Genomic DNA, 72089 nt, shown 5'->3' with positions numbered 1-72089 from the left:
AGAATACCTTAGCTCCCACAACCTGGCTGAACAAATCAGAAATCAGAGGAAGAGGGTATGGATCACGGATGGTAATTTGATTTAATTCCCGGAAATCTAAACAGGGTCGTAGACCACAATCTTTTATCTTCAAAAAGAAGAACCCTGCTGCCACAGGCGAAGATAAGGGTCTGATATGTCCCTTCTCCAGACTTTCTGCAATGAAAACCTTCATGGCTTGTCTCTCAGGGCCAGAAAGATTATATAGTCTGGACTTTGGTAGTTTAGCTCCGGGGGTCAGGTTAATAGGACAGTCATAACCATGATGAGGAGGCAAATCCTGACACCCCTTTTCAGAAAAAACATCCTCAAAACCCGACAGAAAAGCAGGCAGTATCCCCGTAAAGACAGCAGCAATATAAACATTCAGGCAGTTCTCATGGCAGTAATCTCCTCATTCAGTAATCTCCCTGGCTTTCCAATCCACCAACAGATTGTGTTTAACAAGCCAGGGGATACCTAAAACAATCGGAGTAGGGAGATTTTCCAAAACATAGCAAGGGATGATTTCACAATGAACTGACACCACCCTCAGTTTTACATTATGTACAATCTGAGTAAATGCTCTCTGTGCAAGTGGCGCCGAGTCAATGGCAAAAATGTGAATAGGGTCTGCTAAAGCAAAGCAAGCAAGACCTCACAAGCATCAACCATGCTGACCCGGCTCCACTGTCAACAAACACAGAAATGTTTTCGGTTTTTCTCTTTAGCACCACTTCTGCTGTCAGGACAAACCGGGAACTGCAGTTTGGCCACAAATTTACCCCTTGTTTATACAACTCCAGACTACTGAGAGTTAAACAAGTCTCCTTTTGTTTAGAAATTGAAGGACAGGTCCCAACAAAGTGTCCCTTTTTCCTACAAAAAAAAATACGCCTCTTGTGAATCTCCGAGGAGATGTATGATGTAGAGATCCCCCCTAACTGCATAGGTTCCTCCACCTCCCCCAGTACTGGTTCACCCCCAGACCGCTCCCTTAGCAAAGGTATACAACCCCGACAAGAAGGCCCCAGAGAAGAAGATTGCACCCGTCTATCCTGAAGGAACCTATCCAGACGTATGGCCAAAGACATGGCAGCCTCCAAGGACTGAGGGGTATCATATACAGCCAAGGCATCTTTCAACCTTTCACTAAGCCCCTCACAAAATTGACTTTTAAGGGCTAAGTCATTCCATTTGGAATCCGTTGCCCATCTACAGAATTGCGAACTGTACGTTTCCACTGACTGAATCCCCTGCTGAAGGCGACGTAGCTTTGACTCAGCCAACTCGACTCGGTCAGGGTCATCATAGATGAGGGAAAGAGCTCCAAAAAAGCCCTCCACAGACTGGAGACAAACTGAGTCCTGCGGTAACGAAAATGCCCATGACTGAGGATCCCCCTGCAGTAGAGAGATCACAATACCATCCCATTGCTCCTCATTACCGGAGGAGTAGGGCCAAAGTTTGAAGTACACTTAGCATGCCTCCTTAAACACAAAAAACTTATCCCTACCTCATGAAAACCTGTCCAGGAGGGCAACCTTGGGTTCAGGCTGGACAGGCCTATCTGCAGAGACCCCCACATAGGTGGCCTATAACCGCTGCTGAACCTCATAGTGGAGGTCATTCACCTCCAGAGACAGACAGCGGAACTGCTCTGAAAGCTCTGCAACTGATCCCATACTAAAGGGAGTAAGGAAAAAAAAAGGTTCACGCCCCAAAACACACAAAGAAATAAATGTCAATCTTGTGTTGTTTTTTTTTCTTTTTTTTTTCCCCCAAAACGTGCTTGGCCGGTTATAATGTCACGCCAGGTGTGAGTGCCAAACAGAGAGTCATGCCAAGTGTGAGTTCAACACAGAGGGGAAAGGGAGCCCAGACACTAGGGAAAGGGGGAAGAGGTGACCTCTTAATCTGGACTAGCATCACCCTGTCTCCCCCTAACGTCCCTATAAAACCTCTGCAGCTGTCGCCGATCACGTGCCTCGCCCTACTATCCCTGGCATAAGGCTATAGCTGGGGGTGGAAGGAGATGAGCACTAGTCAACCTCAGCTAGCACTCTAAAGACAAAAAGGGAAGACAGCATAGGGGAAAAACAACTCAGCATTAGAAGAACTCCAACAGGGCACACGGCCTCAAGACTCCAGAGAGGATGTGATGCTGCTTCAGCCAAGTTCCAAGTAGAAATGAGTGTAACCGGCGACGCTCACCAAGAAACACCAAGTATATATACACCCAGACTAAAGGGAGGTAGTGGGTCCTAAACACAGCCTCCTATCTAGGCAGCTGTCTGCAATGCCAAATGTGGGGATCTCCTGCAAACCACTGCAAGGTGACTGTCTGTCACTTCTGACATAAACTGGCCACAGCCAGGAGCTCCACAAGATTTCAGACAGAGGAGTGAAAATAATTATCAGAGAGTTGTCCAAGAGCCAAGCACCACCTGTGGAGAGTAACAGAAAGACCTAGAATAAGCACATACAATTGTTTCAAAGCAAACAATAAGTAATGCACTCAACCTCCATGGCCTGTATGCATGCTCACCACACAAGACTCCATTGCTGAACAAAAAGTATGTACAATCGCATTTAAAAGTTTGCTGAATTAAATTTAGACAGGCCTTTGATTTACTGGGAGTATATTGTCTGGTAAGATGAGACCAAAATTGGACTCTTTGAATGTCATAATGCACAAGATGTTTGGAGGTAAATGGCATTACATATCACCCCAAAAACACCATTCCAATAGTGAAGTTTGGAGGTGGGAACATCATTGCGTGGGGCTGTTTTCAGCATACGGCATAGGCAAACTTCATGTGGTGGAAGGAAGGATGAATGGACAAATGTACCCAGACTTAATATGTGGCAGCAGATTTTTATCAATCAGGATGATGAAGATGAAACAAGGGGGGGAATTTCAACAAGACAATGATCCCAAACACACAGCCAAGGAAACTCTTAATTGGTTTCAGAGAAAGAAAATAAAAGCTTCTAGAATGGCCCAGCCAATCACCTAACCTGAATCCAATAGAAAATATATGGAAGAAACTAAAGTTCACAGAAGGAGCCCACGGAATCTACATAATTTGAAGAATTTTTGTGTGGAAGAATGGGCCAAAATTACACCTAAGTAATGTATGTGACTCACCCCCTGGGCCGTTGGGCACCCGGAACCGGGCTTCGGTGCAATGTTGGGGGTCGTAGTGGCAACCCGATCCCGTGGCTCAGGGTGGTCAGACCAAATGCTGTGGCAGTCTATTTGTAGGGTTTTGAATGTCCGACCTCGCCACCCGTGGATTGCGGTCAGGGATGATCACCGCTGCAAGGCAGACCGCTGAGGCTGATGTTGGTATGCTGCACAGGGATAGGATAACTCCCCACGGGAAGAATGTAGCCTCAGGGCAGTGTAATAGGATGCTGGGGGTGATGGTGCAGGCCGCAATAATAAGGGTTCAGAGTGTGCTTCAAACAGTCCAGGGTCTTTATTGTAGTTAGTACTAATGACCCAACAGGAGTACAGGGTAGGAATGGGCCTGGGTGTCTGAGAGCATTCAGGCGAGCCCCACTGGTCAGGGTGAGTGGGCAGGCCTACCGTTCTCTCTTTGCCCTTGCTGACTATCCCCCTTTTCGCGGTGTTATAGCCCACATCCCTGAGCTGGCCGTGTACTACGCCTGTATGGCTTGCGACTCGGGCCTTAGGTACCTGTTGCTTCTCCGTGCTGTACCGGTCCCTATGTGTGGCGGAGCCTCCAGGCTTCTCAGGCCAAGGGACCTGAAATCCCTTGCAGGTCGGTTATCTGCTGCCGGGCTTACAACCCTGACAGCCTCGGACCCCAGTGTCCTGTTGTGTAGTTCTCTCTCAGCCAGGACCGGTTCTCGTCGCCTCTGTCCCTGGCTTGCTGTTCCTCCTCTGCCTCCCAGACTCCTCAGCTGCTGCTGACCTGTCCCTTTCCTCTGGGAACCCTTCTGGATGCTCCAGAAGTGGGTCCTGGTCTCTCTAACCCTGCCCTCAGTTCCAGCTTTTATAGGGGCAGCCTGCTCCCCCTACTGGCCTGGGACAGGAGGTGCTGCATGGTAATGGTCCCTGACCAGGGATCCTCCCTCCTGCTCTCAGACACAGCCTTTAATATTTGTGGCATCCAGGCCTGGGGTGACACATATGCAACTAGTTTCTCCTTACATGAGCAGTCTTGAAGCTGTCATCACCAATGAAGGCTTTTTTATGAAGTATTAAATAATTTTCAGTACACATGTTCAATACTTTTTCCCTGTGTCATTTCTCATTATTACACATAACTTAATTTATGGACATCTATGGTTTGATTTCTTTGTCTGTGTGGATTGGATGGGTTGGTACTGACATCTGGTGAGAATGTCTTGTCAAAGCACTTTTAGAAATATATATGCTTATTAAATTGGTGATATTTTCAATACTTATTTCACCCATTGCATCAACAAATTCCAGAAATGCTGCTGTGTTCTTTGGGCTGTAGTGCATTTAAAGTGGACTGAGACAAATTGGAAAACTGTTCTGTGGTCAGATGAATCAAAATTTTGAATTCTTTTGGAAATCACAGATGCCGTGTCTGGCAGATTCAAGTGGAATGGACCATCCAACTTGTTATCATCGCACAGTTCAAAAGCCTGCATCTCTGATATCATGGGGTTGTTTTAGTGCCTAAGGCAAAGACAGCGTACACACTTTTAAAGGCACCATCTAGGCTTAGCATTATATAGAGATGTTAGCGGACAACATATTCTCCCATCCAGACACCATAAATTTCAAGTATGGTAAGGCCTAGCATTAGTGATGAGCGAGCGTGCTCTCCACTACTCGGTACTCGCCAGATCATCACGGTGGTTGACAAGCTCAGTGCTCGGCGAGTATTTACGGGTTGGTCGGGTGGGATCTCGGGTCCCCGCCCTGCATTTATGGCACTCTTTAGAGAGCCAATGAACATGCAGGGATTGCCTGCCATGCACTGTAATGCCGTAGCCTTGTTGGTTGTGACATTACAGTGATTGGTTGGCCCCATTGCGTCATCGGGTCTATATAGGACCTGGTGTCCCTATGTTCATCACAGTCTAACTCAAAAACAGGCAGAGTAGGGAGAGCTGCTGCTGAGTGAGGGAGAGATTGCTCGTTTATAAGTTAGTATAGGTATTCCACAACATATAAATATATCCATCTGAACTAACAGTCCTTCTAAGGACTAATCCAGCTGCATATATTCAGTGGTGGTAGCAGTAGTTAGGCAGGCAGGCAGGGTTTGTGGCAGTGTATACAGCACAAGAGGGTCCCTTGCACATTCTGTCTGCTGCTGCTGTTACAGATAATCAGTAGACATAGCCCCAGATATCAGGGGCCAGGGATACATTTTTTTTAAGCTCAATCTTGATTATTTGCTTAAAAAGCAATCCAGAGTACGCCATTTTTCTGCTCCATTTGCTTGTTAGCACTGCAACATACAGCCAGATCTTTTCCATATTACAGCCATAAAAATCCATTAATTTGTAGTGAACGTGGAAAATATTGTCCTCCATTTAGAGATTTGCATCAGTGTGTCAGTGAAGCTATTCACACGTGGTCACTGTGAAGAATAGTAAACTACAGGGCTGCTATTTAAAACCGTGAGTGTCCGTCAGATGCATCACCTATAACTGTGGTACAAATCCAGCCATTTGTAGTAAACGTGGAAAATATTGTCCTCCATTTAGAGTTTTGCATCAGTGTGTCAGTGAAGCTATTCACACATGATCACTTTGAAGAATAGTAAACTACAGGGCCGCTATTTAAAATCGTGGGTGTCTATCAGATATATCACATATTACTGCGGTACAAATCCAGCCATTTGTAGGGAACATGAAAAATATTATCTTCCATTTAAAATGGGCAAGGCACGTGGCAAAGGACGGGGAAGTGGACGTGATGGTGATGGTGCATGCAGAGGCCGAGGCCGTGGACAAGCTGAAATTGTGCCACAACAAACACCCACATCTTCTCACTTGACCTTCCTGTCCCAATTACTAGGGCACTGCAGCACACCACTATTGAACTCAGAGCAGTGTCAAAAGGTTGTTGGTTGGATAGCGGATAATGCTTCCAGTCACTTTGCCACCACCACCACCACCACCCTGTCTTCCTTACGGTCAAGTCATGAGTCTGGACCGCATATTCCTCCCCCTGATCCTCCTTCCTTCCACCAAGCCGAGAGCCCAGAGTCAACTGATCCCACACTTGGACACTCCGAAAAGCTGTTCACTTTCCATTTATAGATTCGGGCCTCTTCCCCAGCCAGCTTGAAGCGGGGCAAGAGGAGAACACGTGTAGCGATGCCCAAATATTTGAGCAGCCACGGTCACACGAAGGCAATGGTGGTTAAGTGCAATTACAGTCGCAAGAGGTGGGTGATGATGAGACACAATTGCCAGAAAGTCAGGAGGAGGACCAGGATGTGGAAGTGGAAGATGAGGTGGTGGACGAAGAAGTCACTGACCCAACCTGGCAAGGTGACATGCAGAGAGAGGAGGCAGCACACAGGGGGAGGGAGGCGTAGCATCACAACAGGCAAGAACAAGCATTGTGGTGGCCACAGACACAAGTCGGGCAACTGCTCCCTGGAACACCAACATGACGGAAGTTGCCAGTACAACTGTTAGGTCTTCTCGAGTTTGGTTGTTTTTTAAAGACTCTGAAGATAACCCCAAAATAGCAATTTGCACCATCTGCTAGGCTAGCATCAGCAGGGGTAGCAAAACTACCAGCCTGACCATCACCAGCATTATCAGGCACATGACAGCAAATGACACGACTAAGTAGGCCGATCCCCAGGGTCCAGAAACAGTGTCTGCGGGGGACATCACCGCTTGTTTGGCTGTTGTGCATGCAAGCCAGTCCCCTGTCCATGGCGCATGTGAAGATGTCTCCCACCCTGCACCTGTCCTTGCACACTCTCAACGAGCTTCATCAGCAAGCATGTCCACGCCCTTGTCCCAGAACAGCGTTCAGTTGTCCCTACCCCAGTCCTTGGGACACAAGCGGAAATACACAGCCAACGCCCCACAGGCCACACAACTAAACTCACACATTTTACGAATCCATTATCTGCGCCCTCAACAATACAGTTACTGGGATGGTCCACCTAACTATGGACAAGTGCTTGTGGGCAGGGACAGTACATCTCACTGACGGCACACTGGGTTAACATAGTGGAAACAGGGACCCAGTCAGACCTTGGGAAGGAACACTTCTTCCCGACGCCGAGGATTGCCGGCACTGGGTCAATTAGGGTTGCCCAACATTCTACAGCTCCTGCACCTCCTTCTCTTCAGCCTCCATGTCCAAAATAACTACATCAGTCAAAGGCAGAAGCACTGCAGCACTGCCTCAGCCAAGTGGCAACAGGCTGTGGTGAAGCTAATATGCTTAGGTGAAAAACCACACACTGTTGAAGAGTTGTGGACAGCTCTGAAAGAGCAGGCGGATCTGTGGCTGACACCGCTGAACCTACAGCCAGACATGGTTGTGTGTGACAATGGCCGGAACCTGGCGGCGGCTCTGAAGCGAGGCAAGCACTCATAAATATCATGCCTGGCCCATGTGCTTAACGTCGTACTTCAGAAGTTTCTCAAAACCTACCTGAATCTGATGGATCTGTTTGTCAGAGTACCCATTTTAGAAAGTCAGCTACTGCTTCTGCTGCTCTTGCCGTGCTTCAGCAGCATTTGCAGTTTCCAGCTCACCGACTATTCGATCAATCCATGATTTTTAGATGTGTAGTCCTTGCCTTTTATTCTACAGTTATGGCATTTTTTTACATATTACGTATATTATGGTCTGCGGTTTAGCTATATCACAGAGCAAAATAAATTTACACAGAATATCAAATCAAATTTCTCGAGAAAATCTGTGTGAACAATCAGATTCTAATTTTTCATGATCTTCTCACGTCTATTTGAAAATGGATAGATACAGTAGCATGATTCAGCTCAGTTTTACACGTTTTTTCAGTGAAATGGGAAGGTTTATATTATTGCTATTTATGGCAAATTGAATTGCTGCAAATCTTAATTCAAATTTAATTTGAAAGTCATAGCCGCACAGAATGGAAGTTGGATTATCAACATAACGCAAACCAAGATGTAATTTGGTACAAAATGGAAAGTAAAACCAAGTTAATCAAGGTTACTATCTTAAAGGGATGTTCTCATCTTGTTTTCATATCATTCCTAACATAAAGACATACATCAATGTGCTCCTCCTATATTAAAGCCTCAAGCTCTCCATTTTTGCTTGCTATAGTCCTGATATTTATGATCATATAATTTACGTTTCCAGCTTTCTATCAATTTTCCCGCATTTTTTTCTGAAATTCTAATTCTTGAAACTTTTAGGCACATTTTTCTTCACTAGATATGATTGAATCTTTTGAAATTAGTTCTAAATAGGGAGCCAGCCAGTCACAAACAATGTAACACTTACCTCTCTATATGTGCCCTATATCACTTAATATGTGCATTTAATATTGTTATGGAACCAAGAATCAGGAAGTAAAGCATTCGACACATCCTAACTTAGTTCTATTTCAAACAAGTAGCAAAATATCAAGGGAGAATTTACAAGATAAAAGGATTATGGAGTGAAGATTTAGTTATATAATTTTCCTAACGATGTGTTTTTCCAGGAATTAACTTTACCTGTAAATAGAAACTGCTTATCGTTATGGCTCATTGGCATATTATTTGCATCTCATTTCTCATAATGACCTTAATTTGTTATGCTTTGCTTTTCAAGGTAATATTAACCTCTCTTTTTTTCACATTATGGCCCGAGGTTTATCTAGCAATGATGCACAGACAAATTAATCAAACCCACAGAAAATATCTGAGAAAATAGGCATGAACAATGAGTTACAATTTCATGCATGTAAGTTAAAAATAATTTAATAATAGTATTAATAATATTAAACCAATACTTCTCATGATCACATTTATCATTGCCAACATTCTTTATTAGTGATGGGTGAGCACTAAAATGCTTGGGTGCTCGATGCTCAGGTCGAGCAAATTGGAATGCTCGAGTGCTCGACCTGAGCAACGAGCCCAATGTAAGTCTATGGGAAACTCAAGCATTTTTCAGGCGGCTCACCCCGGCAGTCTGCAGAGGGCCGAAAAATTGCCCAAATCGATGGTAACAGTGCTCAAATGACATGTAAACAGCATAGAGAAGATCCCTGGAAGCATTTCTGTCTCCCATGTCACAGCTGTCAACAACGTTGTCAGAGGTATTATGCCACTTTTACGGACTCACAAAAAAGCATACAAAAAAAAAAAAAAATGGATCTTCCTTGGAAATATAATAAGTGACATCCTTTCCAGGGTAATGACTTGTATATAAGGCAAAATAAATATAAAAAAACAAAAATTCTTCTTCACACCTTGGGCCATGTTCACACGTAGCGTTTTTGATGCGTTTTTGCACTCTTGCATTGCTTTCAACCAAGACAAATGCATTCACTGGGAAATGTAATTTTTAACATTTTACAACCTTATCTGGCCATGTGGTGTGTGACACATCATCAGACACATCCTGTTTCATTTATGATGGAGGGACTCTGAAAGTCACAAAAGCCTATTTTTAAAGGGCCATCAGGCGGCCCTTACCATTCTTAAAGGGCCAGCAGTCGACCCTTGATATTGTTAGAGAGCCATCAGCCAGATATGCTTTGCTGTTCCCATTATTAATGAGTGGGTCTCCTATACTGCTTTGGTGTATGCAGTGACTGCAAGGGCGGCCAAAAATTTGGAGGCATTCCAAAGTACATGCAAGAGACGTACAGGTCAGAGAGCCTCCTAAAAACAATGTTCCCATTATTAGGAAGTGGGTCTTCCATAGTGTTTCCCTATGAAGTGAAGCAACAGCTGCCAAAAATTTGGAGGAACTACAATGCCCCTTGCAAGACACGTAGAGGAGGTGATATGGTAGATATTGTGGTGAATGATATGGTGATGGAGGATGAGGAGAAGGAGGAGGACAAGAGCAAATAGAGAAAATCAGGAAGTGTATTCCCATATGTAGGTGTGAAGAGGTGCATGGGAATAGACCTCTCAAAAGAAGACACTGGATTTGAGTTTATGTTACGCTGCGATCATTCGGTGGTTTTGAGAGGTCTGGCCGAATCCAACCCTTGTTCATTTTTATAAGAGTCAGCCTGTAAGCATTTTCAGTTGACAGGTGGATGCGCTTATCAGAAGTGTGGAGCGAGCATGCTCAACACTGCTCGGGTCTCCGCCCTGCACTTTTGGAGCTCATTACAGAGCCAATGAACATGCAGGGATTGCCAGCCAGTCACTGGAATGCCGCAGACATGTTGTTTGTGGGCATTACAGTGATTGGCTGGCTGCACAGCGTCACCTCAAATATTTAAAACCTGGCACCGCCATGTTGGACACAGTCGCTCCGGATCAGACAGTGTAGTGTTAGTGCTGCTGTGCTAGGGAGAGATTTATACTCTGAAATAGTTATTGTAGGGTCTCTAAAGCCTGCCAAATCAAACAAACAGTCCTTCTCACGACTAATATCCATCCCAGATATCAGGCAGGCAGGCTGTATAGGAGACGCAGTGGTTATACCAGCAAATTCTGCATTACAGTCCTGTGTGCTTCTGTTGGTCAAATTGCTAGACTTCTCACCCAGGTCTCAGGGACCAGGAAAATTTTTTTTTTTTTCATCTAAATCCTGTATTTTTTTTTCCTCAGTCAGAACATCCAAATACGCGTCTTATTAACCTATTGGTATTTCCCCCCCAAAAAAAAATTGAGTGTGTCTGTGACTGTTCAGACACCAATATATTTGTTTAAAAGAAAAATATAACTGTGGTTTTGCAGTTCCACGGGTGAAATCTCTGTATTATCCTGTTTTTGGCATCTTTTGCCGTAAAAAAAAACTGTAATAGTGTCTCCCTGACTGGTCAGACACCAATATATCTGTTTAAAAGAGTCTGGTGTACGCCACATAACTATAACTGTGGTTTTGCAGTTCCACCGGTCAAATCTCTGTATTATCCTGTTTTTGGCATTTTTTGCATTAAAAAAAAACTTGTAATAGTGTCTCCTTGACTGGTCAGATACCAATATATCTCAATATATCTGTTTAAAAGAGTCTGGTGTAGGCCAGAAAAATATAACTGTGATTTTGCAGTTCCATGGTTCAAATCTCTGTATTATCCAGCTTTTGGTATTTTTTCCGTAAAGAAAAACAGTAATAGTGTCTCCCTGATTGTTCAGACACAAATATTTCTGTTTGAATGATTCTGGTGTAGGCCAGAAAAATATAACTGTGGTTTTGCAGTTCCACGGTTCAAATCTCTGTATTATCCAGCTTTTGGTATTTTTTCCCAATAGAAAAACAGTAATAGTGTCGCCCTGATTGTTCAGACACAAATATATCTGTTTAAAAGAGTCTGGTGTAGGCCAGAAAAATATAACTGTGGTTTTGCAGTTCCACCGGTCAAATCTCTGTATTATATTGTTTTTGGCATTTTTTGCCGTAAAAAAAATCGTAATAGTGTCTCCCTGACTGGTCAGACACCAATATACCTGTTTAAAAGAGTCGGGTGTAGGCCAGGAAAATGTAACTGTGGTTTTGCAGTTCCACGGTTCAAATCTCTGTATTATCCAGCTTTTGGTATTTTTTCCATAAAGAAAAACCATAATAGTGTCTCCCTGATTGTTCAGACACAAATATATCTGTTTGAAAGATTCTGGTGTAGGCCAGAAAAATATAACTGTGGTTTTGCAGTTCCACGGGTCAAATCTCTGTATTATCCTGTTTTTGGCATTTTTTGCTGTAAAAAAATCTGTAATAGTGTCTCCTTGACTGGTCAGACACCAATATATATGTTTAAAAGAGTCTGGTGTATGCCAGAAAAATATAACTGTGGTTTTGCAGTTCCACCGGTCAAATCTCTGTATTATCCTGTTTTTGGCATTTTTTGCCATAAAAAAAAACTGTAATAGTGTCTCCTTGACTGGTCAGACACCAATATATCTGTTTAAAAGAGTCTGGTGTAGAGCAGAAAAATATAACTGTGGTTTTGCAGTTCCATGGGTCAAATCTCTGTATTATCAAGCTTTTGGTATTTTTTCCGTAAAGAAAAATAGTAATAATGTCTCCCTGATTGTTCAGACACAAATATATCTGTTTGAAAGATTCTGGTGAAGGCCAGAAAAAATATAACTGTGGTTTTGCAGCTCCACGGTTCAAATCTCTGTATTATCAATTTTTGGGCCTTTTTCCATAAAAAAACAGTTTGAGTGTGTCGCTGACTGTTCAGCCCCAAATATATCTATTAAAAAAAGTCTGGTATACGCCAATAAATTAGAACTCTGGTTTTGCAGTTCCACGGTTCAAATCTCTGTATTATCCAGCTTTTTGGCTGTGTTACATAAAAAAAAAAATAGTGTCTCCCTGTCTGTTCAGTCACAAATATATCTGATTAAAAGATTCTGGTATAGGCCAGAGAAATAGAATTGTGGTTTTCCTCTTCCACGGTTCTAGTCTACTTTTTATTACCCTTTTTCCGTTGATAGTGCGAGTGTAAGCTATTTTACTTCCTTTACAATGGGCAAGGCGCTTGGCAAGGGACGTGGAACTGGACGTTCTGGCGATGGTGCGTGTAGAGGATGGGGCCGTGGCCAAGGTGAAAATGTGCCACAACCAACAGCTACATCTTCTCGCTCCCACTTCTTGACCGAATTACTAGGGAACCACACTAGAACACCAGTATTGCGAACTGATCAGTGTAAACAGGTTATTAATTGGATAGCAGATAATACTTCCAGTTACCTGGGCACCACCACCTCCGGTCTGTCTTCCACACGGTCAAGTTTTAGTAGCCGTGAGTCTCGACCGCAAACTCCGCCTCACCCTGATGCTCCTTCCTCCCACCATGCCGAGTGTCGTCAGACAGCAACTGATCCCACACTTGGACACTCTGAAGAGCTGTTCACTGGTCCATTTCCATATTTGTGCCCCTCGCCTGCTCCGCTTGAAGTGGTGGAAGGGGAGAACCCATGTAGCAATGCCCAAATATTTGAACAGCCACGGCCAGAGGAAGTCGATGCTGGCTATTTGTCACAAGAGGTGGACAATGACGAGACACAATTGCCACGAAGTGAAGAGGAGGATCGTGGTGCTCAAGTGGAAGAGGAGGAGGTGGTGGATGATCTAGTAACTGACCCAACGTGGCAGAAGGACACGCAGAGCGAGGCCAGCAGCACACAGGGGGAGAGAGGCAGAGTACCCCAACAGGCAGGAAGAAACAGTGTGGTGGCCACACACAGAAGGCGGGCAACAGTTCCCAGTAACACCAACATGAGGGACGTTGCCAGTACAACCGGTAGGTCTTTCAGAGTCTGGAATTTTTTTAAAAACTCTGCTGATAACCCCAAAAAGGCCATTTTACCACCTGCCATGACAGCATCAGTAGGGGTGACAAAACTACCAGCCTGACCACAACCAGCATGATCAGGCACATGGCAGCAAAGCACCCGACTTTGTGGGTTCGAACCCCAGGGTCCACGACCAGTGTCAGCGGGTGTCACCACTGCTTCTTCCGCTATTGTGCGTGTAATAGAACCCCCTGTTGTGCGTGCAAGGCAATCCCCTGTCCATACTGCATGCAAAGATGCCCCCTACTCTCAGTCTTCACTTGTTATGGCAGTTTCTCAAGAAACAGCATAAACGTCCACGTCCACGTCCCACCACAGCGTTCATTTGTCCATATCCCAGACCTTTGAACGAAAGCGGAAATTCGCAGCCAATGCCGTACAGTCCTAAATTTTCACATTTGCTTGCGCTGGAAATGCTGCCTTTTAGGCTGGTGGAGACGGAATCCTTCCGCAACCTTATGGCAGTGGCCGTCCCTCGGTTCTCGGTCCCCAGCTGACACTATTTTGCCCGGTGTGCCATCCCCGCACTACACAAGCACGTGTCCCAAAACATCTGCCGTGCCCTCAACAACGCAGTTACTGGGAGAGTCCACCTGACAATGGACACGTGGCCAAGTGCTTGTTGCCAGGGACAGTACATCTCTCTGTCGGCACACTGGGTAAACATAGTGGAAGCCGGAACCCAGTCGGACCTTGGGACGGAACACGTCCTCCTCACACTGAGGATTGCTGGCCATATGTCAGTCAGAGTTGCCCCCACAGTGTACAGCTCCTGCACCTCATCCTCCTCCTCCTCCTCATGTTCAGCCTCCATCTTAGTTATCACCATATCAGTCACAAGCTGGAAGCACTGCAGTACTGCCTTAGCCAAGCGGCAACAGGCTGTGCTGAAGCTCTTAAGCTTAGGTGATAAACCTCACACTGCTTGTCAGTCGTGGACAGCTGTGAAAGAGCAGGAAGATCTGTGGATGAGACCGCTGAACCTACATCCAGGCATGGTCGTGGGTGACAATGGCCGTAACCTGGTGGCGGCTCTGAGGCGAGGCGAGATCACACACATACCATGCCTGGCTCATGTGCTTAACCTCGTGGTTCAGCTTTTTCTTAAATCGTACCCCGAGTTGCCAGATCTGCTCATCAAAGTACGCCGCCTGTCAGCTCATTTTCGCAAGTCGGCTACAGCTTCCGCCACCCTTGCTGTGTTGCAGCAGCGTTTGCAGCTTCCGGCACACCGACTGGTGTGTGATGTGCTCACACGTTGGAATTGTACCCTCCACATGTTGAAAAGGATTTGTGAGCAGAAGAGAGCAGTTGTGGAGTACCAGCTGCAACAAGGCCGTCAATATTCAGGTCAGACTCCACACATAAGAACTCAAGAGTGGACCTGGATGTCTGACATATGTACTATCCTGACAAACTTTGAGGAGTCCACCAAGATGGTGAGTGGCGATGACGCCATCATTAGCGTCAGCATCCCACTTTCCTGTCTTTTGCAATGTTCTCTGCAGAGGAGGTATTGCAGCCAGAGTATGACGAGATGGATCAAGAAACCGTAGCGGGCGATTACACACAGCCCAGCCTCATCTCATCCCAACATGCATTGGGGGACAATGAGGGAGAGGAGGAGGAGTAGGAAGAACAGGAGCTGGTATCATGCGCTGTAGACGGTAGTACCTGTACAACTGTCATACCGTCGGTTCAGTATGGGTGGCCTGGGGGGAGGAGGAGGAGAGCTTGGTCAGTCGTCATCTTGGTGAGGACACGGAAGTCTTGCCCGTTACCATTCTGGCACGCATGGCTGACTTTATGTTACGCTGCCTTAACCATGACCCTCGCATTGTAAAAATGTTGGGTGACAGTCATTACTGGTTGGTGACACTTTTAGACCCCCGCTACAAGGATAACTTTCACTCTCTTATTCCTGAGGTGGAGAGGTCTACAAAAATGGCGCAGTACCAGAAGGCCCTAGCTTCAGAACTGATAAAAAAATTCCCATCTTAACACGCTAACGGCAGAGGTCACAGTTCGTTGACCAACCAAGGCATACAGGCGAGAGAGACGCAACTCCAATCCAGCAGAGGCAGGGGAACACTGTCAACATTCTAGGACAGTTTTCTGAGACCCGCCCAGCTTACAAGCCCTGAGGCGCGGGGTACTCTCACAAGGAGTGGAAAGTTTCAAAACATGGTGTTGGAGTACCTTGCCGACCTTACCAGCATCCTCCATAATTCCTCTGTGCCTTTTAATTATTGGGTATCCAAGCTGGACACTTGGAATGAACTCGCTCTGTACGCCTTGGAGGTCCTTGCCTGCCCTGCCGCTAGCTTGTTATCGGAGCGTGTTTTTAGTGCCGCTGGGGGAATTATAACCGATAAGCGCACTTGCCTGTCAACTGACAATGCTGACAAGCTGACCCTTATCAAAAAGAACAAGGGCTGGATTGGGCAAGACTTCTCATCACCTCCAAATGATAGCAGAGTAACAAAAAGTCAAAACCACTGTGTTATTTCGGGAGGTGTATTCCCATGCACCGTTTCACACCCACACATGGGTATACACTTCCTCATTTCGGCTGTATTTTGCTCTTCTCCTTATCCTCAGCCTCCACCACCACTATACCACATTGTTGACCTTGGTCCGTGTTGTCAGCAATGCAAGTTCTTCACTCCTAATTTTTGGCAGCTTTTGCTCGGAAGGCATAATCAAAGACTATGAGAGACCTGTTATGATCTGCTACAAGCACTAAGGAAAGAAAGGAAATCTGTCCCTACAATAGAACTAAGCTAGATCCCTACGATGTAACGGGGAACCTGATCCTGCGATCAGACCCGCTAAAGTCCTTGGCTAGTCTGTACGAAGACCTTTAGATGCAAGGGAGCGATCCCTACAAGAACTAGGGACTGGGATAAAGTTGGACTCCTCCTAGCAGAGATTGTAGCAGTAAAAGACAAACACACAACATAGAACATAAAGGTCCGAAGACCTAGCTAAACTGACTGAGAAAGGTAACTAAGCACCAGGCTAACTAAGAGTAGAAATTACATTGAAGTCCATCAAGGCCAGGAGGGCGGAGCAGGATTAAATAGGCAAAAAAGGTCATGTGACCAGCAAGATAGAAAAAACCTAACAGGAGAGTTCTAACAGTACCCCCTCTTCTATGAGGATCCTCCGGATCCCCTAGGCCCAGGCTTATCAGGAAACCTCTTGTGAAACGCTCTGACAAGTCTAGACGCAGAAACATCATCCGCCCTCACCCATGAGTTATCCTCGGGCCCGAAACCCTTCCAAGCGACGAGATACTGCAAACTCCCTGTATACCGTCTAGAATTTAGGATGCGGGAAATTTCATATTCCCCGTCCTCCACCACCGGAGGAAGAGTGGCAGAGGCATCTCCATCTGACACATAAGCTCTTTTCAACAGAGAAGCATGAAACACCAGATTAATCTTCCAGGAGGTAGGAACCTCCAACCTAACAGCAGATTGGTTAACTACCTGAAGCACCTTAAAGGGCCCTACAAACTTGGGACCCAATTTTTTTAGAAGGAATCCTCAACCGCAGATTCTTAGAGGATAACCAAACCATGTCACCAATAGCAAACAAAACCTCTTGCCGTTTCCTATCAAAGTACCTCTTAGATTTTTTGTTAGCCTCATGAAGATTACCACACACATCCGTCCAAACTCTCTCCAAATCACCGGAAAAACTCTCCGCCTCAGGCACAGCCGATACCAATTTGGAGAATGACCCAAAAGACGGATGTCTCCCAGAACAACAAAAAAAAGGCGAACAACCAGCAGAAGAGGATGTATGGTTGTTAAGAGCAAACTCAGCAAGTGGAAGAAACTCACCCCTCCTGATTGTCTGCCACAAAACAATGCAAGAACTGCTCAACATCCTGACTCTTCCTTTCTGTCTGGCCATTAGACTCAGGATGATATCCGGATGAAAACGACAAATGAACTCCCAACCTGTCACAAAAAGCACGCCAAAAACGAGCCACGAACTGAGGTCCCCTATCCGAAACAAAGTCAGTAGGAACGCCATGTAGTCTGACAATTTCCTTGACAAAGGCCTTAGCGAGTGTCTTAGCGCAGGGCAGTTTGATGAAAGAAAGCAAGTGACACATCTTGCTAAAACAGTCCACGACCACCCAGATGACTGTGAAACCCTCAGAGGGGGGAAGGTCAGTAATAAAGTCCATAGCCAAATGTGTCCAAGGTGCACTAGGAACCTCCAGAGGGCAAAGCAACCCCACGGCAAGAGTATGTGAAGACTTAGATCTAGCACACACCGTACATTGACGCACCCACTTAATGACTTCCTTCTGCCATCCAGGCCACCAAAAACTGCGACCCACAAGTCTCTTGGTCTCAGAAATTCCTGGATGACCTGCCAACCAAGACTCATGACACTCAACAAACAAATCTCTCCTAAAGGTCCTAGGCACAAACAACCTCCCATGGGGAGTGTTAGATGGGGCATTCTCCTGAGCTTTAAGAATCTCATCTTCCAAAACGGAGTCCAATGCAGCAATCATAACACCTTCTTGTAAAATGCTCCCCTCCTCCTCAGCACCGACCATGGGAGAAAAGCTGCGAGACAAAGCATCCGCTTTAAAATTCTTGGTACCCGGGATGTAAGTAACGGAAAAATTAAACCGCGAGAAAAAAAGTGCCCACCTAGCCTGATGGGCATTCAAGCGCTTGGGAGCATCATGATAGATCAGATTTTTATGATCAGTGAAAACCTGAATGGGAAATTGAGCACCTTCCAAGAGATGACGCCAGTGTTCAAATGCGAGTTTAATAGCCAGCAATTCCCGATTACAAATATCGTAATTAAGTTCAGTCTCAGAAATTTTTTTTGAAAAGAAAGCACAGGGATGTACTCCATCCTTGTTTTTCTGAGACAACACCGCACCGACCCCCACCGAAGAAGCATCAACCTCAACCAAAAACGGCTTAGTCACATCAGGCTGCATAAGGATGGGAGCAGAGCTGAACCTCTCCTTTAGAAACACAAAAGCTTCAATGGCCTCAGTAGTCCACTGAACCGCATTAGCACCTTTCCTGGTGAGATCGGTCAGTGGTCTGACAATGATAGAAAAAATTTTAATTAGTTTTCTGTAATAATTGGCGAAACCCAAAAACCTCTGTATCGATTTCAAACCAATAGGCCTAGGCCATTCCTGAACCGCCTGAACCTTCACAGGGTCCATCTCAAAGCCCTCGCTGGAGATAATGTAGCCCAAAAAACTAATTCTCTGTACAGCGAACTCACATTTCTCCTGCTTAGCAAAAAGCGAATTGTCAATTAATAACTGTAATACCTCACGTACGCTCCGCCAATGAGACTCCAGATCCGGTGAATAAATCAAAATGTCATCCAAATACACAACCACGTTTTTGCCGATCAAAGGTCTAAGGATGTCATTAATAAGATTCTGAAAAAATGCTGGAGCATTGGTAAGACGAAAAGGCATAACCAGGTTCTCAAAATGACCCACAGGAGTGTTAAAAGCAGTCTTCCATTCATCACCCTCCTTCATGCGTAACAAATTGTATGCCCCCCGGAGATCAATTTTAGAGTTCCACTTGGCCCCCACTAACTGGTTAAACAAATCAGGAATCAATGGCAGTGGGTAAGGATTGCGTACAGTAATTTTATTAATCACACGAAAATCCAGACAAGGACGTAAACCGCCGTCCTTTTTTTTAACAAAAAAAATCCAACAGCCACAGGAGACTTGGAAGGCCTAATGTGACCGGCGGCCAAGCTTGTCTGTATGTATTCCTCCAAAGCCTTTCTCTCAGGAATAGTAAGATTAAATAAACGACTTTTAGGAAGAGTCGCTCCAGGGACAAATTCAATGGTACAATCATAGTCTCTATGGGGAGGCAAAATTTGTGACTCCTAAGAAAAAACTCTCAAAAAATCCTGAATAGGTACAGGTAATTCCCCTTTTTCCACCGCAGCAATACGTCCGTTACAACACTTGTCATAACACTTAGGGCTCCAGAACTTAATTTCATTGATAGACCAATCCAGTACTGGATTGTGCAATTTTAACCAGGGTAACCCCAAAATTACTGGAGAAGGCAAATTATTTAATACCACCAAATCCAAATTTTCTTGGTGAATACCATTAATAGTGAGGGGAAATTCACAGACCTTGTGAGTAACACTCTTCAAGGGGGAGCCATCGACAGAAACCACAGCAATAGGGGATGACAAAGGTTTGGGTTTTAATTTAAGTTTTTCCAAGAATCCCCCATCAATCACATTCAGAGTAGAACCACAATCCACAAATATCCGAAATTCAATTAATTCTTCCTGAGCAGCAGTAGTAGCAGAAAGAAATACCCCCTTAGTATTTAAACAGGCAATAAGGGCCTAACTGACCTTTTTTTTTTTTCTTTGTTCATACGAAGCATACAGTTCTTAATAAAATGGTCAGATTTCCCGCAATAAAAGTACAAACCTTCAGAAGATCTGCGGTCTTTTTCCTGAGAGCGGGGTGCCATTGCCCCAATCTCCATTGGCAATCCAATGTCAGTACAGACCCTCTCAAGACTCGGAGCTGACATGGCAGAGGATTTACTCTCATTAACCATTGCACGCAGTCTCCTGTCCACCAGTATAGCTAATTGCATTGCCTCCTGCAAGTTTCCTGGTGTGGGATAAGCAATCAGCAAATCCTTAACCCGTTCACCTAGCCCCGTAAGAAACAAACTTTTCAAAGCTGAATCGTTCCACCCCACCTGGGCAGACCACCGACGGAAGTGAGAACAATATTTTTCCACATTACCTGATCCCTGCCTCAAACGTCTCAATTCAGTCTCAGCTGATGAGACACGATCAGGATCATCATACAACAAACCCAAACCAGAAAAAAAACTATCCACTGATCTAAAGCATGGATCACTAGGTTGGAGAGAAAAGGCCCATCCCTGAGGTTCTTTGCGCAAAAGTGACATTATGAACCGTATGCGCTGTGATTCATCACCAGAGGATCTGGGTCTCAAACGAAAATACAACAAACAAGCATTTTTAAAGGAAAAAAATTCCTGTTGATCGCCAAAAAATAAATCAGGCAAACGTATCTTTGGCTCCACAAAATGTGCTCCAGAACAGCTGCTCACGTGTTGTTGGAGCTCAGCCAACTCCAGAGAGAGTCCCTGCAGGCGTTGAGCCAAATTCTGAACCGACACCATGATGGAAACTGGAGGTCTTTCCTTAGAGATATTTTTGGGCTGGACTTACTGTTATGATCTGCTACAAGCACTAAGGAAAGAAAGGAAATCTGTCCCTACAATAGAACTAAGCTAGATCCCTACGATGTAACGGGGAACCTGATCCTGCGATCAGACCCGCTAAAGTCCTCGGCTAGTCTGTACGAAGACCTATAGATGCAAGGGAGGGATCCCTACAAGAACTAGGGACTGGGATAAAGTTGGACACCTCCTAGCAGAGATTGTAGCAGTAAAAGACAAGCACACAACATAGAACATAAAGTTCCGAAGACCTAGCTAAACTGACTGAGAAATGTAACTAAGCACCAGGCTAACTAAGAGTAGAAATTACAATGAAGTGCAGCAAAGCCAGGAGGGCGGAGCAGGATTAAATAGGCAAAAAAGGTCATGTGACCAGCAAGATAGAAAAAACCTAACAGGAGAGTTCTAACAAGACCCACTCCCCAATAATGGGAATAATGTTATTAAGATGCTGTACTGCATGGCTTCTCCAAGGGATATTAAAACCATCTTGTTAAGCTACTGCTACCTCCACCATTCTTCCAAGGGGCATTAAAACTGTCTTGTTAAGCTACTGTGACCTCCACCACTCTTCCAAGGGGCATTAAAACCGTCTTGTTATGCTACTGTGACCTCCACCACTTTTCCAAGGGGCATTAAAACCGACTTGTTAAGCTACTGCGACCTCCACGTCTCTTCAAAGGGGCATTAAAACCATCTTGTTTATCTACTGTGACCTCCACCACTGTTCCAAGGGGCATTAAAACCGTCATGTTAAGCTACTGCGACCTCCATGTCTCTTCAAAGGGGCATTAAAATCGTCTTGTTAAGCTACTGAAACCTCCACGTCTCTTCCAAGGGGCATTAAAACCGTCTTGTTAAGCTACTGCGACCTCCACGTCTCTGCCAAGGGGCATTAAAACCGTCTTGTTAAGCTACTGCAACCTCCACGTCTCTTCCAAGGGGCATTAAAACCGTCTTGTTAAGCTACTGCGACCTCCATGTCTCTTCCAAGGGGCATTAAAACCATCTTGTTAAGCTACTGCAACCTCCACGGCTCTTCCAAGGGGCATTAAAACCACCTTGTTAAGCTACTGCGACCTCCACGTCACTTCCAAGGGGCATTAAAACCATCTTGTTAAGCTACTCCGACCTCCACGTCGTTTCCATGGGCCATTAAAACCGTCTTGTTAAGCTACTGTGACCTCCACATCTCTTCCAAGGGGCATTAAAACCATCTTGTTAAACCATTCTGAACTCCACGGCTCTTCCAAGGGGCATTGAAATGTAGTTTTTAATTAACTCTAACCTCCATGACTCTTCCAACAGGCTTTGCATTTCCTCCTAATTTTAGTCAGCTTTTGCTTTTCAATGCATAGGCGAACACTAAGGGAGACCTACTCCCCAATAATGGGTAGAAGATTTTTATTATGCTGTAATCCATGTCTGTTTCAAGGGCCATTGCAGTTCCTCATAATTTTAGGAAAGCCTTCCATTCACTGCTTAGGCCTACAGTGCACATGAGACCCAGTTGCTATAAATGGAAAAAACGGTTTAGTTAAGGCCCTCTGACCTCCATGTCACTTCCAAGGGGCATTGGAGTGCCTCGAAATTTTTGGTAGGCATTGCACTTACTGTATGCCCTATAATTGTGTAGCCGAACCACTCCTTTTGGTACAGAAACATATCCTGCAAGACTTGTGTGGTTGACTGGCCTGATATTGATGTGAATGGTCCCGGTTTCTCCTGCTTTTTCTCCTTTGCCACCACCTCATCCATCATTCATCACCTGAAGCTTTGTTTTAACAGGAGTCATAGAACTGCGATAGTAGCAGGAAAACATCCAGCAATCCTCGAGAAGGTAGGATATGCGCCAAAATGCTGACCACCTCAGGTCTAGTCGCAACTACATACATGCGCTTGCATTCCAAGGAACAGAAAGCTAAGGAGATGGATGGCCTCATGATCATGTATAATTTACTCGTTGTGTAGGAGGCCGACCACTGCTGCTGTCTACCTTTTGAACTTTGTGTTGAAGAATGATTGACCCGGACCCGCAATCCTCTATGTCTGGAGGACGTGTTGCATCCCAGTCTCCAACTGTGTCCCGGCTTCCACAATATTAACTCAGTGTGAAGGCGTGAGATGGATCATCCCTGGCCACATTCACTTGTCCACGTGTTTGTGGTTAGGCTGTCCTTCAAATAGGGGCGGCTGGGGACCTTTTATGGACAGCCGGCCACCCCCAGGCGGCTGGGGACCATGTGTGGACACCCGGCCGCGGGGCGGCTGCAGACTGAGTATGGACACCCGGCGGCCCCCTGGCCCACCGGAGGAGTCTCGTTCTCTGGTGGGCTCGTCCAATGCTGCCCTAAAGCTGGCCGGGCTAAGAAAAGTGTGTGGGGGAAAATTGACAGGAGAAATAGGGGTGGCTGGGGACCGTTTATGGACACCCGGCCGCCCCCAGGCGGCTGGGGACTGTGTGCGGACACCCGGCCGTGGTGCGGCTGGGGACCGAGTATGGACACCCGGCCGCTCCCAGGCACCTGGGGACTGAGCGTGGACACCCGGCCGCCGGGCGGCTGGGGACTGAGTATGGATACCAAGCCGCCGACGCAGCCATGACGTGGTGGCCAGATTCCGCCTCCACATGCCTAAAAGGCCCAATTTCAAGTGCAAGCAAGCTAGCAGTATGGTATTGCAGCCTGGGGGTGGGTGGGTGGCAGGCTGCATACTTGCGCTTGCATTGCAAGGAATGGGGGAGGTACAATTGAACACTGCCCTGGGACAAGGACTTGCATGGGGATAGTTGCAAGTCTGCATCTTCTGATGCGGCAAAGATCACTTCTGATGGGCACACTTTTAGGCAGTGACCTGGGTGTCAGAGATGCTTCCAGGGGTCTTCCCCATGCTGTTCCCATGTCTTTTCAGCAGTATGCATGTGTCACACAGCACATGGCAAGATAAGATTGTAAAATGTTAAAATGACATTTCCCGGTGAATGCATATGCCACGGTTGAAAGCAATACAAAAGTGCAAAAATGCATGAAAAATGCTACTTGTGAACATAGCCGAAAGTGTGGAGGAGTATTTTTGTTTTTGGTTATTTATTTTACCTTATACACAAGTCTTTACCCTGGAAAGGAAGTTCCTTAACATATTTCACAGGAAAACCGTTTCAGTTTAGTTTTTGAACGTTTTATTGTGAGCCCGTAAAAGTGGCTTAATACCTCTGACCACGTTGTTGACAGCAGTGACCTGGGGGTCAGAAATGCTTCCTGGGGCGAAGCCCATGCTATCACCATGTCTTTTGAGCTCTATCACTATCGTTTTGGGCACTTTTTAGGCTTTCTACAGACTGCCGGGGTGCTGCCGCAAAAATGCTTGGGTCTCCCATAGGCTAATATTGGGCTCGTTGCTCGGGTTGAGCAACCGAGTATCACGGCGAGCTTGGCCCGAGCTGCGAGCACCCGAGCATTTTAGTGCTCGATCAACACTACTTATCAGTAGAGATGAGCGGTGTTCGACTCGAACAGTTCGTCAATCTCAAATTCGAGCTCTTTTGGGCGGTGTTAGAGCCGTTCAGCGAACACGAACGATTTGAAAAAAATTTGGCTGTTCGAGGTTATTCTTGATAACTGTTCGTGCACCAAAATCATAACTGGATTTTTTCTCAGTAATGCTGAAAATTAATGTTAATGCGCAGTTTGAGAGTACAGCGGGGCGGGGGGAGGGGCAGGGGATGGATCTCTGCAGGAATAATGAAGACCTCCATTTTTTTTTCTCTTTCCCGCATTTACAGTGGGGAGGTGCAGTCTGTCAGCCTATCAGCAGCGCACACACGGAGCGAAGTGCTTTTTTTCACACAAGCAAGGGCACGAGTCCTTGCCCTATAAGACCCAGCCATTTTCCCCTTAGCCACCATTTTCTCACTGCTGCAGCTGCGTGTTTGACGGCACCGCTGTTGCTGTGTGCGCTATACTTTGTTAATTTCAAGCCAATTTTCGCACAAATCTACAGATAGCTTGGGAGTAGGGAAGAGTTGTGATTGCAGTCCTTTTAAGGGCTAGGTTACATCATTTCCTACGACTTTTATCAGGCAGGTCTGTGCTCTTAAATAGATAGGTTGGGAGTAAAGGCTAATTGCAATTGCAGTCCTTTTCAGGGCTAGGTTACATCAGTTCCTATCACTTTTTGCCAGGCAGGTCTGTGCCAGTCCTGTGCAAGTTTTTTTCACAGCATTTGGCTAAATCTAGCAAAGCAAATCCTTTTTGGCCTATTGCAGAGTGTGTTAGTCAGTGGAGTAGCCTATCTGTGTTGCAAGCTACACCACCTGTGTATAGAATACAAATTTTTTTACTGCACCTAGTGAAGTAAAACCTTTTGGGAATAGCATCATTTTATTAGTCCATCTATACTAACCTACACCAGGTTGCAAATTCAATATAATATTTTTCAGCATCGAGCTCTGAAAAAATATTTAGGGCTTCTAGCAGTGTGTGGGACTTGCTCTATTAGTCCATCTATACTAACCTCCATCAGGTTGCAAATTTAACATAATTTTTTTCTGCATCTAGCTCTGAAAAAATATTTCAGCTTCTAGCAGTGTGTGGGACTTGTTCTATTTGTCCATCTATACTGACCTGGATCAGGTTGCAAATTCAATATAATTTTTTTCTGCATCTAGCTCTGAAAAAATATTTAGGCTTCTAGCAGTGTGTGGGGCTTATTCTATTAGTCCATCTATACTGACCTCCATCAGGTTGCAAATTCAATATAATTTTTTTCTGCATTTAGCTCTGAAAAAATATTTTGGCTTCTAGCAGTGTGTGGGACTTGGTCTATTAGTCCATCTATACTAACCTCCATCAGGTTGCAAATTCAATATAATTTTTTTTTGCATCTAGCTCTGAAAAAATATTTAGGCTTCTAGCAGTGTGGGACTTGGTCTATTAGTCCATCTATACTAACCTCCATCAGGTTGCAAATTCAATATAATTTTTTTCTGCATCTAGCTCTGAAAAAATATTTAGGCTTCTAGCAGTGTGGGACTTGGTCTATTAGTCCATCTATACTAACCTCCATCAGGTTGCAAATTCAATATAATTTTTTTCTGCATCTAGCTCTGAAAAAATATTTAGGCTTCTAGCAGTGTGTCGAACTTGGTCTATTAGTCCATCTATACTAAACTCCATCAGGTTGCAAATTCAATATTATTTTTTTCTGCATCTAGCTCTGAAAAAATATTTGGGCTTCTAGCAGTGTGTGGGACTTGGTCTATTAGTCAATCTGTAATAACCTCCACCAGGTTGCAAAATAAAAATAATTGTTATCTGCTTCTAGCTCTTAAAAAATATTTAGGCTTCTAGCAGTGTGTGGGACTTGTTCTATTAGTCCATCTATACTGACCTCCATCAGGTTGCAAATTCAATATAATTTTTTTCTGCATCTAGCTCTGAAAAAATATTTCAGCTTCTAGCAGTGTGTGGGACTTGTTCTATTAGTCCATCTATACTGACCTCCATCAGGTTGCAAATTCAATATAATTTTTTTCTGCATCTAGCTCTGAAAACATATTGAGGCTTCTAGCAGTGTGTGGGACCTGGTCTATTAGTCCATCTATACTAACCTCCATCAGGTTGCAAATTAAAAATAATTTGTATCTGCATCTAGCTCTGAAAAAATATTTAGGCTTCTAGCAGTGTGTGGGACTTGTTTTATTAGTCCATCTATACTGACCTCCATCAGGTTGCAAATTCAATATAATTTATTTCTGCATCTAGCTCTGAAAAAATATTTCAGCTTGTAGCAGTGTGTGGGACTTGTTCTATTAGTCCATCTATACTGACCTCCATCAGGTTGCAAATTCAATATAATTTTTGTCTGCATCTAGCTCTGAAAAAATATTTAGGCTTCTAGCAGTGTGTGGGACTTGGTCTATTAGTCCATCTATACTGACCTCCATCAGGTTGCAAATTCAATATAATTTTTATCTGCATCTAACCCAGCCAATACTTTTGGCCTAATACCACAATTTGGCCACTCAGCTCTGCTCGGTTCCCATCCATTGTTTTTTTGTGCAAACAACTCAAGAGTTGTGAATTAGTTAACCACCAAAATGAGTGGACAAAGGCCTGCTGCTGGTGGAAATGGGAATAGGCGTGTTGGGAAGGGGAAAAAAGATTGTGTCCGTGGGGTAGGTGTTAAAGCAACAGTAACATCTGCAGAAGAAAGACCATCTTCCAGCCAAACTAAAATGTCTACTTCTTTTAGCGGACAATGTGATAATGTGATTACGGCAATGCCAATCGCTACAAAAGCCAGATGAGGCAGAAAAACAGCAGGTGCTTCAACGGATATCAAGTGCTCCTATAAGTGGGCTCTCCTCCACCTCAACTTCAACATCACAAATACTCCAGTCCTCAGAGGTTTCACCCCAATCGCACTTGCTTCCTCACAGCTCCCAAGTCTCCAGCTTCCCGTCTGATTATTGGGTACAACAGATTGTTGAGTCTTCAGAGCTGTTTACTCACACTATAGCCTGGGAATCAGAGGTCGGCTCCAGAGCTTCTGTGAATCCAGATGATGAAATAATCTGCACTGATGCCCAGAATCTTTATGAGTCGGACCCAGGACCAGAAGCAGAAGGTTCTGACCATAATGTAGACCCTTATTCCCAAACTGTAACTCCTGTTGGTGGAGACAATGAGGAAGACGATGATGAGACTCAAATACCTGATTGGAGCGACAACTTTAGTTTTTTTGTCACGACGGGTGTGATAACACACAGCGTGATGATGATGAGGTTGGAGATCCCACTTACTGTCAACCCACAGTCAGCCAAGAGATGAGGTCAGCAGAGGAGGTGGAGGAGGATGCTAGTGACGACGAGGTCAGGTTGCGCCTTCCTGGACAGAGACGTAGTACTGGAAGCACGTCAACAACTGCATCCTCAAACAGAACTCAGCCTCTGACCACAAGTCGTGGTGGCTCTTCAGGTCGCATGGGTGCTAAGCCTTGCATAGCCCGGGCATTTTTTCAGATCGATAAAGATGACCCAACTCGTGTTATCTGTAACATTTGTCAGCAAAAGCTAAGTAGAGGCCAAAAATTACATAGTTTGAGTACTTCATGCATGAACCGGCACATGGACATGAAGCATAAGTTGCATTGGGAAGCTCATTGTTCTACAATGCGGCCTAGTCGGCAGGGCCAACCACCGTCTGCCACATCTTGTGCATCCGCGGCCTCTTCATCCTCTGTGACTGGGGGGGCAGCAGTCACACCTGTTTTGGGACGCAGACCTGCCACCTCTTTACCGGCAACAGCCAGCGTGATTGGCAGGTCATCATTTTCTTTGGAGGTGGTAACACCAGCTGGTGTTGAAAGCTATCCGACATCGATAGCACCACCTTGGGATCATGGCAACCTAACATGTCCGCCTGCATCTTCCTCACAGAATGGCAGTTTGCCGGGGACACCCTTCTCAACCCCGTCTAAGCACAACAGCCAGCCCTCGGTCCCTCAGATGTGGACAAGTAAAAGACCATTTCCTCCTAGCCATGAGAAAGCTAAGAGGTTGAATTTCACCATCTGCAAGCTCTTGGCTACAGACATGCTTCCTTTCCGCCTGGTGGACAGAGAGGATTTTCAAGACCTTATGTCCGTCGCAGTGCCCCAGTACCAGATGCCCAGTCGGCACTACTTCTCAAAGAAAAGTGTGCCTGCGCTCCACCAGCATGTCGCACACAACATCACCGCTTCTTTGAGAAACTCTGTGTGTGACAGGGTGCATTTCACCACAGACACTTGGACGAGTAGGAATAGACAGGGGCGTTACATGTCGCTGACTGGGCACTTGGTAACTATGGTGACAGCAGGACAAGGGGCTGCTGTCCAAGTCTTGCCGTCCCCACGAGTTGTGCGTCAATCCTCTTTATCTCAAAGTTCCTCCACTGCTTCTGCCTCCTCAACCTCCTCTAAGTACTCCACCTGCACCCAAAGCCTGTCTGGTCATGCCACAATCTTTCTAACTGCGCAGAAGGGATCCTGCACACCTCCTTACTATGATGGCAGCAGGGCTCAATGTTATCAGGCAGTTTTTACATTGAAATGTCTGGGAAATGTGAGTCACACAGCTGAGGAGTTGTGGTCAGCTCTGGAGAACCAGTTTCATGAATGGTTGTATCCACTGGACCTGAAACCAGGGAAGGCCGTGTGCGACAATGCTGAAAACCTGGGAGCGGCCCTTCTCCGGGGCAATGTCACACACGTGCCTTGTATGGCTCACATGTTGAACCTGGTTGTCCAGCAATTTTTAGCCCACTATCCCGGACTAGATAGCCTTCTGCAGAGGGCACAGTCGCTGTGTGCTCACTTCCGCCGTTCGCATCACGCAGCTCAGCGACTTACATCTCTACAGAAGTCGTTGGGCCTGCCACTTCACCGGCTAAAATACGATGTGCCTACCCAGTGGAATTCAACTCTGCACATGTTGCGACTGTGGCAGCACATACAAGCCCTATTGCAATACGTTCTGACGTATAGCCTGGGCCAACGAGATCCAGAGGTGGGGCAAATCACGCTGGAGGAGTGGTCTCAGATCAGGGACCTATGCACCCTTCTGCACAGTTTTGAAATGGCGACGAAGATGTTTAGTGCTGACGATGCCATTATCAGCATGACTATTCCGGTGATTTACATGCTGGAGCACATGTTAAACAGAATTCGGAGTCAGGTGGTTGCAAAAGAGGAGGTGGAGAAAGTAGAGGAGGAGGAGTTGTATGCGGAAGGGCTAACATCTGCAAGGTCCAGATGGTCGGCAGCACCAAGGCGGCAGGCATGTGAGGGTGGGGGAGATGGTTTTACCAGGGCGCATGGTAGCAGCCAAACTAGTAAGGAAGGTGCAGAAGCCCAGGAAGAAGTGGAGGACGAACTGATGGAAGACTCATCAGACGAGGGAGACCTTGATCACATTTCTGTTGTGCGAGGTTGGGGGGAGAGGACAGAGGAAGGAAGCATGATTGTTACCACGCCACCAACACAACAGGGACTTGGTGCTCCTGGATGCGCAAGACACATAAGTGCCTTCTTGCTGCACTACCTGCAACATGACCCTCGAATTGTGAGAATTAGAAATAATCCTGACTACTGGGTTGCCACACTGTTAGATCCCCGGTCCAAAAGTAAATTTGCAGAAATTATTCCTGCCATAGAAAGGGATGCACGCATGCAGGAGTATCAGCAGAGACTGTTGCAGAATCTTACATGTGCTTTTCCACAAAATACCAGTGGTGCACGTAGTGAATCTCACAGTTCCAACTTGCTAACCGTGGGACCGTCGAGTGTTCAGCACTCAAACCGTAACAGAAACACAGTATCTGCTAATAACATCATTTTTGCGTAATCATTTCACCACTTTTTTAGCCCATCCTTTGCAAGGCCACAGGAGACAAGAAGTCTGACACATAGTCAACGCCTAGAGATGATGGTACAGGAGCATCTCCAAGTTAACATTGAAGCCATGACTGTGTCACTAGACCCTTGCTCTTTTTGGGCTTCCAATCTGGATAAATGGCCGGAGCTCGCCACTTACGCCTTGGAGATCTTGTCATGCCCTGCAGCCAGTGTTCTGTCTGAACGTGTGTTCAGCGCTGCTGGTGGTGTGCAGACAGATAAGCGCACGAAGCTCTCGACTGATAATGTAGACAGACTCATGTTCATAAAGATGAACAAATCATGGATCCGAAACGACTTTTCTAGCCCTGTGTCATCCTGGGGAGAGTAAAAGCTTGATGATTTGTTAAAATCACCTCACCAACCGTTTTAAGCTTTAAAATTACTAATCATGTTTATCTGTATCTTGGCTGGAAAATAATTTGGGCTTTGTAGCAGTGTGCAGTACTGATTCTATTAGGCCATCTATACTAAGCTCCACCAGATTTAAAATTACTAATCATGTTTATCTGTATCTTGGCTGGAAAATAATTTGGGCTTTGTAGCAGTGTGCAGTACAGATTCTATTAGGCCATCTATACTAAGCTCTACCAGATTTAAAATTACTAATCATGTTTATCTGTATCTTGGCTGCAAAATAATTTGGGCTTTGTAGCAGTGTGCAGTATTGATTCTATTAGGCCATCTATACTAAGCTCCACCAGCTTTCAAATTAATAATAATTTTTAGCTGCATCTAGCCCGGAAAATATATTTGGGACTCCTAGATGCGCAAGACACATGAGTGCCTTCTTGCTGCACTACCTGCAACATGACCTTCAGATTGTCAGAATTCGAAGTCATCCTGACCACTGGGTTTCCACACTTTTAGATCCCCCACACTCTTCGATCAACCTTTTCATTTAAATAAAGAACAAAAAAATGGTATTTTTTTAAATTATAAGCATTAGCAGGTTATTAGAAACTGAAATCAAACAGTTTTCAACTCAAAACTTTATTCTAGGTGATGTTACATTTGCACACAGGACCGCTTGTTCAAAAGGAGCTTCTGAATTGTCTCGTCCATTGAATTTGTCCGGTTTTGGATGTTTTCTGCTTCAATTGTTTTGCATGAGGACAGAATACCCTCCCAGAGCTGTTGCTTAGATGTGAACTGCCTCCCGCCATCATAGACACTCCTTTTGATGATGCTCCAGAGGTTCTGAATGGGGTTGACGTCAGGGGAGCATGGGGGTCACACCATAATTTTGTCCCCTTTTATGCCCATATCATCCAGAAATGCAGATGTGTTATGTGCAGCATGAGACGGTGCATGATCATGCATGTAAATGATCGTGCTGTGGAATACACGGTTCTTCTTGAACCATGGCAGGAAGTGCTGTTTGAGAAACTCCTCATACATTATGGAGTTCATCTTTACCCCATCAGGGATCCTAAAGGGGCCGACAATCCCTCTCCCCATGATTCCAGCCCAAAACATTACTCCACCTCCTCCTTGTTGGCGCTGTAGCCATGTTTGCGTGGGGTGTCCATCAACCAGCCATGCTCCACTCCATCCATCTGGACCATCGAGCGTTGCACGGCACTAATCTGTGAACAAAACAGTTTTGAAGTCAGTCTTCATGTATTGTATGGCCCACTGGAGCCATTTCTGCTTGTGTGCAGTGGATAGAGGAGGTCGACAGGATGGCTTACGCACTGCTGCAAACCTCTGAAGGACTCTGCATCTTGTTGTTCGGGGGACGTTGGAGGCACCAGCAGCTTCAAAAACTTGTCTGCTGCTATGGCAAGGCTTTTTTGCTGCTGCTCTTTTAACCTGACGTAATTGCCTGTAGGAAAGAGTCCTCAATTTTCCCTTATCAGCACGCACATGTGTGTACTGTGAATCAGCTACATACTTCTTGATTGTGCAATGATCAGGATGAAGTGTCTGGGCAATGTTGATTGTAGTCATGCCTTGACCTAAATTCTCCACAATTTGTTGCTTCTCAGCAGCCGACACATCCTTTTTCTTTCCCATTTTGGCAGAAAATGTAGGCTGCTTAATAATGTGGGACAGCCTTCTTAAGTAGTCTTGCCTTTCATTTGACACACCTGCCAAACTAATTAGCACAGGTGTCTGCAATTGCTTACAGTGATATAAAGAGCCCTGACACACATCACCATCAATGAGTTTAACTGACAAACAAACAAATTCTTCCCTTATCACTCCTAAACACTTTTTGTATAATAATTTGGAACACAGTGTACATGTGCTTTTCCACAAAACACCAGTGGATCATGTAGTGAATCTTACAGTTCTAACTTGCCAACCGTGGTCTGTATGGAGTTGTTCAATAAAGGGCCCAAAATTAAGATAACATAGACGGGAGAGGTCTCTATGAATAGGAATTCCTAAGTATTTGATACCCTGTGAGGGCCAGGCAAAGGGAAAGTTGGACTGGATGGAATCCTGTATGGATTTGGGGAGGGAGACATCGAGGGCCTCAGACTTCGCTGCATTGATTTTAAAATTTGACCATGTAACAAAGTGATCTATTTCAGCCATAACAGCATGGATGGATATATGTGATTGAGTGATATATACTAGGACATCATCAGCAAATGCAGAGCACTTGTACTCGGTGCCCCCCACCTCAATCCACCTAATATTGGGGTTATGGCGAATTGATGAGAACATGTGCTCCGTCACTAGGATGTATGAGAGAGGGGACAGAGGACATCCCTGCCTTGTCCCATTGGTGATTATGAAAGGTGATGAAAATGTTCTGACGCGCCCCCTGGGCCTTGGGACACCTGGAGCCGGACCCTTTTTGGTGGATGCTGGTGGTTGCAGTCTCCGTGGCGGCGACCCGGTTCCGTGGCTCAGGGCGGTCAAATCAGTGGCGGAACTATTTATGTGGTTTTGATGTTTAAATGTCCGAATACGCCACCCGTGGATTGCGGTCAGAGTGAACCGCCGCTGCAGGGCAGACCGCTGAGGCTGGTGTTGTGGGTGCAGCAGAGCGTAGTTTAACTCCCCACGGGAGGAGTATAGCCTCAGGGCAGTGTATGCGGAGGATGGGGGTGATGGTGCAGGGCAGCAGCAGTAACGACACGGTGTCAGTGATGCAGTCCAGGGCCTTTACTCACAGTTCTTATTATCCAGACCAATTCTGCAGGTAACGGCTGCCCACGTCGTACTGTGCTCACCAGGTGAGGGGCTCAGACAACTCCCAGATAACTTTGGAGTGCTTCACAGGACCCCCTTTGTGTGTCCTTTGTCTGGCCTTTCTTACCAACGCTTCTGTCTGGCTGCCTCGGGCCTCCTCTTGGTAAACTTGGCGCCAGTTTCCCTGACCCTATGTGGTGCCTTCCTAGCTGGTGTAGCGAGGCGCTGCACCACATAAAATGTCACAGCCTCCGGTTTCTAGCTGAGAGTCGTTTCCCGCCACCACTAGTTTCGGGGACCGGTCTCCCCCTTTCGCCTGACCCCTCCACGTAGGTGGATTCGGGCGTGCGGTGGCGACTCGCCCGTCCGTACCCCTTGGATTCCTTCGTTCCTCATTCCTGGAGCCTTCGCCGCTCCTCTTCCTTCCTTCTCCCTCTTCCAGGCCTGGGCCTCTCTTACTAGGCCTGCCTCCGGAGCAGAGCTCATGCAGAGCCCCTGCTCCCTGTCACTTCTGCTCAGACTTCTCTGCACTGAAATAAGATGGTGCCCACCTTTTATACTCCCTTCTCAATGCACCCAGGAACTGCTTCCTCCCTGCTCCTGCACTACAGGGTTCCCCTTCCTCGGTGTTCCCTCCCCCCACTCCAGCCAGGTACAGGGACTGTCGTGCCCATCTCAGGGGCATATTGGTCGCCCTGCCCCACGGCAATGTGGTGTAATGCATGCAGGTGTCGGGGTCCTGATCCACACTCCATCCTTACCTGAGAGTGAGATATCACACCTCTGGGTGAGGTGCAATACGTCTGTAGCAACCGAGCCCTCGGGGTGCTACAGTTCCATTTATCTTCAGCCTAGGTGACGTATGTAGTGCCGGCGTCCCTGCCCTCTGCTAGGCAGGGACGCTGTTCCCCTCACCGCTCTGCTCCGTGCCCGGCGTCCCTCTCCCGCTCTGCTGGCAGCGCGCGCTCCTTCCCGGCCACTGTGCTTAGGGCGCGCGCGCCCTCCCTCTTAAAGGGGCCGCGCGCGCCGTCCTAAGGAGTCCCCGGCCAATGGCCGGAGGACTTTACCGTATATAAGGCACCTCCTCCAAAATGGAGGTGCCCGAGCAATGTTGTTTGCACCTGTGTCTCACCTGTGCTTCAGCCCTCAGGTCCCGTTGCCAGTTACCTGCCAGTTACCTGCCAGATTCCTGCCTGATTACTTGCTACCTGCCTGCTAGTCTGAGGTCCGACGGTCTGCCTTACTAATCCTGTCAGTCTGTCTAAGGACCAGCCTGCCCGCTCACCTGGGAGCGCACATCAGCTACCTGCCTGCCTGCCTGAGGTCCGACGGTCTGCCTTCCAACTCCTGTCAGTCTGTCTATGGACCAGCTTGCCTGCTCACCTGGGAGCGCACATCTGCTATCTGCCTGCTAGCCTACCTGGAGGCTCCGTCGTCACGTGCTGTGACCACCTGCCTGTCCAGTGACTCCTGCCCACTCACCTGGGAGCGCTCTTCTGCTACCTGTCTGTTTGCCTACCCGGAGGCTCTGCCGTCACGTGCTGTGACCACCCGCCTGTCCAGAGACTTCTGCCCGCTCACCTGGGAGCGCTCATCTGTCGCCTGTCCGCTGGTCTTCCTGGAGGCTCCGCCGTCACTTGCTGTGACCACCCGTTCATCCAGAGACTCTCGCCTGCTCACCTGGGAGCTCACGTCTATCTTCAGCCGCCACAGGTCGTACCAACCCTATACCTAGAGACTGCCCCGGTCACTTGCCGTGACCTCCAGCCCGTTCACTCAGAGACTGTCCCGTTCACTCAGAGACTGTCCCGTTCACTCAGAGACTGTCCCGTTCACCTGCTGAGACTTCCAGTCCGTCTTCCCTGGTCACCACCCGCTCCCTTACAAGGACCGCCTCCTTGTATAGTAGCTCTGAGGTTCCGCCTCCGAGACCCGTTACAGTTTGCTCGGGCCATGGAACCCGGTGGCACTCAAGCTCCCTCGCTCTCGGACCTGTGTCATGAACTGTCCCGTCAAAGGTCCCAACAGGAGTCCATCCTGGGTCACCTGCGGAATGTCAATACTCGCCTGGACACTCTGACTGCTCCACCAGCAACCTCCGCCAGTGCCATGTCTCGCAATCCGGCAGCTCCGCTGCCCACTAATACCATGGTATCCTACCCTGCACCCCGGCTTTCTGCACCTCCTCGCTTCGGAGGCGACTCCGCTCAGGCTCGGGGCTTCATAAATCAGTGCACCCTGCACTTTGAACTTTTGTCCCACCAGTTTAACTCCGACCGAGCCAAAATTGCATTCATCATGTCCCATCTCACCGGGGAGGCCCTGGCCTGGCTAAATCCTCTATGGGAGAGAGGAGACCCCCTGGTGTCCAACTTGCCTGCTTTTCTCACAGCTTTCCGGAAAGTCTTCGACGAACCCGGACGGAAGACCTCATCCGCATCATCGTTGCTACGCCTCCGTCAGGAAAGTCTCACCGTGGGCCAATATGCCATACGGTTCTGTACCCTTGCCTCGGAGCTGGCCTGGGATAACGACGCTCTGGTTTCCGTCTTCTGGGAGGGTCTGTCCGGCCGTATTAAAGATGAACTTGCCGGTCGGGACATTCCTACCACTCTCGATGACTTAATAACTCTTGCCACCCGGATTGACCTACGGTTCCAGGAGCGTGCCAGAGAGGTCACCCGTGAGAGGAGGTTACCACGTCTAGCTCCTACTTTTCAGAAACCCGTCACTCCTTCTGTCTCTAACCAGGTACACCCTCCTGAGCCTATGCAGGTCGACCAGACCAAGATGGTCAAGACCCGTCAGGACTTACGTCGTGCCGAGGGGACCTGCTTCTACCGTGGCAGTAAGGAGCACCGGATCCGTGCCTGCCCGGAGAGATCGGGAAACGCCTGTGTCTAGGTTCGCTCAGAGGTCCACCTAGACAAGAATAAATCCTCTCCATCCCTGCTGTTGTCAGTTTCAATCGTCTACGGGGAGAACCGTTATTTCGAACTAGCCCAACTGGACTCTGGAGCAGCCGGGAATCTTATTTCACAGTCCCTGGTAGAGAAATACCGCATCCCCACCAAACCTCTGGCTGTACCCATGTCTGTTGCTGCCGTGGATGGGGGGCTCTTACCACGCCCCATCCAACTCATCACCGAATCCATTACTCTGCAGGTGGGAATGCTGCATTCTGAAAGTATCTCCTTCCATGTTCTGCCTGGACTCTCTCAAGCCCTCTTGCTAGGCCTACCTTGGCTCCAGAAACATGCACCCGTTCTTGACTGGCAGACCGGAGAAGTCCTTCGCTGGGGACAGGGCTGCCATAAGACCTGTCTGGTTCCCGTTCATCCCGTCCGTCCTTCTCCTACCCCAGCTAATCTAACTGGACTTCCGATTCCTTATTGGTCTTATGCTGATGTCTTTAATAAAAAGGAGGCAGAGACACTACCCCCTCATAGACCATACGACTGTCCTATCGACCTGTTACCTGGTACTTCTCCTCCCCGTGGGCGTATTTATCCATGATCCGCTGCTGAGACCCGGTCGATGTCCGAATATATTGAGGAAAATCTGGCCAGGGGATTCATTCGGAAATATACCTCCCCGGCGGGAGCAGGCTTCTTTTTCGTCAAAAAGAAGGACGGCTCTCTCCGTCCCTGTATAGACTATAGAGGCCTTAACCAGATCACGGTGAAGAATAAGTACCCCCTTCCGCTCATTCCGGAGTTATTTGATCGTCTGAGGGGGGCTAGAATCTTCACCAAACTGGACCTCCGTGGGGCGTACAACCTGGTTCGTATCCGTCAGGGGGATGAATGGAAGACGGCATTCAACACCCGGGACGGCCACTATGAATATCTGGTAATGCCCTTTGGTCTCTGTAACGCTCCTGCCGTCTTTCAAGAGTTGGTCAATGACATCTTCCGGGACCTTCTCTACTCCTGCGTAGTGGTGTACCTGGACGACATCTTGGTCTTCTCTCCGGATCTCCAGACTCACCGGAGGGACGTTCGTCAGGTCCTGCTCAGGCTCAGGCAGAACCATCTCTACGCTAAATATGAGAAGTGCCTCTTTGAGCAGACCTCGCTTCCGTTTCTGGGCTACATTATCTCTCAGACCGGCCTACAAATGGATCCAGAGAAACTGTCTGCCATCGAGAAATGGCCCCGACCAGAGGGGTTGAAGGCTATTCAACGGTTCCTGGGCTTCGCCAACTATTACCGCCTCTTCATCCCGCACTTCTCTTCCCGGACTGCCCCAATTTCCGCACTCACCCGTAAGGGTACTAATCCCAAAGAGTGGCCGCCCGAAGCAGAGGAGGCCTTTCTTTCCCTAAAACAGGCCTTCTCTTCCGCCCCGGTGCTGCATCGCCCGGATGGCAACAAGAAGTTCTTCCTGGAAGTTGACGCCTCCTCCTCTGGAGCCGGAGCGGTACTTACTCAAAAATCATCTTCCGGGAGAATGGTAACTTGTGGCTTCTTCTCCAAACTCTTCTCCTCTTCTGAGCGCAACTATTCCATAGGAGACCGAGAGTTATTGGCCATCAAACTGGCGTTGGAGGAGTGGCGTTACCTACTCGAGGGGGCTCTTCATCCGGTAATAATTTACACTGACCACAAGAACTTGGCTTACCTCCAGCATGCCCAGAGACTTAACCCGCGCCAAGCCCGGTGGTCCTTGTTTTTTGCTCGTTTTGATTTTGTTCTTCATTTTCGCCCGGCTGACAAAAACGTCAAAGCAGACGCCTTGTCCCGATCCTTTCTGGTGTCCGATCTCGAGGAAGAACCTAAACATATCATCGATCCCGCCAGAGTAATGTAGGTGGCTCCCGTGAGTCTAAATCGTCTCCCTCCCGGTAAGACGTTTGTTTCAGTACCTGATCGGGAGAAGATCCTACACTGGGGCCATTCGTCTAAACTAGCTGGCCACGCCGGTCAGAAAAAGACCCTCCAGCTTATTGCCCGGCACTATTGGTGGCCTACCCTGCACAAGGACATAATAGACTTTGTTTCTGCCTGTGTGTCCTGCGCCCGCAACAAAGTCCCGAGACATCTGCCAGCCGGACGCCTCCTTCTGCTTCCTGTACCTGCTGCCACCTGGCAGCATATAGCAATGGACTTTATAACTGATCTCCCCGTCTCTGCCGGTTGTACGGTCATTTGGGTGGTCGCTGACCGCTTTTCCAAGATGGCTCACTTTATTCCCCTGCCAGGCCTTCCGTCTGCACCCGAGCTGGCTAAAGACTTTATCCGCCACATCTTCCGTCTTCATGGCCTGCCCCTCCACATCGTGTCGGATCGTGGGGTACAGTTCACCTCACGTTTCTGGAGAGCCACTTGTAAACTACTAGACGTCACCCTGGACTTCTCTTCCGCTTACCACCCACAGTCCAATGGTCAAGTGGAGCGGATCAATCAGAACCTGACCAGTTACCTCCGGCACTTCGTTAATGCCCACCATTCTGACTGGGTGGATCTCCTACCATGGGCCGAGTTCTCTTATAATAATCACGAGAGCGAATCCTCCTCCAAATCCCCGTTTTTTGTAGTCTTTGGTCAGCATCCTCGGATTCCTTTTCCTGTCTCCACCTCTGTGGACAACCCGGCTGCGGAATCTCTCGTTAGCAAATTTTCCTCCATATGGGAGAGTACCCGGTCCGCACTCCTTCTGTCATCCGAGCGTATGAAAAGACACGCTGACAAAAAACGCCTGGATCCTCCACAATTTCGTCCAGGAGATAAAGTCTGGCTCTCATCTAAATATGTTCGACTCAAGATACCTTCTTACAAGTTAGGGCCTCGGTTCATCGGTCCTCTGGAGGTCATCAGTCAGATCAACCCGGTGGCCTATAAATTTAAACTCCCGGCCAACTTACGGATCCCCAACTCCTTCCATGTATCTCTCCTCAAACCCGTGGTGCTTAACTCTTTTTCCAAGTCTACAGGTACGCCTCCTGCTCCGGTTTCTGCTGAGGACGAGTTTGAGGTAGAGAACATTCTTGCCACCAAAAGGGTAAGAGGAAAGACCTTTTTTCTGGTAGATTGGAAGGGGTTTGGTCCTGAGGAGAGAACGTGGGAGCCCCGGGAGAACATCCATGCCCCTCTCATCCTAGCTAAATTTCTATCTGGCCTAAAAAAGGGGGGGCCTAAAGGGGGGGGTACTGTAGTGCCGGCGTCCCTGCCCTCTGCTAGGCAGGGACGCTGTTCCCCTCACCGCTCTGCTCCATGCCCGGCGTCCCTCTCCCGCTCTGCTGGCAGCGCGCGCTCCTTCCCGGCCACTGTGCTTAGGGCGCGCGCGCGCGCCCTCCCTCCCTCTTAAAGGGGCCGCGCGCGCCATCCTAAGGAGTCCCCGGCCAATGGCCGGAGGACTTTACCGTATATAAGGCACCTCCTCCAAAATGGAGGTGCCCGAGCAATGTTGTTTGCACCTGTGTCTCACCTGTGCTTCAGCCCTCAGGTCCCGTTGCCAGTTACCTGCCAGTTACCTGCCAGATTCCTGCCTGATTACTTGCTACCTGCCTGCTAGTCTGAGGTCCGACGGTCTGCCTTACTAATCCTGTCAGTCTGTCTAAGGACCAGCCTGCCCGCTCACCTGGGAGCGCACATCAGCTACCTGCCTGCCTGCCTGAGGTCCGACGGTCTGCCTTCCAACTCCTGTCAGTCTGTCTATGGACCAGCTTGCCCGCTCACCTGGGAGCGCACATCTGCTATCTACCTGCTAGCCTAACTGGAGGCTCCGCCGTCACGTGCTGTGACCACCTGCCTGTCCAGTGACTCCTGCCCGCTCACCTGGGAGCGCTCTTCTGCTACCTGTCTGTTTGCCTACCCGGAGGCTCTGCCGTCACGTGCTGTGACCACCCGCCTGTCCAGAGACTTCTGCCCGCTCACCTGGGAGCGCTCATCTGTCGCCTGTCCGCTGGTCTTCCTGGAGGCTCCGCCGTCACTTGCTGTGACCACCCGTTCATCCAGAGACTCTCGCCTGCTCACCTGGGAGCTCACGTCTATCTTCAGCCGCCACAGGTCGTACCAACCCTATACCTAGAGACTGCCCCGGTCACTTGCCGTGACCTCCAGCCCGTTCACTCAGAGACTGTCCCGTTCACTCAGAGACTGTCCCGTTCACCTGCTGAGACTTCCAGTCCGTCTTCCCTGGTCGCCACCCGCTCCCTTACAAGGACCGCCTCCTTGTATAGTAGCTCTGAGGTTCCGCCTCCCAGACCCGTTACAACGTATTGCGATACAGGGCCATGATTTGGGCTATAAAAGGGTCCCCTAGACCCCTACCCCAAGCTTTTTAAGAGTATAATATATGGCGTGCCAGGAGACTCTATGGAATGCTTTCTCAGCATCCAACGAGAGTATCTAATTACAAATTTTTAACTGCATCTAGCCCAGGAAATACTTTGTGCCTAGTAGCAGTGTCTGCTAGTCAGCGGATTATCCCAGCTGTTAAGCAAGCTACACCACCTGTAGTTTGGACCCTTCATTTTTTCAAAGGAAATGCTTCGGGACCCCGGGATACTCAGTGAAGAGCATCAGGAGGCACCCCAAGGCATAGGGGCTGGGACTGGCGGTAGGACACCTTGCGGTGGACCGCCGAGCTTGATCCTTATAAAAGCTTTTTAACTGCAGCAGCTTTAGTGGACGCTACTGGAGCAAGAATTACGCGGTTGCTGGCATGAGACTTGCCCTCCAATAGATCCTTGTAAAAGGATTTAAAGTGTATTCATTCAAGTTAGAGAGACAGTTTAAATTAAAAAGCTTAGACCTGCCTCCACCACAGGGGGGCTCGCTCGACCCACCAGCGGACAGGCACCAGTATTGGGAGAGGGGGGCTGGCCGTCAGGGTCCACCGCAGCTCTGGCACAAACCCGGCGACACGGAGGTCGCACGGGTAGGAACGGACTGGCCGTGTCGGCTTCGCACTTTTTCGGTTTTAGAAGGGCATGACATGCCTATATCTGTGTCTCCACCTCCTTTTACTCCTCCACCTCTTTTCTTTTCGCATGACTATATGTACTTGTCACTTTTCCATGTGTTAGTTGTGTCTTCTGAGCAGTTTGTCAGCTTTTGGACACCTTTGAAGGTGTTTTCTATGTGCTTCTATGTGTTTTTGTTTGCTTGCCATTGGTTTTAACGGTGTTCGAAGGTGTTCGACGAACAGTTCGACGAACAGTTCGCCGAACATACGGGTGTTCGACGAACCGAACCAAACTCGAACACTGCGGGGGTGGCTCAACACTACTTATCAGTTATAATTCCACCAGCGGCACTAAAAACCCACTGTGATAAAATGCTGACAGAAGGGCAGGCCAGGACCTCGAAGGTGTAGAGAGCCAGTTCATGCCACGTGTCCAGCTTGGATACCCAAAAATTATAAGGCACAGAGAAATCACGGAGGACATTGGTATGGTCGGCAAGGTACTCACTCTCCATTTTTCCAAACTTTGCACTCCTTGTGAGAGTACCCTGCGCCTCAGGGCCTGTAAGATGGGAGGGTCTGAGAAAACTGCCCCAGAACTTTGACAGTGTTGCCATGCCTCTGCTAGATTTGAGTTCTGTCTCTCTCGCCTGTACTCCTTGGTTGTCCAACGAACTGTGACCTCTGCCTACAGCGTTTTCAGATGGGAATTTTTTTAATAATTCCGCAACAAGGGCCTTCTGGTACTGACCTATTTTATTAGACCTGTCAGCTTCTGGAATAAGACATAGAAAGTTATCTTTGTTGCGTAGGTCTAAAAGTGTCACCAACCAGTAATGACTGTCACGAAAAATTTGGAGAACGCGAGGGTCACAGGAAAGGCAGCATAACATCAACTCAGCCATGCATGACAGACTGCTAACAGGAAAGATTTCCGAGTCCTCACCAAGAGGACACCTGACCATGCTCTTCCCTGTTCTCAGGCCATCCAAGCTGAACAGACGCTATGACAGTTGTGCAGATAGTACCATCCATATTGCATGAAACTAGCTCCTCCTCCTCTTCCTCATTGTCACCCAATCCACATTGGGATGAGATGAGGCAGGGCTATGTGTAATCACCCTGTATGGTTTCTTGCTCCATCTCATCGTGCTTCGCCTGCGGATGCATCCTCTTTGATTGTGAGCAGAGTGCATTTCAGAAGACAGAGAAGCAGGATGATGATGCTAATTATGGAGGATGGTACATTTGCCTGACATCCATGTCCACTCCTGAGATCTTATGTGTGGAGTCTGAACTGAATACCGACGGTCTTGTTGATGTTGGTAGTCTTCTGCTTACAAATTCTTCCCAACATCTGCAATATAGAGTTCTAATGCGTGGGGACATCACACACCAGTCGGTGAGCTGGTAGCTGCAAACACTGCTGAAACACGGCAAGGGCGGCGGAAGATGTAGGTGACTTTCTAAAATGGGAACACAGGCGATGTACTTTGACAAGCAGATCCGGCATATTCGGGTAGGTTTTGAGAAACTTCTGAACCTCAAGGATAAGCACATGGTCCAGGCATGGTACGTGTGTAAGCTCGCCTCGCTTCAAAGCCGCCATCAGGTTCCGGCCATTGTCACACATGACCATGCCTGGCAATAGGTTCAGCGGTGTCAGACACAGATCTGCCTGCTCTTTCAGAGCTGTCCACAACTCTTCAGCGTTGTGTGGTTTGTCACCTAAGCATATTAGCTTCAGCACATTCTGTTGCCGCTTGGCCGAGACAGTGCTGCAGTGCTTCCAGCTTGTGACTGATGTGGTAATTTCAGACATGGATGCTGAAGAAGAGGAGGAGGAGATGCAGGAGCTGTAGAATGTGGGGGCAATCCAGATTGACCCAGGGCCCACAATCCTCGGCGTCGGGAGGATGTGTTCCATCCCAAGGTCCGACTGGGTCCCGGCTTCCACTATGTTAACCCAGTGTGCCGTCAGCGAGATGTACCGTCCCTGCCCACAAGCACTTGTCCACGTGTCTGTGTTTAGGTGGACTTTCCCAGTAATTGTGTTGTTGAGGGCACGGCTAATGTTGTGGGACACATGCTAGTGTAATGCGGGGACGGCACACGGGGAGAAATAGTGGCAGCTGGGGACAGAGTAGCGAGGGACAGCCACCGCCATCAGGTTGCGGAAAGCTTCCGTCTCCACGAGACTAAAAGGCAACATTTCGAGCGCATGCAGTCGTGAAATGTGAGAATTTAGTAGTGTGGCCAGTAGGGCATTGGCTGCGTATTTGCGCTGGCATTCCAAGGACTGGGGTATAGACAACTGAACGCTGCACTGGGACAAGGATGTGGACGTGCTTCCTGATGCTTCTACTTGAGAGTGTGCAACGACAGGTGCAGGGCAGGAGGCATGTTCGCATGCACCATGGACAGGGGATTGGCTTGCATGCAAAACAGCGGAAGAAGCAATGATGCCACCCACAGACACTGTTCCTGGACCCTTGGGTTCGACCCACGAAGTCGGGTGCTTTGCTGCCATGTGCCTGATCATGCTGATGGTGGTCACGCTGCTAGTTTGGCCACCTCTGCTGATGCTCGCCTGGCAGGTGGTGCAAATGGCCTTTTTGGGGTTATTGGCAAAGTCTTTAAAAAACAACCAGACTCGGGAAGACCTAACAGTTCTACTGGCAACTTCCTTCGTGTTGGTGTTAAGGGGAACGGTTGGCTGCCTTCTGTCTGCGGCCACCACACTGCTTCTTCCTTGCTGTTGTGGTGCTCTGCCTCTCTCTCCCTGTGTGCTGCTCTTCTCACTCTGCATGTCCTCCTGCCAGGTTGGGTCAGTTACTATATCATCCACCACCTTGTCTTCCACTTCTGCACCTTGGTCCTCCTCCTGACTTTCTGGCAATTGTGTCTCATCATTATCCACCTGTTGTGACACTTTCCCACCGTCGCCTTCATGTGACCGTGGCTGCTCAAATATTTGGGCTTCACTACATGCGATCTACTCTTGCCTCACTTCAACTGAAAAATATAAATGGAAAAGTGAACAGCTCTTCAGAGTGTCCAAGTGTGGGATCATTTGTTCCTGGGCACTCGGCATGGTGGGACGAAGGAAGATCAGGGTGAGGAATATGTGGTCCAGACTAGAGATGAGCGTTGTTCGACTCGAACTGTTCGCCATTCTCAAATTCGAGCTGTTTTGGGCGGTGTTCGAGCCGTTTAGCGAACACGAACGATTTGAGAAAAATTCGGCTGTTCGAGGTTATGTTCGATAACTGTTCGTGCACCAAAATCATAACTGGATTTTTTCTCAGTAATGATGAAAATTAATGTTAGTACGCAGTTTGAGTGTACAGCGGGGTGAGGGGAGGGGCAGGGGATGGATCTCTGCAGGAATAATGAAGATCTCCATTTTTTTTTCTCTTTCCCGCATTTACAGTGGGGAGGTGCAATCTGTCAGCCTATCAGCAGCGCACACACGGAGGGAAGTGCTTTTTTTCACACAAGCAAGGGCTTGTGTCATTGGCAGTGTATGTCACATGTCCTTGCCCTATAAGATGAAGACATTTTCCCCGTCGCCACCATTTTCTCACTGCTGCAGCTGCGTGTTAGACGGCACCGCTGTTGCTGTGTGCGCTATACCTTGTTAATTTCAAGCCAATTTTCGCACAAATCTACAGATAGCTTGGGAGTAGGGAATAGTTGTGATTGCAGTCCTTTTAAGGACTAGGTTACAGCATTTCCTACGACTTTTATCAGGCAGGTCTGTGCTCTTAAATAGATAGATTGTGGGAGTAAAGACTAATTGTAATTGCAGTCCTTTTCAGGACTAGGTTACATCAGTTCCTATCAGTTTTTGCCAGGCAGGTATGTGCCAGTGCTGTGCAAGTTTTTTTCACAGCATTTGGCTGAATCTAGCAAAGCTAATCCTTTTTGGCCTATTGCAGAGTGTGTTAGTCAGTGGAGTAGCCTATCTGTGTTGCAAGATATACCACCTGTGTATAGAATACCAATTTTTTTACTGCACCTAGTGAAGTAAAATCTTTTGGGCATAGCATCATTCTATTAGTCCATCTATACTGACCTCCATCAGGTTGCAAATTGAATATAATTTTTTTCTGCATCTAGCTCTGAAAAAATATTTGGGCTTCTAGCAGTGTGTGGAACTTGTTCTATTAGTCCATCTATACTGACCTCCATCAGGTTGCAAACTGAATATAACTTTTTTCTGCATCTAGCTCTGAAAAAATATTTGGCCTTCTAGCAGTGTGTGGGACTTGTTTTATTAGTCCATCTATACTGACCTCCATCACGCTGCAAATTCAAAATAATTTTTTGTCTGCATCTAGCTCTGAAAAAATATTTGGCCTTCTAGCAGTGTGTGGGACTTTCTCTATTAGTCCATCTATACTGACCTCCATCAGGTTGCAAATTAAAAATAATTTTTATCTGCATCTACCTCTGAAAAAATATTTGGGCTTCTAGCTGTGTGTGGGACTTGATCTATTAGTCCATCTATACTGACCTCCATCAGGTTGCAAACTGAATATAATTTTTTTCTGCATCTAGCTCTGAAAAAATATTTGGCCTTCTAGCAGTGTGTGGGACTTTCTCTATTAGTCCATCTATACAGACCTCCATCAGGTTGCAAATTAAAAATAATTTTTATCTGCATCTAGCTCTGAAAAAATATTTGGCCTTCTAGCAGTGTGTGGGACTTTCTCTATTAGTCCATCTATACTGACCTCCATCAGGTTGCAAACTGAATATATTTTTTTTCTGCATCTACCTCTGAAAAATATTTGGGCTTCTAGCTGTGTGTAGGACTTGTTCTATTAGTCCATCTATACTGACCTCCATCAGGTTGCAAACTGAATACAATTTTTTTCTGCATCTACCTCTGAAAAAATATTTGGGCTTCTAGCTGTGTGTGGGACTTGTTCTATTAGTCCATCTATACTGACCTCCATCACCTTGCAAATTGAATATAATTTTTTTCTGCATCTAACCCAGCCAATAGTTTTGGCCTAATACCACAGTTTGGCCACTCAGCTCTGCTCGGTTCCCATCCATTGTTTTTTTGTGCAAACAACTCCAGAGTTGTGAATTAGTTAACCACCAAACTGAGTGGAAAAAGGCCTGCTGCTGGTGGAAAGGGGAATAGGCGTGTTGGGAAGGGGAAAAAAGGTTGTGTCCGTGGGGTAGGTGTTAAAGCAACAGTAACATCTGCAGAAGAAAGACCATCTTCCAGCCAAACTAAAATGTCTACTTCTTTTAGCGGACAATGTGATAAGATCCCTTTCTTACGGCCACGCCAATCGCTACAATCTCCAGATGAGGCACAAAAACAGCAGGTGCTTCAACGGATATCAAGTGCTCCTTTAAGTGGGCTCTCCTCCACATCAACTTCAACATCACAAATACTCCAGTCCTCAAAGGTGTCACCCCAATCGCACTTGCTTCCTCACAGCTCCCAAATCTCCAGCTGCCCGTCTGAGTATGAGGTAGAACAGATGGTTGAGTCTGCAGAGCTGTTTACTCATACTATAGCCTGGGAATCAGAGGTCGACTCCAGCGCTTCTGTGAATCCAGACGAGGAAATGATCTGCACTGATGCCCAGAATCTTTATGTGTCGGATCCAGGACCAGACGCAGAAGGTTCTGACCATAATGTAGACCCTCATTCCCAAACTGTAACTCCTGTTGGTGGAGACAATGAGGAAGACGATGATGAGACTCAAATACCTGATTGGAGCGACAACTTTAGTTTTTTGTCAGGGCAGGAACAGGTTGGCTCTGAGGACGACGGGTGTGATAACGCACAAGGTGATGATGATGAGGTTGGAGATCCCACTTACTGTCAACCCACAGTCAACCAAGAGATGAGGTCAGCAGAGGAGGTGGAGGAAGATGCTAGTGACGACGAGGTCAGGTTGCGCCTTCCTGGACAGAGACGTAGTACTGGAAGCACGTCAAAAACTGCATCCTCAAACACAACTCTACCTCTCACCACAAGTCGTGGTGGCTCTTCAGGTCGCATGGGTGCTAAGCCTTGCATAGCCTGGGCATTTTTTCAGATCGATAAAGATGACCCAACTCGTGTTATCTGTAACATTTGTCAGCAAAAGCTAAGTAGAGGCCAAAAAATACATAGTTTGAGCACTTCATGCATGAACCGGCACAAGGACATGAAGCATAAGTTGCAGTGGGAAGCTCAGTGTGCTACAATGCAGCCTAGCCGGCCGGGCCAACCACCATCTGCCATATCTTGTGCATCCGCGGCCTCTTCATCCTCTGTGACTGGGGGGACAGCAGTCACACCTGTTTTGGGGCGCAGACCTGCCACCGCTTTACCCGCAACAGCCAGCGTGATTGGCAGGTCATCACTTTCTTTGGAGGTGGTAACACCAGCTGGTGTTGAGCGCTGTCCGACATCGATAGCACCACCTTTGGATCAAGGCAACCTAACATGTCCGCCTGCATCTTCCTCACAGACCAGCAGTTTGCCGGGGACAACCTTATCAATCCCGTCTAAGCACAATAGCCAGCCCTCGGTCCCTCAGATGTGGACAAGTGAAAGACCATTTCCTCCTAGCCATGAGAAAGCTAAGAGTTTGAATTTCACCATCTGCAAGCTCTTGGCTACAGAAATGCTGCCTTTCCACCTGGTGGACACAGAGGATTTTCGAGACCTTATGTCCGTCGCAGTACCCCAGTACCAGATGCCCAGTCGGCACTACTTCTCAAAGAAAGGTGTGCCTGCGCTCCACCAGCATGTCGCACACAACATCACCGCTTCTTTGAGAAACTCTGTGTGTGACAGGGTGCATTTCACCACAGACACTTGGAAGAGTAGGCATGGACAGGGGCGTTACATGTCGCTGACTGGGCACTGGGTAACTATGGTGACAGCAGGACAAGGGGCTGCTGTCCAAGTCTTGCCGTCCCCACGAGTTGTGCATCAATCCTCTTTATGTCAGAGTTCCTCCACTGCTTCTGCCTCCTCAACCTCCTCTCGGTCTTCCACCTGCACCCAAAGCCTGTCTGGTCATGCCACAAGCTTTCTAACTGCGCAGAAGGGATCCTGCACACCTCCTTACTATGCTGGCAGTAGGGCTCAACGTCATCAGGCGGTTTTTACATTGAAATGTCTGGGAAATGTGAGTCACACAGCTGAGGAGTTGTGGTCAGCTCTGGAGAACCAATTTCATGAATGGTTGTCTCCACTGGACCTGAAACCAGGGAAGGCCATGTGCGACAATGCTGCAAACCTGGGTGCGGCCCTTCGCCGGGGCAATGTCACACACGTGCCTTGTATGGCTCACGTGTTGAATCTGGTTGTCCAGCAATTTTTAGCCCACTATCCCAGACTAGATGGCCTTCTGCAGAGGGCACGGTCGCTGTGTGCTCACTTCCGCCGTTCGCATCCCGCAGCTCAGCGACTTACATCTCTACAGAAGTCGTTGGGCCTGCCACTTCACCGGCTAAAATGCGATGTGCCTACCCGGTGGAATTCAACTCTGCACATGTTGCAGCGACTGTGGCAGCACCGACAAGCCCTGGTGCAATACGCTCTGACGTATAGCCTGGGCCAACGAGATCCAGAGGTGGGGCAAATCACGCTGGAGGAGTGGTCTCAGATCAGGGACCTATGCACCCTTCTGCACAGTTTTGAAATGGCGACGAAGATGTTTAGTGCTGACGATGCCATTATCAGCATGACTATTCCGGTGATTTACATGCTGGAGCACATGTTAAACAGAATTCGGAGTCAGGTGGTCGCACAAGAGGAGGTGGAGGAAGTAGAGGAGGAGGAGTTGTATGCGGAAGGGCTAACATCTGCAAGGTCCAGACGGTCGGCAGCACCAAGGTGGCCGGCATGTGAGGGTGGGGGAGATGGTTTTACCAGGGCGCATGGTAGCAGCCAAACTAGTGAGGAAGGTGCAGGAGCCCAGGAAGAAGTGGAAGACGAACTGATGGAAGACTCATCAGATGAGGGAGACCTTGATCACATTTCTGTTGTGCGAGGTTGGGGGGAGAGGACAGAGGAAGGAAGCATGATTGTTACCTCGCCACCAACACAACAGGGACTTGGTGCTCCTGGATGCGCAACACACATGAGTGCCTTCTTGCTGCACTACCTGCAACATGACCCTCGAATTGTGAGAAATAGAAATAATCCTGACTACTGGGTTGCCACACTGTTAGATCCCCGGTACAAAAGTAAATTTGCAGAAATTATTCCTGCCATAGAAAGGGATGCACGCATGCAGGAGTATCAGCAGAGACTGTTGCAGAATCTTACATGTGCTTTTCCACAAAACACCAGTGGTGCACGTAGTGAATCTCACAGTTCCAACTTGCCAACCGTGGGACCGTCAAGTGTTCAGCACTCAAACCGTAACATAACGACTAGAGATGAGCGTTGTTCTACTCGAACTGTTCGCCAATCTCAAATTCGAGCTGTTTTGGGCGGTGTTCGAGCCGTTCGGCGAACACGAACAATTTGAGAAAAATTCGGCTGTTCGAGGTTATGTTCGATAACTGTTCGTGCACCAAAATCATAACTGGATTTTTTCTCAGTAATGATGAAAATTAATGTTAATATGCAGTTTGAGTGTACAGCGGGGTGGGGGGAGGGGCAGGGGATGGATCTCTGCAGGAACAATGAAGATCTCCATTTTTTTTTCTCTTTCCCGCATTTACAGTGGGGAGGTGCAATCTGTCAGCCTATCAGCAGCGCACACACGGAGCTAAGTGCTTTTTTTCACACAAGCAAGGGCATGTGTCATTGGCAGTGTATGTCACATGTCCTTGCCCTATAAGACCAAGCCATTTTCCCCGTCGCCACCATTTTCTCACTGCTGCAGCTGCGTGTTAGACGGCACCGCTGTTGCTGTGTGCGCTATACCTTGTTAATTTCAAGCCAATTTTCGCACAAATATACAGATAGCTTGGGAGTAGGGAATAGTTGTGATTGCAGTCCTTTTAAGGACTAGGTTACAGCATTTCCTACAACTTTTATCAGGCAGGTCTGTGCTCTTAAATAGATAGGTTGTGGGAGTAAAGACTAATTGTAATTGGAGTCCTTTTCAGGACTAGGTTACATCAGTTCCTATCAGTTTTTGCCAGGCAGGTCTGTGCCAGTGCTGTGCAAGTTTTTTTCACAGCATTTGGCTGAATCTAGCAAAGCTAATCCTTTTTGGCCTATTGCAGAGTGTGTTAGTCAGTGGAGTAGCCTATCTGTGTTGCAAGATATACCACCTGTGTATAGAATACCAATTTTTTTACTGCACATAGTGAAGTAAAATCTTTTGGGCATAGCATCATTCTATTAGTCCATCTATACTGACCTCCATCAGGTTGCAAACTGAATTTAATTTTTTTCTGCATATAGCTCTGAAAAAATATTTGGCCTTCTAGCAGTGTGTGGGACTTGTTCTATTAGTCCACCTATACTGACCTCCATCAGGTTGCAAACTGAATATATTTTTTTCTGCATCTACCTCTGAAAAAATATTGGGCTTCTAGCTGTGTGTGGGACTTGTTGTATTAGTCCATCTATACTGACCTCCATCAGGTTGCAAACTGAATATATTTTTTTCTGCATCTACCTCTGAAAAAATATTGGGCTTCTAGCTGTGTGTGGGGCTTGTTCTATTAATCCATCTATACAGACCTCCATCAGGTTGCAAACTGAATATAATTTTTTTCTGCATCTAGCTCTGAAAAAATATTTGGCCTTCTAGCAGTGTGTGGGACTTTCTCTATTAGTCCATCTATACTGACCTCCATCAGGTTGCAAACTGAATATATTTTTTTTCTGCATCTACCTCTGAAAAATATTTGGGCTTCTAGCTGTGTGTAGGACTTGTTCTATTAGTCCATCTATACTGACCTCCATCAGGTTGCAAACTGAATACAATTTTTTTCTGCATCTACCTCTGAAAAAATATTTGGGCTTCTAGCTGTGTGTGGGACTTGTTCTATTAGTCCATCTATACTGACCTCCATCACCTTGCAAATTGAATATAATTTTTTTCTGCATCTAACCCAGCCAATAGTTTTGGCCTAATACCACAGTTTGGCCACTCAGCTCTGCTCGGTTCCCATCCATTGTTTTTTTGTGCAAACAACTCCAGAGTTGTGAATTAGTTAACCACCAAACTGAGTGGAAAAAGGCCTGCTGCTGGTGGAAAGGGGAATAGGCGTGTTGGGAAGGGGAAAAAAGGTTGCGTCCGTGGGGTAGGTGTTAAAGCAACAGTAACATCTGCAGAAGAAAGACCATCTTCCAGCCAAACTAAAATGTCTACTTCTTTTAGCGGACAATGTGATAAGATCCCTTTCTTACGGCCACGCCAATCGCTACAATCTCCAGATGAGGCACAAAAACAGCAGGTGCTTCAACGGATATCAAGTGCTCCTTTAAGTGGGCTCTCCTCCACATCAACTTCAACATCACAAATACTCCAGTCCTCAAAGGTGTCACCCCAATCGCACTTGCTTCCTCACAGCTCCCAAATCTCCAGCTGCCCGTCTGAGTATGAGGTAGAACAGATGGTTGAGTCTGCAGAGCTGTTTACTCATACTATAGCCTGGGAATCAGAGGTCGACTCCAGCGCTTCTGTGAATCCAGACGAGGAAATGATCTGCACTGATGCCCAGAATCTTTATGTGTCGGATCCAGGACCAGACGCAGAAGGTTCTGACCATAATGTAGACCCTCATTCCCAAACTGTAACTCCTGTTGGTGGAGACAATGAGGAAGACGATGATGAGACTCAAATACCTGATTGGAGCGACAACTTTAGTTTTTTGTCAGGGCAGGAACAGGTTGGCTCTGAGGACGACGGGTGTGATAACGCACAAGGTGATGATGATGAGGTTGGAGATCCCACTTACTGTCAACCCACAGTCAACCAAGAGATGAGGTCAGCAGAGGAGGTGGAGGAAGATGCTAGTGACGACGAGGTCAGGTTGCGCCTTCCTGGACAGAGACGTAGTACTGGAAGCACGTCAAAAACTGCATCCTCAAACACAACTCTACCTCTCACCACTAGTCGTGGTGGCTCTTCAGGTCGCATGGGTGCTAAGCCTTGCATAGCCTGGGCATTTTTTCAGATCGATAAAGATGACCCAACTCGTGTTATCTGTAACATTTGTCAGCAAAAGCTAAGTAGAGGCCAAAAAATACATAGTTTGAGCACTTCATGCATGAACCGGCACATGGACATGAAGCATAAGTTGCAGTGGGAAGCTCAGTGTGCTACAATGCGGCCTAGCCGGCCGGGCCAACCACCATCTGCCATATCTTGTGCATCCGCGGCCTCTTCATCCTCTGTGACTGGGGGGACAGCAGTCACACCTGTTTTGGGGCGCAGACCTGCCACCGCTTTACCCGCAACAGCCAGCGTGATTGGCAGGTCATCACTTTCTTTGGAGGTGGTAACACCAGCTGGTGTTGAGCGCTGTCCGACATCGATAGCACCACCTTTGGATCAAGGCAACCTAACATGTCCGCCTGCATCTTTCTCACAGACCGGCAGTTTTCCGGGGACAACCTTATCAATCCCGTCTAAGCACAATAGCCAGCCCTCGGTCCCTCAGATGTGGACAAGTGAAAGACCATTTCCTCCTAGCCATGAGAAAGCTAAGAGTTTGAATTTCACCATCTGCAAGCTCTTGGCTACAGAAATGCTGCCTTTCCACCTGGTGGACACAGAGGATTTTCGAGACCTTATGTCCGTCGCAGTACCCCAGTACCAGATGCCCAGTCGGCACTACTTCTCAAAGAAAGGTGTGCCTGCGCTCCACCAGCATGTCGCACACAACATCACCGCTTCTTTGAGAAACTCTGTGTGTGACAGGGTGCATTTCACCACAGACACTTGGAAGAGTAGGCATGGACAGGGGCGTTACATGTCGCTGACTGGGCACTGGGTAACTATGGTGACAGCAGGACAAGGGGCTGCTGTCCAAGTCTTGCCGTCCCCACGAGTTGTGCATCAATCCTCTTTATGTCAGAGTTCCTCCACTGCTTCTGCCTCCTCAACCTCCTCTCGGTCTTCCACCTGCACCCAAAGCCTGTCTGGTCATGCCACAAGCTTTATAACTGCACAGAAGGGATCCTGCACACCTCCTTACTATGCTGGCAGTAGGGCTCAACGTCATCAGGCGGTTTTTACATTGAAATGTCTGGGAAATGTGAGTCACACAGCTGAGGAGTTGTGGTCAGCTCTGGAGAACCAATTTCATGAATGGTTGTCTCCACTGGACCTGAAACCAGGGAAGGCCATGTGCGACAATGCTGCAAACCTGGGTGCGGCCCTTCGCCGGGGCAATGTCACACACGTGCCTTGTATGGCTCACGTGTTGAATCTGGTTGTCCAGCAATTTTTAGCCCACTATCCCAGACTAGATGGCCTTCTGCAGAGGGCACGGTCGCTGTGTGCTCACTTCCGCCGTTCGCATCCCGCAGCTCAGCGACTTACATCTCTACAGAAGTCGTTGGGCCTGCCACTTCACCGGCTAAAATGCGATGTGCCTACCCGGTGGAATTCAACTCTGCACATGTTGCAGCGACTGTGGCAGCACCGACAAGCCCTGGTGCAATACGCTCTGACGTATAGCCTGGGCCAACGAGATCCAGAGGTGGGGCAAATCACGCTGGAGGAGTGGTCTCAGATCAGGGACCTATGCACCCTTCTGCACAGTTTTGAAATGGCGACGAAGATGTTTAGTGCTGACGATGCCATTATCAGCATGACTATTCCGGTGATTTACATGCTGGAGCACATGTTAAACAGAATTCTGAGTCAGGTGGTCGCACAAGAGGAGGTGGAGGAAGTAGAGGAGGAGGAGTTGTATGCGGAAGGGCTAACATCTGCAAGGTCCAGACGGTCGGCAGCACCAAGGTGGCCGGCATGTGAGGGTGGGGGAGATGGTTTTACCAGGGCGCATGGTAGCAGCCAAACTAGTGAGGAAGGTGCAGGAGCCCAGGAAGAATTGGAAGACGAACTGATGGAAGACTCATCAGATGAGGGAGACCTTGATCACATTTCTGTTGTGCGAGGTTGGGGGGAGAGGACAGAGGAAGGAAGCATGATTGTTACCTCGCCACCAACACAACAGGGACTTGGTGCTCCTGGATGCGCAACACACATGAGTGCCTTCTTGCTGCACTACCTGCAACATGACCCTCGAATTGTGAGAAATAGAAATAATCCTGACTACTGGGTTGCCACACTGTTAGATCCCCGGTACAAAAGTAAATTTGCAGAAATTATTCCTGCCATAGAAAGGGATGCACGCATGCAGGAGTATCAGCAGAGACTGTTGCAGAATCTTACATGTGCTTTTCCACAAAACACCAGTGGTGCACGTAGTGAATCTCACAGTTCCAACTTGCCAACCGTGGGACCGTCAAGTGTTCAGCACTCAAACCGTAACATAACCACTAGAGATGAGCGTTGTTCTACTCGAACTGTTCGCCAATCTCAAATTCGAGCTGTTTTGGGCGGTGTTCGAGCCGTTCGGCGAACACGAACAATTTGAGAAAAATTCGGCTGTTCGAGGTTATGTTCGATAACCGTTCGTGCACCAAAATCATAACTGGATTTTTTCTCAGTAATGATGAAAATTAATGTTAATACGCAGTTTGAGTGTACAGCGGGGTGGGGGGAGGGGCAGGGGATGGATCTCTGCAGGAACAATGAAGATCTCCATTTTTTTTTCTCTTTCCCGCATTTACAGTGGGGAGGTGCAATCTGTCAGCCTATCAGCAGCGCACACACGGAGCTAAGTGCTTTTTTTCACACAAGCAAGGGCATGTGTCATTGGCAGTGTATGTCACATGTCCTTGCCCTATAAGACCAAGCCATTTTCCCCGTCGCCACCATTTTCTCACTGCTGCAGCTGCATGTTAGACGGCACCGCTGTTGCTGTGTGCGCTATACCTTGTTAATTTCAAGCCAATTTTCGCACAAATATACAGATAGCTTGGGAGTAGGGAATAGTTGTGATTGCAGTCCTTTTAAGGACTAGGTTACAGCATTTCCTACAACTTTTATCAGGCAGGTCTGTGCTCTTAAATAGATAGGTTGTGGGAGTAAAGACTAATTGTAATTGGAGTCCTTTTCAGGACTAGGTTACATCAGTTCCTATCAGTTTTTGCCAGGCAGGTCTGTGCCAGTGCTGTGCAAGTTTTTTTCACAGCATTTGGCTGAATCTAGCAAAGCTAATCCTTTTTGGCCTATTGCAGAGTGTGTTAGTCAGTGGAGTAGCCTATCTGTGTTGCAAGATATACCACCTGTGTATAGAATACCAATTTTTTTACTGCACATAGTGAAGTAAAATCTTTTGGGCATAGCATCATTCTATTAGTCCATCTATACTGACCTCCATCAGGTTGCAAACTGAATCTAATTTTTTTCTGCATATAGCTCTGAAAAAATATTTGGCCTTCTAGCAGTGTGTGGGACTTGTTCTATTAGTCCACCTATACTGACCTCCATCAGGTTGCAAACTGAATATATTTTTTTCTGCATCTACCTCTGAAAAAATATTGGGCTTCTAGCTGTGTGTGGGACTTGTTGTATTAGTCCATCTATACTGACCTCCATCAGGTTGCAAACTGAATATATTTTTTTCTGCATCTACCTCTGAAAAAATATTGGGCTTCTAGCTGTGTGTGGGGCTTGTTCTATTAATCCATCTATACAGACCTCCATCAGGTTGCAAACTGAATATAATTTTTTTCTGCATCTAGCTCTGAAAAAATATTTGGCCTTCTAGTAGTGTGTGGGACTTTCTCTGTTAGTCCATCTATACTGACCTCCATCAGGTTGTAAACTGAATATATTTTTTTCTGCATCTACCTCTGAAAAAATATTGGGCTTCTAGCTGTGTGTGGGTCTTGTTCTATTAATCCATCTATACTGACCTCCATCAGGTTGCAAACTGAATATATTTTTTTCTGCATCTACCTCTGAAAAAATATTGGGCTTCCAGCTGTTTGTGGGACTTGTTGTATTAGTCCATCTATACTGACCTCCATCAGGTTGCAAACTGAATATATTTTTTTCTGCATCTACCTCTGAAAAAATATTGGGCTTCTAGCTGTGTGTGGGTCTTGTTCTATTAATCCATCTATACAGACCTCCATCAGGTTGCAAACTGAATATAATTTTTTTCTGCATCTAGCTCTGAAAAAATATTTGGCCTTCTAGCAGTGTGTGGGACTTGTTCTATTAGTCCACCTATACTGACCTCCATCAGGTTGCAAATTCAAAATAATTTTTTGTATGCATCTAGCTCTGAAAAAATATTTGGCCTTCTAGCAGTGTGTGGGACTTTCTCTGTTAGTCCATCTATACTGACCTCCATCAGGTTGCAAACTGAATCTAATTTTTTTCTGCATCTAGCTCTGAAAAAATATTTAGCCTTCTAGCAGTGTGTCGGACTATCTCTATTAGTCCATCTATACTGACCTCGATCCGGTTGCAAATTAAAAATAATTTTTATCTGCATGTACAGTACCTCTGAAAAAATATTTGGGCTTCTAGCTGTGTGTGGGACTTGTTGTATTAGTCCATCTATACTGACCTCCATCAGGTTGCAAACTGAATATATTTTTTTCTGCATCTACCTCTGAAAAAATATTGGGCTTCTAGCTGTGTGTGGGTCTTGTTCTATTAAACCATCTATACAGACCTCCATCAGGTTGCAAACTGAATATAATTGTTTTCTGCATCTACCTCTGAAAAAATATTGGACTTCTAGCTGTGTGTGGGACTTGTTGTATTAGTCCATCTATACTGACCTCCATCAGGTTGCAAACTGAATATATTTTTTTCTGCATCTACCTCTGAAAAAATATTGGGCTTCTAGCTGTGTGTGGGACTTGTTCTATTAATCCATCTATACAGACCTCCATCAGGTTGCAAACTGAATATATTTTTTTCTGCATCTACCTCTGAAAAAATATTGGGCTTCTAGCTGTGTGTGGGACTTGTTCTATTAATCCATCTATACAGACCTCCATCAGGTTGCAAACTGAATATATTTTTTTCTGCATCTACCTCTGAAAAAATATTGGGCTTCTAGCTGTGTGTGGGACTTGTTGTATTAGTCCATCTATACTGACCTCCATCAGGTTGCAAACTGAATATATTTTTTTCTGCATCTACCTCTGAAAAAATATTGGGCTTCTAGCTGTGTGTGGGACTTGTTGTATTAGTCCATCTATACTGACCTCCATCAGGTTGCAAATTGAATATAATTTTTTTCTGCATCTAACCCAGCCAATAGTTTCGGCCTAATACCACAGTTTGGCCACTCAGCTCTGCTCGGTTACCATCCATTGTTTTTTTGTGCAAACAACTCCAGAGTTGTGAATTAGTTAACCACCAAAATGAGTGGAAAAAGGCCTGCTGCTGGTGGAAAGGGGAATAGGCGTGTTGGGAAGGGGAAAAAAGGTTGTGTCCGTGGGGTAGGTGTTAAAGCAACAGTAACATCTGCAGAAGAAAGACCATCTTCCAGCCAAACTAAAATGTCTACTTCTTTTAGCGGACAATGTGATAAGATCCCTTTCTTACGGCCACGCCAATCGCTACAAATTCCAGATGAGGCACAAAAACAGCAGGTGCTTCAACGGATATCAAGTGCTCCTTTAAGTGGGCTCTCCTCCACATCAACTTCAACATCACAAATACTCCAGTCCTCAAAGGTGTCACCCAAATCGCACTTGCTTCCTCACAGCTCCCAAATCTCCAGCTGCCCGTCTGAGTATGAGGTAGAACAGATGGTTGAGTCTGCAGAGCTGTTTACTCATACTATAGCCTGGGAATCTGAGGTCGACTCCAGCGCTTCTGTGAATCCAGACGAGGAAATGATCTGCACTGATGCCCAGAATCTTTATGAGTCGGATCCAGGACCAGACGCAGAAGGTTCTGACCATAATGTAGACCCTCATTCCCAAACTGTAACTCCTGTTGGTGGAGACAATGAGGAAGACGATGATAAGACTCAAATACCTGATTGGAGCGACAACTTTAGTTTTTTGTCAGGGCAGGAACAGGTTGGCTCTGAGGACGACGGGTGTGATAACACACAGGGTGATGATGATGAGGTTGGAGATCCCACTTACTGTCAACCCACAGTCAGCCAAGAGATGAGGTCAGCAGAGGAGGTGGAGGAAGATGCTAGTGACGACGAGGTCAGGTTGCGCCTTCCTGGACAGAGACGTAGTACTGGAAGCACGTCAACAACTGCATCCTCAAACACAACTCTACCTCTCACCACAAGTCGTGGTGGCTCTTCAGGTCGCATGGCTGCTAAGCCTTGCATAGCCTGGGCATTTTTTCAGATCGATAAAGATGACCCAACTCGTGTTATCTGTAACATTTGTCAGCAAAAGCTAAGTAGAGGCAAAAAAATACATAGTTTGAGTACTTCATGCATGAACCGGCACATGGACATGAAGCATAAGTTGCAGTGGGAAGCTCAGTGTGCTACAATGCGGCCTAGCCGGCCGGGCCAACCACCGTCTGCCATATCTTGTGCATCCGCGGCCTCTTCATCCTCTGTGACTGGGGGGACAGCAGTCACACCTGTTTTGGGGCGCAGACCTGCCACCTCTTTACCCGCAACAGCCAGCGTGATTGGCAGGTCATCATTTTCTTTGGAGGTGGTAACACCAGCTGATGTTGAGCGCTGTCCAACATCGATAGCACCACCTTTGGATCAAGGCAACCTAACATGTCCGCCTGCATCTTCCTCACAGACCGGCAGTTTGCCGGGGACACCCTTATCAACCCCGTCTAAGCACAATAGCCAGCCCTCGGTCCCTCAGATGTGGACAAGTAAAAGACCATTTCCTCCTAGCCATGAGAAAGCTAAGAGGTTGAATTTCACCATCTGCAAGCTCTTGGCTACAGAAATGCTGCCTTTCCGCCTGGTGGACACAGAGGATTTTCGAGACCTTATGTCCGTCGCAGTGCCCCAGTACCAGATGCCCAGTCGGCACTACTTCTCAAAGAAAGGTGTGCCTGCGCTCCACCAGCATGTCGCACACAACATCACCGCTTCTTTGAGAAACTCTGTGTGTGACAGGGTGCATTTCACCACAGACACTTGGACGAGTAGGCATGGACAGGGGCGTTACATGTGGCTGACTGGGCACTGGGTAACTATGGTGACAGCAGGACAAGGGGCTGCTGTCCAAGTCTTGCCGTCCCCACGAGTTGTGCGTCAATCCTCTTTATGTCAAAGTTCCTCCACTGCTTCTGCCTCCTCAACCTCCTCTCGGTCTTCCACCTGCACCCAAAGCCTGTCTGGTCATGCCACAAGCTTTCTAACTGCGCAGAAGGGATCCTGCACACCTCCTTACTATGCTGGCAGTAGGGCTCAACGTCATCAGGCGGTTTTTACTTTGAAATGTCTGGGAAATGTGAGTCACACAGCTGAGGAGTTGTGGTCAGCTCTGGAGAACCAATTTCATGAATGGCTGTCTCCACTGGACCTGAAACCAGGGAAGGCCGTGTGCGACAATGCTGCAAACCTGGGTGCGGCCCTTCACCGGGGCAATGTCACACACGTGCCTTGTATGGCTCACGTGTTGAACCTGGTTGTCCAGCAATTTTTTGCCCACTATCCCAGACTAGATGGCCTTCTGCAGAGGGCACGGTCGCTGTGTGCTCACTTCCGCCGTTCGCATCCCGCAGCTCAGTGACTTACATCTCTACAGAAGTCGTTGGGCCTGCCACTTCACCGGCTAAAATGCGATGTGCCTACCCGGTGGAATTCAACTCTGCACATGTTGCAGCGACTGTGGCAGCACCGACAAGCCCTGGTGCAATACGTTCTGACGTATAGCCTGGGCCAACGAGATCCAGAGGTGGGGCAAATCACGCTGGAGGAGTGGTCTCAGATCAGGGACCTATGCACCCTTCTGCACAGTTTTGAAATGGCGACGAAGATGTTTAGTGCTGATGATGCCATTATCAGCATGACTATTCCGGTGATTTACATGCTGGAGCACATGTTAAACAGAATTCGGAGTCAGGTGGTGGCACAAGAGGAGGTGGAGAAAGTAGAGGAGGAGGAGTTGTATGCGGAAGGGCTAACATCTGCAAGGTCCAGACGGTCGGCAGCACCAAGGCGGCAGGCATGTGAGGGTGGGGGAGATGGTTTTACCAGGGCGCATGGTAGCAGCCAAACTAGTGAGGAAGGTGCAGGAGCCCAGGAAGAAGTGGAGGACGAACTGATGGAAGACTCATCAGATGAGGGAGACCTTGATCACATTTCTGTTGTGCGAGGTTGGGGGGAGAGGACAGAGGAAGGAAGCATGATTGTTACCTCGCCACCAACACAACAGGGACTTGGTGCTCCTGGATGCGCAACACACATGAGTGCCTTCTTGCTGCACTACCTGCAACATGACCCTCGAATTGTGAGAATTAGAAATAATCCTGACTACTGAGTTGCCACACTGTTAGATCCCCGGTACAAAAGTAAATTTGCCGAAATTATTCCTGCCATAGAAAGGAATGCACGCATGCAGGAGTATCAGCAGAGACTGTTGCAGAATCTTACATGTGCTTTTCCACAAAACACCAGTGGTGCACGTAGTGAATCTCACAGTTCCAACTTGCCAACCGTGGGACCGTCAAGTGTTCAGCACTCAAACCGTAACAGAACCACAGTATCTGCTGGTAACATCAATTTTGCGGAATCATTTCACCACTTTTTTAGCCCATCCTTTGCAAGGCCACAGGAGACAAGAAGTCTGACACATAGTCAACGCCTAGAGACGATGGTACAGGAGTATCTCCAAGTAAACATTGAAGCCACGACTGTGTCACTGGACCCTTGCTCTTTTTGGGCTTCCAATCTGGATAAATGGCCGGAGCTAGCCACTTACGCCTTGGAGATCTTGTCATGCCCCGCAGCCAGCGTTCTGTCTGAACGTGTGTTCAGCGCTGCTGGTGGTGTGCTGACAGATAAGCGCACGCGGCTCTCCACTGATAATGTAGACAGACTCACGTTCATAAAGATGAACAAATCATGGATCCGAAACGACTTTTCTACCCCTGTGTCATCCTGGGGAGAGTAAAAGCTTGATGATTGGTTAAAATCACCCTACCAACCGTTTTAAGCTTTCAAATTACTAATCATGTTTATCTGTATCTTGACTGGAAAATAATTTGGGCTTTGTAGCAGTGTGCAGCACTGATCCTATTAGGCCATCTATAATAAGCTCCACCAGATTTAAAATTAAAAATAATTTTTAGCTGCATCTAGCCCGGAAAATAATTTTGGGGCTCCGAGATGCGCAAGACACATAAGTGCCTTCTTGCTGCACTACCTGCAGCATGACCCTCATATTGTCAGAATTCGAAGTAATCATGACTACTGGGTTGCCACACTCTTAGATCCCCCAAACTTTTCGATCAACCTTTTCATTTTAATAAAGACCAAAAAAATGGTCATTTTTGAAATTATAAGCATTAGCAGGTTGTTAGAAACTGAAATCAAACAGTTTTCAACTCAAAACTTTATTCTAGGTGATGTTACATTTTCACATAGGACCCCTTGTTCGAAAGGAACTTCTGAACTCTCTCGTCCATTGAATTTGTCAGGTTTTGGATGGTTTCTGCTTCAATTGTTTTGCATGAGGACAGAATACCCTCCCAGAGCTGTTGCTTAGATGTGAACTGCCTCCCGCCATCATAGACACTCCTTTTAATGATGCTCCAAAGGTTCTGAATGGGGTAGAGGTCAGGGGAGCATGGGGGTCACACCATAAGTTTGTCCCCTTTTATGCCCATATCAGCCAGAGATGCAGATGTTTTATGTGCAGCATGAGATGGTGCATTATCATGCAGAAAAATGACCTTGCTGTGAAATACACGGTTCTTCTTCTTGAACCATGGCAGGAAGTGCTGTTTGAGAAAATCCACATACATTATGGAGTTCATCTTTAGCGCCTTCAGGGATCCTAAAGGGGCCGACAATCTCTCTCCCCATGATTCCAGCCCAAAACATTACTCCACCTCCTCCTTGTTGGCGCTGTAGCCGTGTTTGCGTGGGGTGTCCATCAACCAGCCATCCTCCACTCCATCCATCTGCACCATCGAGCGCTGCATGGCACTCATCCGTGAACAAAACAGTTTTGAAATCAGTCTTCATGTAATGTTTGGCCCACTGGAGCCGTTACTGGTTGTGTGACGTGGATAGAGGAGGTCGACAGGATGGCGTATGCACAGCTGCAAACCTCTGAAGGACCCTGCATCTTGTTGTTCGGGGGACGTTGGAGGCACAAGCAGCTTCAAAAACTTGTCTGCTGCTATGACAAGGCTTTTTTGCCGCTGCTCTTTCAACCTGACGTAATTGCCTGTAGGAAAGAGTCCTCAATTTGCCCTTATCAGCACGCACACGTGTGTACTGTGAATCAGCTACATACTTCTTGATTGCCAAGACACTTCATCCTGATCATCGCACAATGTTGATTGTAGTCATGCCTTGACCTAAACACTCCACAATTTGTTGCTTCTCAGCAGCCGACACATCCTTTTTCTTTCCCATTTTGGCAGAAAATGTAGGCTGCTTAATAATGTGAGAGAGCCTTCTTAAGTAGTCTTGCCTTTCATTGGACACACCTACCAAACTAATTAGCACAGGTGTCTGCACTTGCTTACAGTGATATAAAGAGCCCTGACACACATCACCATCAATGAGTTTAACTGACAAACAAACAAATTCTTCCCTTATCACTCCTAAACACTTTTTGCATAATAATTTGGAACGCAGTGTACATGTGCTTTTCCACAAAACACCAGTGGTTCACGTAGTGAATCTTACAGTTCTAACTTGCCAACCGTGGTCTGTATGGAATTGTTCAATAAAGGGCCCAAAATTAAGATAACATAGATGGGAGAGGTCTCTATGAATAGGAATTCCTAAGTATTTGATACCCTGTGAGGGCCAGGCAAAGGGAAAGTTGGACTGGATGGAATCCTATATGGATTTGGGGAGGAAGACATCGAGGGCCTCAGACTTCGCTGCATTGATTTTAAAATTTTACCATGTAACAAAGTGATCTATTTCAGCCATAACAGCAGGGATGGATATATGTGATTGAGTGATATATACTAGGACATCATCAGCAAATAGAGAGCACTTGTACTCGGTGCCTCCCACCTCAATCCACCTAATATTGGGGTTATGGCGAATTGATGAGAGCAGGTGCTCCATCACTAGGATGTATAAGAGAGGGGACAGAGGACATCCCTGCCTTGTCCCATTGGTGATTGTGAAAGGTGATGAAAATGTTCTGACGCACCCCCTGGGCCTTGGGACACCCGGAGCCGGACCCTTTTTGGTGGATGCTGGTGGTTGTAGTCTTCGTGGCGGCGACCCGGTTCCGTGGCTCAGGGCGGTCAAACCAGTGGCGGAACTATTTATGTGGTTTTGATGTTTAAATGTCCGACTACGCCACCCGTGGATTGCGGTCAGAGTGAACCGCCGCTACAGGGCAGACCGCTGAGGCTGGTGTTGTGGGTGCAGCAGAGCGTAGCATAACTCCCCACGGGAGGAGTATAGCCTCAGGGCAGTGTATGCGGAGGATGGGGGTGATGGTGCAGGGCAGCAGCAGTAACGACACGGAGTCAGTGATGCAGTCCAGGGCCTTTACTCACAGTTCTTATTATCCAGACCACGTCTGCAGGTAACGGCTGCCCACGTCGTACTGTGCTCACCAGGTGAGGGGCTCAGACAACTCCCAGATAACTTTGGAGCACTTCACAGGACCCCCTTTGTGTGTCCTTTGTCTGGCCTTTCTTACCAACACTTCTGTCCGGCTGCCTCGGGCCTCCTCTTGGTAAACTTGGCGCCAGTTTCCCTGACCCTATGTGGTGCCTTCCTAGCGGGTGTAGCGAGGGGCTGAGCCACATAAAATGTCAGAGCCTCCAGTTTCTAGCTGAGGGTCGTTTCCTGCCTCCACTAGTTCGGGGACCGGTCTCCCCCTTTGGCCTGACCCCTCCACGCAGGTGGATTCGGGCGTGCGGTGGCGACTCGCCCGTCCGCACCCCTGGGATCCCTTCATTCCTCGTTCCTGGAGCCTTCTCCGCTCCTCTTCCTTCCTTCTCCCTCTTCCAGGCCTGGGCCTCTGTTACTAGGCCCGTCTCCGGAGCAGAGCTCATGCAGAGCCCCTGCTCCCTGCCACTTCTGCTCAGACTTCTCTGCACTGAACTAAGATGGTGCCCACCTTTTATACTCCCTTCTCAATGCACCCAGGAACTGCTTCCTCCCTGCTCCTGCACTACAGGGTTCCCCTTCCTCAGTGTTCCCTCCCCCCACTCCAGCCAGGGACAGGGACTGTCGTGCCCATTTCAGGGGCATATTGGTCGCCCTGCCCCACGGCAATGTGGTGTAATGCATGCAGGTGTCGGGTCCTGATCCACACTCCATCCTTACCTGAGAGTGAGATATCACACCTCTGGGTGAGGTGCAATACGTCTGTAGCAACCGAGCCCTCAGGGTGCTACAGTTCCATTTATCTTCAGCCTAGGTGACGTATTGCGATACAGGGCCGTGATTTTGGCTATAAAAGGGTCCCCTAGACCCCTACCCCAAGCTTTTTAAGAGAATCATATATGGCGTGCCAGGAGACTCTATGGAATGCTTTCTCAGCATCCAACGAGAGTATCTAATTACAAATTTTTAACTGCATCTAGCCCAGGAAATACTTTGTGCCTAGTAGCAGTGTCTGCTAGTCAGCGGATTATCCCGGCTGTTAAGCAAGCTACACCACCTGTACTTTAGACACTTAATTTTTTCAAAGGAAATGCTTCGGGACCATGGGATACTTAGTGAAGAGCATCAGGAGGCACCCCAAGGCATAGGGGCTGGGACTGGCAGTAGGATGCCTTGCGGTGGACAGCCGAGCTCGATCCTTATAAAAGCTTTTTAACTGCAGCAGCTTTAGTGGACGCTACTGGAGCTGGAATTACCGCGGCTGCTGGCATGAGACTTGCCCTCCAATAGATCCTTGTAAATGGATTTAAAGTGTATTCATTCAAATTAGAGAGACAATTTAAATTAAAAAGCTTAGAGCTGCCTCCACCACAGGGGGGCTCGCTCGACCCACCAGCGGACAGGCACCAGTATTGGGAGAGGGGGGCTGGCCGTCAGGGTTCACCGCGGCTCTGGCACAAACCCGGCGACACGGAGGTGGCACGGGCAGGAGCGGACTGGCCGTGTCGGCTTCTCACTTTTTGGATTTTAGAAGGGCATGACATGCCTATATCTGTGTCTCCCCCTCCTTTTACTCCTCCACCTCTTTTATTTTCGCATGACTATATGTACTTGTCACTTTTCCATGTGTTAGTTATGTCTTCTGAGCAGTTTGTCAGCTTTTGGACACCTTTGAAGGTGTTTTCTATGTGTTTCTATGTGTTTTTGTTTGCCTGCCATTGGTTTTAACGGTGTTCGAAGGTGTTCGACGAACAGTTCGACGAACAGTTTGGCGAACACACGGGTGTTCGACGAACCGAACCGAACTCGAACACTACGGGGGTGGCTCAACACTAATAACCACAGTATCTGCTGGTAACATCAATTTTGCGGAATCATTTCACCACTTTTTTAGCCCATCCTTTGCAAGGCCACAGGAGACAAGGAGTCTGACACATAGTCAACGTCTAGAGACGATGGTACAGGAGTATCTCCAAGTAAACATTAAAGCCATGACTGTGTCACTGGACCCTAGCTCTTTTTGGGCTTCCAATCTGGATAAATGGCCGGAGCTAGCCACTTACGCCTTGGAGATCTTGTCATGCCCCGCAGCCAGCGTTCTGTCTGAACGTGTGTTCAGCGCTGCTGGTGGTGTGCTGACAGATAAGAGCACGCGGCTCTCCACTGATAATGTAGACAGACTCACGTTCATAAAGATGAACAAATCATGGATCCGAAACGACTTTTCTACCCCTGTGTCATCCTGGGGAGAGTAAAAGCTTGATGATTGGTTAAAATCACCCTACCAACCGTTTTAAGCTTTCAAATTACTAATCATGTTTATCTGTATCTTGGCTGGAAAATAATTTGGGCTTTGTAGCAGTGTGCAGCACTGATTCAATTAGGCATCTATAATAAGCTCCACCAGATTTAAAATTACTAATCATGTTTATCTGTTTCTTGACTGGAAAATAATTTGGGCTTTGTAGCAGTGTGCAGTACTGATCCTATTAGGCCATCTATACTAAGCTCCGCCAGATTTAAAATTATTAATAATTTTTAGCTGCATCTAGCCCGGAAAATAATTTTGGGGCTCCGAGATGCGCAAGACACATAAGTGCCTTCTTGCTGCACTACCTGCAACATGACCCTCATATTGTCAGAATTCGAAGTAATCATGACTACTGGGTTGCCACACTCTTAGATCCCCCAAACTTTTCGATCAACCTTTTCATTTTAATAAAGACCAAAATAATGGTCATTTTTGAAATTATAAGCATTAGCAAGTTATTAGAAACTGAAATCAAACAGTTTTCAACTCAAAACTTTATTCTAGGTGATGTTACATTTTCACATAGGACCCCTTGTTCGAAAGGAGCTTCTGAACTCTCTCGTCCATTGAATTTGTCAGGTTTTGGATGGTTTCTGCTTCAATTGTTTTGCATGAGGACAGAATACCCTCCCAGAGCTGTTGCTTAGATGTGAACTGCCTCCCGCCATCATAGACACTCCTTTTGATGATGCTCCAGAGGTTCTGAATGGGGTAGAGGTCAGGGGAGCATGGGGGTCACACCATAAGTTTGTCCCCTTTTATGCCCATATCAGCCAGAGATGCAGATGTTTTATGTGCAGCATGAGATGGTGCATTATCATGCAAAAAAATGATCTTGCTGTGAAATACAAGGTTCTTCTTCTTGAACCATGGCAGGAAGTGCTGTTTGAGAAAATCCACATACATTATGGAGTTCATCTTTAGCGCCTTCAGGGATCCTAAAGGGGCCGACAATCTCTCTCCCCATGATTCCAGCCCAAAACATTACTCCACCTCCTCCTTGTTGGCGCTGTAGCCGTGTTTGCGTGGGGTGTACATCAACCAGCCATCCTCCACTCCATCCATCTGGACCATCGAGCGCTGCACGGCACTCATCCGTGAACAAAACAGTTTTGAAATCAGTCTTCATGTAATGTTTGGCCAACTGGAGCCGTTTCTGCTTGTGTGAAGTGGATAGAGGAGGTCGACAGGATGGCGTATGCACAGCTGCAAACCTCTGAAGGACCCTGCATCTTGTTGTTCGGGGGACGTTGGAGGCACCAGCAGCTTCAAAAACTTGTCTGCTGTTATGACAAGGCTTTTTTGCCGCTGCTCTTTTAACCTGACGTAATTGCCTGTAGGAAAGAGTCCTCAATTTGCCCTTATCAGCACGCACACGTGTGTACTGTGAATCAGCTACATACTTCTTGATTGCCAAGACACTTCATCCTGATCATCGCACAATGTTGATTGTAGTCATGCCTTGACCTAAACACTCCACAATTTGTTGCTTCTCAGCAGCCGACACATCCTTTTTCTTTCCCATTTTGGCAGAAAATGTAGGCTGCTTAATAATGTGAGACAGCCTTCTTAAGTAGTCTTGCCTTTCATTGGACACACCTGCCAAACTAATTAGCACAGGTGTCTGCAATTGCTTACAGTGATATAAAGAGCCCTGACACACATCACCATCAATGAGTTTAACTGACAAACAAACAAATTCTTCCCTTATCACTCCTAAACACTTTTTGCATAATAATTTGGAACACAGTGTACATGTGCTTTTCCAAAAAACACCAGTGGTTCACGTAGTGAATCTTACAATTCTAACTTGCCAACCGTGGTCTGTATGGAGTTGTTCAATAAAGGGCCCAAAATTAAGATAACATAGATGGGAGAGGTCTCTATGAATAGGAATTCCTAAGTATTTGATACCCTGTGAGGGCCAGGCAAAGGGAAAGTTGGACTGGATGGAATCCTATATGGATTTGGGGAGGGAGACATCGAGGGCCTCAGACTTCGCTGCATTGATTTTAAAATTTGACCATGTAACAAAGTGATCTATTTCAGCCATAACAGCATGGATGGATATATGTGATTGAGTGATATATACTAGGACATCATCAGCAAATAGAGAGCACTTGTACTCGGTGCCTCCCACCTCAATCGATTTAATATTGGGGTTATGGCGAATTGATGAGAGCAGGTGCTCCGTCACTAGGATGTATAAGAGAGGGGACAGAGGACATCCCTGCCTTGTCGCATTGGTGATTGTGAAAGGTGATGAAAATGTTCTGATGCACCCCCTGGGCCTTGGGACACCCGGAGCCGGACCCTTTTTGGTGGATGCTGGTGGTTGTAGTCTTTGTGGCGGCGACCCGGTTCCGTGGCTCAGGGTGGTCAAACCAGTGGCGGAACTATTTATGTGGTTTTGATGTTTAAATGTCCGACTACGCCACCCGTGGATTGCGGTCAGAGTGAACCGCCGCTGCAGGGCGGACCGCTGAGGCTGGTGTTGTGGGTGCAGCAGAGCGTAGCATAACTCCCCACGGGAGGAGTATAGCCTCAGGGCAGTGTATGCGGAGGATGGGGGTGATGGTGCAGGGCAGCAGCAGTAACGACACGGAGTCAGTGATGCAGTCCAGGGCCTTTACTCACAGTTCTTATTATCCAGACCACGTCTGCAGGTAACGGCTGCCCACGTCGTACTGTGCTCACCAGGTGAGGGGCTCAGACAACTCCCAGATAACTTTGGAGCACTTCTCAGGACCCCCTTTGTGTGTCCTTTGTCTGGCCTTTCTTACCAACACTTCTGTCCGGCTGCCTCGGTCCTCCTCTTGGTAAACTTGGCGCCAGTTTCCCTGACCCTATGTGGTGCCTTCCTAGCGGGTGTAGCGAGGGGCTGCGCCACATAAAATGTCACAGCCTCCGGTTTCTAGCTGAGGGTCATTTCCTGCCTCCACTAGATTCGGGGACCGGTCTCCCCCTTTGGCCTGACCCCTACACGCGGGTGGATTCTGGCATGCGGTGGCGACTCGCCCGTCCGCACCCCTGGGATCCCTTGATTCCTCGTTCCTGGAGCCTTCTCCGCTCCTCTTCCTTCCTTCTCCCTCTTCCAGGCCTGGGCATCTGTTACTAGGCCCGCCTCCGGAGCAGAGCTCATGCAGAGCCCCTGCTCCCTGCCACTTCTGCTCAGACTTCTCTGCACTGAACTAAGATGGTGCCCACATTTTATACTCCCTTCTCAATGCACCCAGGAACTTCTTCCTCCCTGCTCCTGCACTACAGGGTTCCCCTTCCTCGGTGTTCCCTCCCCCCACTCCAGCCAGGGACAGGGACTGTCGTGCCCATCTCAGAGGCATATTGGTTGCCCTGCCCCACGGCAATGTGGTGTAATGCATGCAGGTGTCGGGTCCTGATCCACACTCCATCCTTACCTGAGAGTGAGATATCACACCTCTGGGTGAGGTGCAATACCTCTGTAGCAACCGAGCCCTCAGGGTGCTACAGTTCCATTTATCTTCAGCCTAGGTGACGTATTGTGATACAGGGCCGTGATTTTGGCTATAAAAGGGTCCCCTAGACCCCTACCCCAAGCTTTTTAAGAGAATCATATATGGTGTGCCAGGAGACTCTATGGAATGCTTTCTCAGCATCCAACGAGAGTATCTAATTACAAATTTTTAACTGCATCTAGCCCAGGAAATACTTTGTGCCTAGTTGCAGTGTCTGCTAGTCAGCGGATTATCCCGGCTGTTAAGCAAGCTACACCACCTGTAGTTAGGACACTTAATTTTTTCAAAGGAAATGCTTCGGGACCACGGGATACTCAGTGAAGAGCATCAGGAGGCACCCCAAGGCATAGGGGCTGGGACTGGCAGTAGGATGCCTTGCAGTGGACAGCCGAGCTCGATTCTTATAAAAGCTTTTTAACTGCAGCAGCTTTAGTGGACGCTACTGGAGCTGGAATTACGCGGCTGCTGGCATGAGACTTGCCCTCCAATAGATCCTTGTAAATGGATTTAAAGTGTATTCATTCAAATTAGAGAGACAATTTAAATTAAAAAGCTTAGAGCTGCCTCCACCACAGGGGGGCTCGCTCGACCCACCAGCGGACAGGCACCAGTATTGGGAGAGGGGGGCTGGCCATCAGGGTTCACCGCGGCTCTGGCACAAACCTGGCGACACGGAGGTGGCACGGGCAGGAGCGGACTGAACGTGTCGACTTCTCACTTTTTGGATTTTAGAAGGGCATGACATGCCTATATCTGTGTCTCCCCCTCCTTTTACTCCTCCACCTCTTTTCTTTTCGCATGACTATATGTACTTGTCACTTTTCCATGTGTTAGTTGTGTCTTCTGAGCAGTTTGTCAGCTTTTGGACACCTTTGAAGGTGTTTTCTATGTGTTTCTATGTGTTTTTGTTTGCCTGCCATTGGTTTTAACGGTGATCGAAGCTGTTCGACGAACAGTTCGACGAACAGTTCACGGGTGTTCGACGGACCGAACTCGAACACTACGGGGGTGGCTCAACAGTAGTCCAGACTCACGGCTACTGAGACTTGACCATGTGGAAGACAGGGTAATGTTGGTGGTGGTGGGTAAGGGACTGGGAGCATTATCCGCTATCCAACCAACAACCTTTTGACACTGCTCTGGATTCAATAGTGGTGTACTGCGGTTTCCTAGCAATTGAGACAGGAAGGTCGGCGAGAAGATGTGGGTGTTTGTTGTGGCACAATTTCAGCTTGCCCAGGGCCTTGACCTCGGCTTCTGCATGCACCATCACCATCACGTCCAGTTCCCCGTCCCTTGTCATGTGCCTTGTCCATTTTAAATGGAGGACAATATCTTCCACGCTCACTACAAATGACTTAATATGGAGCAAATTTATATGTGATCTGGGTGATGGACAAACCACAGTTTTAAAAACCTGGCTTGTAGGTAACTATTTTGAACAGAAAACTGGTGTCAATTGCTTCACTGACACACTGAAACTAATTTTTAATGGAGGTTAGAAATGGCAGTATTTTCTGAAAACGTATATGTGATCCGTGTAATGGAGAAAACACATTTTTAAATACTTGGCCTATAGGTAACTATTTTGAACAGCAAACCGGTGTCAAAAACTTCGCTGAAACAGTGAAAAAAAATTTGAATGGAGGCCAAAAATGGCAGTATTTTCTGAAAATGTATATGTGATCCGTGTGACGGAGAAAACAGTTTTAAATACCTGGCCTATAGGTAACTATTTTGAACAGCAATCTGGTGTCAAATGTTTCACTGACACACTGAAACTAATTTTTAATGGAGGTCAGAAATGTTAGTATTTTATGAAAAAATTTATGTGATCAGTGTGACGGAGAAAACACGGTTTTAAATACCTGGCCTGTAGGTAACTAGTTTGAGCAGCATACTGGTGTCAATTGCTTCACTGACACACTGAATTTTTTTTTAATGGATGCCAGAAATAGCAGTATTTTCTGAAATCGTATGTGTGATCTGTGTGATTGAGAAAACTGCCAGAAATGGCAGTATTTTCAGCGCAATTATATGTGATCCATGTGACGGACAAACGTCAGTTTTAAATAGCTGGATTTTTAGCACTGTAATATGGAAAGGACCTGGATGTATTCTGCAGTGCCAACAAGAAAATGGCGCAGAAAAACGGTGTTCTCTGGATTTCTTTTTAAGCAAATAATGAGGATTAAGATACCAAAAAAATTATTCCTGGCCCCTCCCTGAGTCCTGGGCCTATTTCTAGAAATATCTAACAGCAACAGCAGACAAAACTGGAAAGGAGCC

Source organism: Phyllobates terribilis, unplaced genomic scaffold (genome assembly GCF_046119375.1).
Source record: "Phyllobates terribilis strain yellow unplaced genomic scaffold, ASM4611937v1 Scaffold_2__4_contigs__length_985480577, whole genome shotgun sequence".
In the NCBI taxonomy this organism is placed as follows: Eukaryota; Metazoa; Chordata; class Amphibia; order Anura; family Dendrobatidae; genus Phyllobates; species Phyllobates terribilis.
The sequence above is the reverse complement of the archived record's forward strand: the minus strand, read 5'-3'. Positions refer to the sequence as shown.